This window comes from Micromys minutus (genome assembly GCF_963924665.1).
Source record: "Micromys minutus genome assembly, chromosome: 12".
Lineage (NCBI taxonomy): Eukaryota > Metazoa > Chordata > Mammalia > Rodentia > Muridae > Micromys > Micromys minutus.
The window spans coordinates 59,237,571-59,295,507 of NC_137981.1; the positions used below are offsets into that span (position 1 = coordinate 59,237,571).

At 44.6% G+C, this 57,937-nt stretch overlaps 1 protein-coding gene across 2 annotated transcripts; it reads right to left on the reverse strand.

Annotated features, from left to right (window-relative positions):
- Positions 1-20,271: 20,271 nt before the first annotated feature.
- On the reverse strand, positions 20,272-54,182 carry MTMR6 (myotubularin related protein 6). Of its 2 annotated transcripts, XM_080926023.1 has the most exons (15): positions 54,052-54,182; positions 43,824-43,940; positions 40,699-40,861; positions 38,834-38,991; positions 35,640-35,768; positions 31,821-31,955; positions 30,784-30,888; positions 29,311-29,443; positions 28,411-28,520; positions 27,955-28,080; positions 25,883-25,932; positions 25,319-25,519; positions 23,871-24,002; positions 23,054-23,180; positions 20,272-22,349 (listed from the first exon to the last, which is right to left on the reverse strand). In XM_080926023.1, exons 1-15 carry the CDS (start codon positions 54,073-54,075, stop codon positions 22,101-22,103), a joined length of 1,959 nt encoding a protein of 652 aa, XP_080782149.1. In that variant the 5' UTR covers positions 54,076-54,182; the 3' UTR covers positions 20,272-22,100. The 2 variants fall into 2 exon arrangements, with proteins under 2 accessions (XP_080782149.1, XP_080782150.1); XM_080926024.1 differs by lacking the exon at positions 30,784-30,888.
- Positions 54,183-57,937: the final 3,755 nt, after the last annotated feature.

Consider the following 57,937-nt stretch of genomic DNA (forward strand, 5'->3'; position numbering starts at 1 on the left):
CAGGTGAGAGCAAATCTATGACATTTGTCTTTCTGGTTTTGGATGACCTCACTCAATATAATCTTTCCCAGGCCCATCCATTTACCTGCACAGTTCAGGATTTCATTTCCCTTTACAGCTGGACCCCATATCTATTGTACCACATTTTCATTATCCACTAATCTACTGAAGGGCATTTAGGTAGTTTTCATTTTCGGGCTGTAAGCAAGGGCACAGTGAAGCCATTGAATTAGACCACTCCACAGGAGAAATATTTATTTGGGATCAAACTGCCAAGAGCATGGGAGGATGTTGGGGGTAAAAAGAAGCAAAATGACAGAAAATCAAGTGGATTTTATTTGACAGTCATCCGTGTGTGTGTGTGTGTGTGTGTGTGTGTGTGTGTGTGTGTGTTGGGTCTTAAAGCTGAATAGATATTCTTCCTTGGGATAATTGAACTTTAGGGGTGTCTTGAGGGTGGTCCCTGGTGAACAGAAAGAACTTATAAGATCTGCCTTTCTGGTAAAGATAGAAAACCACCTTTAAGCTTCTGTTTACCCAGTCATGAGCCTTTGGTTTAGGACACTGCCAGCGGTGTTGCCATTTTGGGGGGCCTCTTTGGACCTAACACTGGCTATCGAACAAATAAATATTCTTGGGAGTTTTTGTTGTTGTTTGTTTGAGACAGCATCTCAACTACAGAGCCTTGGCTGTCATGGAACTCACTCTGTAGCCCAGGCTGGCCTTAAACTCACAGAGATTTGCCTGCCTCTGTCTCCTGAGCACCACTGAACTCAACAAATACTTCGATATTTGCTCCCCCCAAATTCATTCTCTTTGGAGACTGTCGTGTGTTTTTTATTTATGTTAACAATGATGGTTTTTACTTACTCACTACTGTAAAACAGCAGCAGTATGTAGCAGTGAGCTTGTGTTACTTAATAACAAAGAACCCCAAATCAGGGAACCACCACCAGAAGCCATTTGTCTCTCACAGCCACATCTCTTTTTGAAAATGTATCTCTTCACCCATGAGTCCTTTGAAGGACTTGTAGACTCCCCCAGTTACAGGCAGAAATTTGGCTTCTGCTTCATGGGATGAAGCAAGCAAAGCCACAACCTCTAGTGGAGGCCAGACACGTGGTACTTCCTCCTTTTCCTTCCCCACTCAGTGTAATGACATGCCCATAATTCTAGAAGGTTGTCTGTCAGTCCGAGCATCCTCAGGAAAGCAGTGTCTCCTGGCTGGGTTCATGTGTGACCACCATCAGCAGCAGCCCACACATCAAAATGACTGATGGCTTGTCTCACTGGTGCCATCTGTCCTACAGGATGGAGGCACCATTGCAGACATGGTTTGTCCACAGAAGTGTGTGCCCTCCTATCAGCATGTGCTTCCACTGGTGTTGGTCATCTGCAGAATTTGGGGGTCCACACTCAGCTGTTCTTTTTTTTTTTTTTTTAACCAATTGTCCTTGGATAGTTTATTGTACTCCATAGTCACATGGTGTCCTATAGCTAGGTGTTGCCTGTCTGGGCTTCACAGGCAACACCTAGCTCTTCAACCCCACTGTGTATTAGCACGATATTTTAATATGTGAGCTCTCTTATTTCCTTTCCATCAACAGCCCATCCAGGCACACACTGCTTTTCTCATTACAAACAAAAATCCTCAGGCTACACATTTAGAGCTAGAAGTGAATTAGGGAAGATCCCTTGGCTCTCGTCTGCTAGGAGTCCTTCCTCCAGTGTCTTGTCTCTGTAATTAAACTTATCCACTTCCATGTCAGTCCGAAGCTCCAAATTCATTGATAGGGAACTGTTTCTTCATGTAGAGTTGGACTTTAAATATAATTTCCCACTAGGAAGAATCGAGGCTCCTGGGAGAAAGAGCTCACGAAAGATTTGGGGAAGGAGATCTGCAGGGAGAACCCGACATCCTGAGCATGCCAGCAAGAAAATCATAGACAAGAGTTTTTAAACTCCACGGGGCCCAATCGGAGGCTCACTGGCACACCACACATGGGACCATTTAAACATCTTTAAACGACAACTACAAACTGGATGGTCATTGGCCAGACTGTTATTTTCTTAGGAAGGATGTTCTTGCAGTTGGAGGGGATGCAGCTCATCGCCTTGGGAAAGGACTGTAGTGCTGGGGGCAAGCAAGAGAAACAGATTCTAGGTTTCCATTTAGACTCCATTTAATCATAGGGAGAACTAAATTCAAAGTCCCAGGCTCTGGGGAGCTGGAGACTTACCTGTAGCTAAAGAGCTTCTGTTGTGACATCTCAGGGACAACATCTCCATCTTGCTGGCAGAGTCAAAAAAGTTCATGTTCCCAGACCTGGGAATGAACACCTACCCCACTTCTCCAAATGTCTTGTCTTCTAGCCAGTAAAAGATATAGAAATTTCTATTATCTAAACCAAAGTGTTTAAGTTGCAATATATATACATATGCATACATATATACATACACATACATATATATAATCAGTTACCTGTTAAAAGATGCCCTAATTAATTATAAGCAGCTGACCCGCTCCTTTGTCCCTATATCACTCTGAGCTCTGAACCTAATGTCCAGAAGAGTGGATTGAGGACCTTGAAGCCAGGTGCCCTGGATACAGCCCAGTCTCCCACAGACACTCCCTTGCTTAACCCACAATGTCAAAATGCAGCTGGAGAACACTGCAGCTCCCCCAGCTCCGCTGACTTTGTGTTTCCATCCTTTTAAAAACATTGTCTAATCTCCCTTCGGGGATGTGGTTCAGATCCAGAACTGGCCACCTCCCTGAGCACCCAGAAAATAAAGCTTCCCCTTTAAACTTCCAGATCTGAAGTGAGTTTTCTCAGCTTCGACTCAGAACCCAACAGTAGCAAGAATGAGAAGTGGCCAGTGGCTTCCAGTCTGCAGTCTGAAAACAAACAGCGGACAGGAAGAGGGGCTGAGTGATCGAACCTCAAGACCAATCTCCAGTGAACCCTTCCTCCAACAAGGATCCAGATCCGAAAGGTTCTACAATCTTCCAAAACCGTGCTGCTAGCTGGGGCCAAGTAAACACGGGAGTCTGAGAACCACGTGAAGGCAAAAGCTGGGACAGCAGCGCTTAGGATAAAAGGTGCCCATGCTACAGGAAAAGCACCATCTTGCCTGGAGACCAGTACCCTAGTCCCTCCATTGGGCAATGTTTGGCTCCACTTATGCCTGGACCTCCACAGCTGGAAACGTGGGTCAGGTGAATGAATAGAGAAACTAGGCCAGCTGTGGTATAATCATGGATATAAAGGATGTTGAGGGGCTGTGACCAAGAGAAGAGGCGAGATGGGAGGTGATGATGTAATGCAAGCTGCACTTGGGTACCACTTGAGAACACAAGGTTGATGTAGCTGCTACCCAGGCCAGGTGAGGTCAGCCTCAACAAGACTTTCTTGAGAGAAGTGAAGAAGTGGGGGTGAGGAGCAGGAATGCAGGAGGCTGGAAGAGTGGGGGTGGGGTGAGAAAAGAATGGACAGAAACAAAGAGTAGAAACCAGGAGGCTGGGAAGCCGGGAGGTGGGCTGCTGGCCCTGGCTTTGTACTTTGTACACCTGCTAGTGTCTGCTGTATAGCTAGCACGTGAGTTGCAGCAGTTGCCAGTTTAAATTTGTTTTGATGGCTAGGAACAAGGCTTGGGGGTTAGCTTCATTTCACCCTGCGTACCAGACAAAGTGGATTCTTCTCTTGGGAAGTTTGAAGGCAAATACAGGGTTGGAAAACAATGGGGGACAAACTGCAAGAAAAGGAGGCCCCAGGGACATGAGACCATAGAGACAGAGCAGGGGAGCAGATGCATAGAGGAAACCTTGCAACAGTCCTCATCCCAGGGCCCTGCCTAGTGCTTAGGCATGCATAGGAACACCAAGGTGCTGCTGCACAGTGAAGCATGGCCCACATCTGCTGCAGTGAAACACAGGCTGCAGTCCAATTCTGCTGAGACAACCGCTGTCCCCAAACACACACACACACACACACACACACCCAAACACACCAGCAGCAGCCTGCCTTGGCCACAGCCATTCCTGAATGGACTATTGCTAGTGTGGGGTCAATAAGTTGCAAGCTACAGCCCTCTTCTGCTGCTACTCACTCATTCTGGCTGACTCATGCTGACTCATGCTGAAGGGCCAAACATGCTTCTCTGGGAGCTGCTAGGCATTCAGCAGGAGAACCAGCCTTTGGTTTTACTCTCTTAGGGTCCCTGACAGTCAAATGCATTCTTCACTAAGAGCCTCAGTTTGCCAAGGCTCCATTTTGAGCCTGGATCAGTAATAATGTGTTTCAAATAATGATATATCTTCAAGTTCTGAACTCCAGAATGCTGTGACTCCTGCGGTTAAGGATTTGTAGACAGGATGTGTGTGTGTGTGTGTGTGTGTGTGTGTGTGTGTGTGTGTGTGTGTGTGAAGACAAAAATAAACTCATTCATGGGCTCACTGGGATGGTTCCAATTATGGATAGACACCCCAGCCTTTCAGGTCTCCTCAGGAAAGAGTTGGGGAGCACAAGAACAAGTGAGCAGAGACAAAGACTTGAAGAAGAGAAGAATAGGGGAGCTCAGTCGTGGAATTTGAATAAGAATGGGCCCCATGGACTCACATATTTGAAAGCTTGGTCTCAGGGAGTGGCACTACTGAGAGAGCTTAGAGGTATGGCCTTGTGGGAGTAGATGTATCTTTGTTGAAAGATGTCGCTTGTTAAAGAGTGGGCGTGGGGGTTTCAAATGGTCAAGCCAGGCCTAGTGGCTCCTCTTCATGCTGCCTAAGGGATCCAGATGTAAAAACTCTCAACTGCTTCTCCAGCACTGGTGTGCCTGCCTACCACCATTCCCCCAACCCAATGATGCTAAACCTCTGATACTGTAAGCCAGCCCAGGTAAGTGCTTTCCTTTGTAAGAGTTGCTGTGGTCATGGTGTCTCCTCACAGCAATAGAGTGCTGACTAAGATGCCAGTCTGTCTCCCACTGGAGACAGAAGGGAAGTGAAGGAACAGCACAGTGTAGGTGACAATGACACCTCTCGACACTGTCCTATTCTCTCCAGAACAGGAGCTTGTCCTCAGGAGCGTGGTGACTCTCCCCTGCCAGGAACCATGGAGTACAGTCCTGCTGGGCCCTGAGTGTTTTTGTCACGTGGAGGCCAAGCAAGGCTGCGAAAGCAGGCCAGCACCCATTCTTCAGACAGCGGCTACAGTGGACTCACTGTAATAAAAAATAAGAAAGGTCAGATATAACAACATCTTTCCAGTTTCCCAGATAGAATGAGGGACTTGGAGAGCCAGGATTTCAGCTTCTTCCAGAGAGGGGAAAACAGACTTCCATGTCAGCTTTCCTTGTGAGACCTTGAGCTGACATAATGGGAAAAGAAGGGTCAGCCATAACTCATCTCCTGGCTGATCTGGGCCCCAGATCATAAACTACCTGGCAAGTTTGTCACCACTTACTCTTAGAAACAATGAAATACCTGGTTCCCATGTGTTGGCCAGAGGACCTTGGGCCAAATCTTCATCATTTCCCAAACTCTCCTTTTGGACTGAGGTACAGGCTAGCCCATCTCTGGGCTGTGGGGAGGGACAAAAGGGAAGGACTTCAGGAGCACGCAACACACCAGAAAGCTCTGTCCAGGTGTATAACGTAACCCTTCCCACCTTCCCTCTTTGGGAGAAGGTTTTCTGATTTTCTCACATAGTTGGCACTGTGTTGGCACTGAGTCACTGTGTGGCCCAGAGTGGTCAGAAGAATTGCACACACATAAAGGTCTCACATGTGCTCCAGTTCTCCCTCAGACTCATCTCGTAGTGTGTGAGGCCGTGGAAGCAGAGCGGGGGTGGGGGGCAGACTGTACTTGCAGCATATCTCGGTGGAAAATCCCGGCCTCCCAAACGCATGTGCGGGGTGCTCACACACAGTTCTGGCCTTCTGAGAACAGTGTGACAGATGGACTATTTCCTGGACAGCATTTCTTCATGTCACCATATAAAATAATATTTATGGAGTATTTTAAGCTTCTGGTTGGAAGTGAAACATGAGGGTCATAAATATACCATAGAGCTCATTATGCAAGTCCCAGGCTGCACGAAATGGGTCTGTAGCTCTCGGCCCTTCATCTCTCAGCCCGGTGGCTGCTCCGAAACCATAGAGTCCCCTGCACAGAGTGATGGTAGCAGAAAGACCACACTTCCCTTGGAAGCACAGAAGCCCCGGCTCTGCTGGTTGACGTGTGAACACGTGCTGGGTGCATGAGCACCTGCAGGGTGCTTTGGGGTGTTACCCTGAATACAAATACATTTGGAGATGTACCACACTGAAGCAGACCCCTTACACGTACACAAACACACACACACACACACACACACACACAGAGGGGGGGTCTCTGCTTTCTCTTCAGCTAAGCTGCCTGTGCTCAGGACCACCCATCGCTGATGGGAGGCTGGGTGAAGAGCAAAATGAACCAGGATTCAGCAAATCCAGCCTGATGCAGCCACCTCAGCCTCACCTCAGTCCGTGCTCAGTGTCTTCAGGTGAAATGCCTGAGGCCTCTCTGAGGTGTCCCTGCTGCCCGCTCTTCTACAGTACTGTGTCTTTGAGGGGAAAGATGTGCACCAGCCAACTTCCCATCCATTACTATGACGAACGCCCGAAACAACCGATGCAGCAGGAGGGAAGCTTCCTTCACACACACACACACACACACACACTCTCACACTCACACACACTCACACTCACACACACTCACACACACTCACACACACACACACACACACACACACACACACACACGAGAAAGCTGCTCACCTTATTGTAACAGGAAGTAAAAGAGGAAGAGTGGAGTCTCTCTTCTCCCTTCAAGGGCACACAGTAATGATCCAACTTCCTCCCGCTTAGTTCACTTCCTGAAGCTTCTAGTGTGTCCCAGTAGTGCCATAGCCTAGAGCCTATGCCTTCAATACAGGGACCTTTGGGGGACATTCCAGACCCAACTGTGACAGGGTAGCTCATGAAAGCACATGGCGGGGAAACTACTGTTGTTTTCCAGAGAACCCTGCTGGTGACTGTAGAATAGCAACCGGGGCCACCCCCTGATTGTATGGACTAGAAAGGGAGCAGTGTGGTCCCCACCTCCCCCGTCTCTCACCCCCAACACACAGGACTCCTCATCACTGCCGTCCCACATGGCTTATGTGAGCAGACATTCCTCAGGTACAGGGCACTTCTGAGTCCCTCAAGGACACACTGCCACCAAGGAACTCGCACCCTCGAAGAGATGCACGCCATCATGTCACTGGTGTGTCAGAAGGACCACTTTTGGCACCAGTGACGGTTACAAACACGGTCTCAAAGAAGATCCTGTACGGCAGCAAAACCTGCTGGATTAGTTTTCATTAATATAAATAGATGGGCAAACTGAGATCCGCGTGCCTTCCCGAAGGATCCCAGACTGTCCACGTGCCGTCCCGAAAGGTTCCAGGCTGTCCACGTGCCCACTCTCTCCACAAAGGAATGTATCATTGGAGACACCCAGTGACTTGCTTCCAAAACCCAGAATGTGAGAAGGAGGGGGGACGTCATCCACCCCTGCCTGACAGCGAGTCCTTCCCAGAGCACAGCCCCTGACATGGAGCAATGAGAGGTGAGCTCCGCCTTCTCTGTTGTCCTCCCAAGAACACGTAATCCCAGTCTCCTTGTGAGTACACTATCAGGAAAGCTTAAAAGAAGGAGTTCCCAGCAAACAGCTCGCTGCCCCTCAGAGCTCTGAAGGCCGTGAAAAACAAGGAGAGATAGAGGTTGTCTCAGAGGATGAAGACATGGGGCTTGGACTGAAGTGTGCACACCAACTAAGCACAGTGACATCGGAATAAAGTCCACGTTTAGTCAGTAGTGACCTGCGTTAGGCTATGGCTGTGACATAAATACCGTAAGATGTAAGGCAGCAGTGTATGATTGTTATTGCAGGACTTCGAAGGTAAAGACAGAATCAGGAGTTCAAGACCAGCCGGGGCTGCATATGACTTTATCTCCTCTCCTCCCCAAAGCCACAAAATGCTGATAGTGAGGGAGATGAGGGACGTGGATCCTCTAGGGCACCAGGTTTACCTTAGGTCTGCAGATAGAGTACCTGCCTGGCCCTCCTCAGCACTGGACGTCATGTGGGGGCTGGGGGTATAGTTCCAGGGTAAAATACTAGCTGTACAGGTTGGGGACTGGAATTTGGATCCTCAGAGCCCCCCTATAATCCTTGCCTGAGGGGCCACAGAAGTAGCAGGAAGACCACAAGCTCTGGCTTCAATGAGAGACCCCCCTCCATACGTAAGGTGAGGAACAGAAGGGTTGAAGACACTGCCATCAGCCTATTCTCCACGTGCATGAGCGCACACATGTACCCGCACTTGAACACGCATACTCAGATGCATGCACATGACATAATGATAAAGATAAAATGATAGCGTGATTTCTAGGAGGCTAAGAAATAGAAAACGGTCTATGTGTGACCCTAATGCCACCTGGCTCTCAAGATGGCACACGTGGAGTCAAATACACCTAATGACTTTAGTGACCTTACCCCTGACTTGGGATTCAGGGATCTGAAATGACCAAGTACTGTATGTGGAGTTAGAAAAGATTACCTGGACAGTAACCCGATTTAAATCTGCAGTTTCACTGTGCACCCCCTTTTCTCCTGGGAAATCCTAAGTTGCCTCAGCTAGGACTGCAAGGGAACTAGAGTTACCACGTCCTCCCTGCAGGAGGATAACCATGTTCATGAGTGAGATAATACGGGGTCCTCTCTGCAGAGCACCTGCAGGATTCGCCTCTCCAGAGTTTTGGCTCTGGACGTGCTGGAGCAGACCCCGCAGAAGGTGCCGGGGGAGCTCCGTGCAGATGACCCGCACAGCTTCTAGCCCCATTACCACTTACCTGGCAGTTCACGGGGGTCCAGGATGAGCACAAAGCAGGCCCTGCTCTCCCAAGCTGACCCAACAGCCTCGGAGCTCCTTTCCCAGGCTGAGGGTGCTGTGTGAAGGCCCTTATTTCTTGCTCCCCTTTGTTGAATTTCCCATCGTTGCTCTTTCAGTAGCCCGGCATTCACACGTGCAGAGTGCTGATAGCTCAGCCTTGCTCCTGTACTTGGCCATGTCTTCCAAAGAAGATGGAGGTCCCATTCATCGCAGCACGGCACACAAGAGAGGTTGTAGAGAAGGGTCCATATACTGTGAGGGGTTCAAATTTATTTTCATGGAACTCTTGGAAAAGTGCAGACGTGTAAGGACTTAGCATTGGGGAACTTCAGGGACCTGCCCGAAACTGGGACGACGGTCATGTTACCGCCCTTACACGTTTTAATTACATGGAATGGGGATCTAAGGGGGAAATCCCATAATCTTTGTGTCCTGAGAGGGTTTAAAGTAACTTATATGGGATCCTGCCATACACAGGATCTAGGTTTAAGGGATGAAAGCGTGGACCGCTGGGGCACTAGGAAGCGTCTTCCCACTTAACCCAACAGGGCGTGTATTTAGAGCTCCCAATGCTCTGCACAGGCACTGCTCAGAGCCGCAAACCCTAATGAGCTGTAAGCCTGCAGACACAGCTCGGCCCTGCAAGGAGGCGGGAAGCGCCCGGCGGGCTGGAAAGCTCCCACACATTCGTTACATTTAACTTGCCCCATGACTAGACATCATCTTTGACATAATTCAAGAACAAATTTTCAAGGGCTAGATGTAAGACTCCGTGTTAAGAGTGCTTCTGGTTCCTCCGGGGGACCAGAGCTCAATTCCTAGCATCGGACAGCTTGCAAACATCTGTAACCCCAGTTCCAGGGCCTCGAATGCCCTCTTGTGGCCTCTGCAGGCATGTACATGTGAGTCACATACCCTCCCTCACCCCCGTACCCCCTCTTTTCTGATCGGCAGCAACGGGGCTGTAGAGACAGGTTCATGAAACTCATCATTTCCTAGGTCCCTTTGTCCAGAAAACAGTGTCACCTCCTGGCACTTTTTATCCAACGCCACAGCTTCATGTGATGCGTTTCCTGCCAGTGCTCAATGGACCCTTGCTTTCTTTTTCCAGACAGAAATACTTAAAGGTTTTGAAGTATTCAACTTGTGGCAATTGCTGTCGACTTCCAAGGTAAATTCTCTTCCCAGCCCCCTCTTTCTATAGCACAAAGATGCTGTGTGTGTTTCTCCCCCTAACACCTGTCTTACTTAGCTGGCTCTTGCCTTTAATTTTAATCAGAGCTTCCCCAACTACCCTCCAAACACCTCTGTGGGTTGGCATCACGTGACAAGCTACCCAGAGAAGGAAAGATACAGAGCCCGGTCCTTGAATGATAATATTGTCTTGATAAAGTGGCTTCAGTTCTACTTCTGAGTCATGACAAACAGTTTTTGCCTAAGTAAAGAAGGGAGCAGTTGGCACACAACTGCTCAAACCATTTTCAGATCTGTGTTGTATGTATATCCAGGATCTTTGCTAGTTCTTGTCCAGAAGAAATGTTTTTTAAATTCATTCTTTCAAAGTTATTGACTCATGACCATACTTTATGATAGTTATTTCTTTATTCCTGTGCTAAGTCCTACATAATCATAATCAATTGCTTATTACTACTAAGCATTAATCATCTGGATTTTTACCTGGTTCAGTATTCTTTAAGAAATGGGTCTCGGGGCTTTTGATTTCATTACCACAGATCCATATGACCCCCCCATTTCTAGACTGGTTACAGCCAGTGCCTGCTAGAGCAGCAGAAAGTTGACTAGAACGCTCGTGTTCTTTACTGAAGGTGGGCGGGGAGAACAGCTACTGCTCTGTCCTGTTCATGTCCTGTACTTCCAAGCTGGGTTAGGGCTCTAAGAACCAGGGTGGAGACCATGAAGCCTGGGCCATGCTTTTGAATGAAGCCTCAGTGTGGGCGCGTCTGAGCTGCACAAGTGTCCAAGCTGCTGGAGAGATGAGAGGGCTGCTGGAAGGAAGACAGGACAGAAGGGACCAGCGGTGCTTGTCTAGTTCACATCTGTCTATCCAAGATGTCTTCCTAAAGTGTAAAGTGAAGCTCCTTATGTAACACCTGAGCACGCTATTTAACTCCGACAGCTCAGCACCCGCACCCTGCAGAAGACCACAGCACGTAGCCACCACCTTGGGCCTGATTTCATCACCTACCTCCCACCCCCCAATGTGCTGGACCCCAGCAGTCCAAGCACCTGAAGTACACTGGGAAAGCAGTGGTCTATCTCAACCCTTTGTGCTAGCCCACCCTCCCTCCTATGTTCTTCCTCTTCAGTGAATGAATTCTTACCTATCTAGTCCAAGTATAACTGTACCCTACAATCTCCCTGACTCCTATCATGTGTCCTCGTCTGGCTCATAGGGAGAGCTACCTCCTTGTAGGTCTGTGAAAGTCCCCACAGGTAAATGTGACACACAGATCCCATGTGGAGCCTACCCACTTCTTTGTATAATGTGCTATCTGAGGAGACTGTAGGACAGAGACTATTGCATCCTATTTATTTGGATATTCTTAGTGCCTTACACAGTATCTGGCCCATAGGTCATTCACTATATAGTCTCAAAGAATGACACGTAAGTTGGCCACTTGGTCAGGGGCTTCATCGCATGTTTAATGCATGTGCCACCTAACAGTGCAGAGGATACAGACGTGTGTTCAAATAACATGCAGCAGAAACCACTGCACAGTAAAGGCGTTAAAGGCACAAAGGTGGCTTTAAATAGTCAGGGCTTCAGTTCTTCTTCCTTTCCCCTGATCTGCCCGTGGGCAGCTCTCTCTTTTCCTTTAATACTTTACCCATTAAAATACCGTCCTGGAAGGGCAACTGCTATAAATTTCATTAGCTCACAAGCCCCAGGAACTCAACACTGAATGCTCAGTGGGAGGCTTTGATGGAAGAGGCCTGGGAAAGGGTAAGAGGAGAAAATAGCAGAGCGAGAACTGGGTCAAAACATTTCATGGGGAAAAAAAAACGAGGAAAACATCCAAACAGAAGCCCTTCGAAAAGAGGAAGCTCTTTACCAGCAGCTGCACAGGAAGGAGGGACATGAAACATTTATGAACGCTGCACATTTTCAGAATCATTTGGCAAAGCACCGCTTGGCCTGACTCCTTATACCTGAGGCCCTGCTGGCTACTTTGGAGCACACAGGCTTGCTAAGGGACAGCTCCTATGTCAGAAAGTACAGGGGCCAGAGGCCCTGGTAGGACGTCTCCATTATGTAATTTCCTTCATGTCTATGGTCAGCATTCATGTTTTAAAGTTCCAATTTGCTTCCAGCTACAGGAGGCACTAAGATATACAGACCAAGTCCTTGCCTGCAATTCTGAGGGAGGGAAGAGGGTATTAAAGGGTCAGTTCTAGTGAACCGAGAAGTTCCAGGCTTCTTAAGAATGAAAAGAATGGTGTTTGGCATGCACGCATATTTTAACATGGTTCCCCTTTTAACTTCATTTTAAATTAGGAATAAATGACCCTGAGATGTGTGGGGCTATTTGCATTTATCTTCTCATATATTCATCATCCATTCTATTGACCCATCATCTGTCCATTCATCCACTCGCTTACCTGCCCACTTCATCCATCCACCCGTCAGCCTGTCCATTCATAAACCTGACCATTTATCCATCTATATCCCATTCATTCATTCATTCATTCATTCATTCATTCATTCATTCATCCATCCATCCATTCATTCATCCCAACTAGCCATCCACCCACCCACCCATCTACCTGTCAGCCTATCCATCCATCTGTAACCCATTCATTCATTCATTCATTCATTCATTCATTCATTCATTCATCCCAACTAGCCATCCACCAACCCACCCATCTACCTGTCAGCCTATCCACTCATACACATGACCATCCATCCATCTGTAACCCATTCATTCATTCATTCATTCATTCATTCATCCACTCACCCAACCCATCCATCCATCCCTGAGATCCGCTGAGTATGGACCTACTGCTAAGTAACAGGCATTGTATTTATGTCTGACATCTGGGAGAAGAAGGCTTTTAAAAAAGGCTCAGGAAAAAACAAGATTCCCCATATCTTTCGTTTTCCCTATCCAGTCCATGGGACACACTCATACAAAATTCCTATTTTGATGATCTTTAATGTATCCAATTATTTTGGTGACAAGGTTACACAGCAAGTTGAGGCATGTTTTTTTCTTCCCGTGTGTGCCGTCTTCATAACCATCCTCTCTACTTGTCTTCACGGCTCAAAGCCATGGAGTCTTTTTTTCTGTGTCTGCTACTTACTTACTGAACAAGGACGACATGGACGGTTCCTGCTTGTGACGGTCACCTAGCAGCTACGCCCACTAAGGAGTCAAGCCTCTGGGAGTGTCTATAAGGTAGTCTCTCTCCTCCTCCTCTTCTTTGTCCTCTTTAGTGGGGGAGACAGGTCAGGGCAACTGAGGTGGGATGACGTACCCCACATGCCCTGAATGTGACCTGCCAGTTCCTGCTCTTGCCATAGTCACTTCTCTGCCATTGTGGACTGTGTGTGTGTCCCCTGGGACTGCGATCCAAGCCTATCTGCTTTCCCTAAGTTGCTTTTATCCGGTATTTCCTCAATGAGACAAGTGACTACTGTACTCCTCTTAGGAGGAAATGATTGTTATCACTTTCCCAAACTTCCTCCCTTTCTCAATTTCTCTCTCTTGTTTTCCAGTGTTCTCCCAACCACGGGCCCCGGGCTGCCTAGAGTTCAGGGCTGCACACCCAGGTACTCAGACCACCCATCTTACTCTATAAGATGTCCTGGGGAATTGTACACATGTCTATAGCTTAATTCCCTATTGTAAACTAGTAGATTCCAGATCCCCCCACTAACTAACGTCTCTTCCCCTAATCAATAGTTCCATGTCCCAAGTGTTATAAAATAGCACCTCCTCGGTGCCTCATGGGCATTGCCAGCACAGCACCCCTGAAAGGAAAATCATCTCCCCAGCCTGTACTGATTTACTTCATCAGACCCAGTGATGTCACTGATCTTCCCTTGATCCTCTCTTCACGGAAACCAGTCTCCAAACCGCCCAATCACCCTCTTCCTCACAGAAACCAGTCTCCAAACCGCCCAATCACCTTCTTCCTCACGGAAACCAGTCAGTCTCCAAACCGCCTTATTGAAACCGAGGGCAAGTCCTAGCTCCAATAGCTTCAGTCCCCGATCTCACCCCCAGTTTTAGAGGTCACATAGCTAGCGGTGCTCTCACATGCTATGCAGTAGATGACATCAAAACATGTAGATCTCATGATTAGCTGTACCAAAGGCTACCTTTGTCTTGTGTTAAATCACACGAAACTTTCAGCCTTTCACATAGTTCCATGCAGGAATCTGAGGGATGGGTTTTAGACCTCAGAGTGCTGAAAACTACACCCCTTGAGCATGCCAACACGGCCTTTCTCTTTTTTCTTTTTCTAAAGTATGATCCTACGAAGAACGGGCAACTTTGCACGTGTTCCCAGCACTGCACTGCTGACTTCTCTTGTCCCAGGGCTCAGACAGGACAGCCCATTCATTCATCCTGGAAACAGGATGTGTGTGTGAGTGTATGTGTGTGAGAGTGTGTTTGAGTTTGTGTGATTATGTGTATGTGTGTATGTTTGTGAGTGTGTGTATGTGTATGTGTGAATGTGTGTTGAGTGTGTGTGTGTGTGTGTGTGTGTGTACAGTATGCACCTGCGTGTGAAGGTGTACAAGTGGAGGCCAAAAGTTGACATCAAATGTCCTTCTCAAATGTTCTTCTTGTTCACAGACCCTTCACTGAGCCTGAGCCTGCACTCTTGTCTTGCCTGGTTGCCAATGAGCCCCAGGATCAGTTCACATCCACCCCTAGTGCTGAGGTTGCAGGTGCAAGCCACCACAGCAGCCCCTTATGTAGGAGCTGGGGTGTGAACCAGGTCCTCGTGCTTGTACATTAAGCACCTTGCTCCCCATCTCCCCTGCCTTGGGTTAGGCCGTCTTTATGCCAGAATAGTAAAAGCTACAGGCCTTGCATAGATAGGGATGAGGGAGGGAAGACAAGGGAGCAATGAATTTGTATTCAGGGCCAATTAGTCACCATGGGGCTCATAACAAAAGACACATAAGTCACCTGTGAACGAATCTCTTAAAATGCTGATCTGAGGACCCAGGCCAGCATTCATAGCCAGTGATCTGGGTGTGCGCAAGACTTCAGATTTTAACAGCACATCTAAGTGATTTTAATACAGTTGATCAGTTTTAGAGAACACTGAAATTACTAGCTCCCCACCCAGGCACCCAATAAACGTAGTTTTAGTACAGTGGTTTTACAATTTTACAATATCAAATATGATTATGTGAATCAAATATACAGACAACTGACTTCAACCCGTTGAAGTTGCTATGGAAACCAAAGGTGATGTAGGGTAACTCTACATTCCTAACGACAGGACTTTGTTCTTGTTCCAGGATGTCAGACTGCATCGTTTTCTGCTGTAAAGGAACCACAGGCAAACTTTTCACTAGTCTTGTCAACTGACTCAAATCCTTGGCCTGGGTGGGCTGGCTCTGTCTCTCCCCCTACTCCATTCCTAACACAGTCCATGTGAACCTGACGCACTGCGCCTCAGTGTTCCCTCTCCTGCATTCTTCCCTTTCACGCTTTCTCCTCTAACTGTTCCTGTCTCACAAAATAAGGTGGAGAAACTATAAAGGGGGAAAAATACTGATACTGACCTCTGACCTCTACATGCACTTGTAGTATGCACACATACACACACACATATACACAAACACACACTCACACATACACATACTCACATACACACACAAACACACACACTCACACACAAAAAACACACAATACATTCACACACATACTCACACTCACAAACACACACACATAATCACACACACACATCACATATTCACACACATTCAAACACTCTCACACACACTCACATACACATTTACACACACTCACACATTCACACACACACACACATACACACACACTCTCACACATACAAACACAACACACTCATACACAGACATACACTCACATTCACATATGAACTCATATATATCCACAGACACACACATATGAACTCATATACATACACACTCACATGTGAACTCAGATATACATACACAGACACTCATACACACATATGAACTCAAATACACATATACATACACTCACATATGAACTCATATATACATACACAGACACACACATACATACACACAGAGGGGGCTATTTTTTTTTTATTAAAAAAGGAAACAACAGTTTGCTCCTAACAAGTTTCACGGAGGGAAGGGACTGAAAGTTTTGGCTGGATTGGTGTAACACCTGTGAAATCAGCCAACATTAGCATCTATGTGGACATAAATCCCTTAAAAGAACCACGTCTTAAGTAATTCTTCAGAGGCAGCCTCCAGACCTATCCAAGGACAGTTTGGAATCAGGAGAACATGACAGCTAACTGGCCCCCCTCAAGCCCAGGGCCTGGTCTCTATTAGTCACTTTTCTCACGGCTTTGACCAAACACCTGGCAGGAAGCAACTTAGAGAAGACAGTTTGTTTGGCTTACAGTCCGAGAGGAGACAGTTCGCCATAATGGGAAAGGCACGGGGCAGCAGGCTCTGGGACTTCAGGATTTGTGGTGGCTGCTCTCGCATCTCAGTGGAACAGAAGATGGAAGGGCAGAACACTAGCCAGCAGTTAGGTTTTTTCTTTCCCCCTTCTCACTTAGGCTGATACTACTGTGACAGAGCCACCCATATTCAGGAGTGTGGATAGCCTTCAGTTAACACAAGAGAAATCAACAGAGACCAGAAATATGTGTCTCACCAAACAACATAGATGCTGCTAATCTAGTCGGCATGACAAACATATCATCATCACTGCATCGAACCATCCCGCATCCCTGCTGCCCCTTCAAAGATGGCTTCCCACGAGCAAGGGCTTTTCCTCGTTTGTGCCCATCTCTGTGATGTCTTACGCATGGTCTTCATGCCAGATATTTGTGAATTGATTTAATTAAAAAAAAAAAAAATTCAAGTCTCCACCATAATGGGCTTTCCACTGTGGCACCGGTGCACCCAGCATGCCTGGCTAACCAGCACAGCGAACACAGGGTACACAGGGGGTTAGCCAGCAGAAAAGAAGCTTCCAGCTCAGGTCCAGCTTCGTTTTTCTATGTCCTTCAACTGTTTTTACAACTCTGCTCCATGGTTGAGATTTCTTCAGTGAAACACACAACAAACAAAGCATGGCAAAGAATGCCCCAAGATGTGGAGACAGGCAAAATAGGACCGTACCGTCCTGATAATTACAACTGTGTCACCATGGGGCCATTATTGGTTTTGTCATTATTTGTTTGCTTGTTTGTTTGCTGAATGTTTCATTTTTTGAAACAGATTTCCCAGCTGGCCTTGAATTCACCTGTCTGCTCCTCAGGAGTGCTGAGTATAGGTTTCCGCCATAATGCCTGGCTGTACAGGACTTTGATACATGAACAGAAACAAGAATTCCATAGGAGTAACATTATTATGAGCGAGAAGATACAAGCTATTTTTAAAAACCAGCCATTTTGGAGTAAATCTGGATCCAATCATCTTTCTGTCTACAAACACAAATTCTATGTAGGTAAAATCAAATTCTTAAAAAAACGAAAACTAATGACAGAATGACACTCCTATAGCAGAGCAAACACTAGAACGTAGTTTGGTTTCTACGTGTTATTTCCTGCTTTAACAGGCTGAAACCTTGTTGAAGAAATGGCTGATTGCCACTTCTCTCAATAGCCAGCCACAGCTGAGATGTGAATGGTCCCCAGCTGGTGGCATTTTTTGGGAGGTTGTAGATCATTCTGGATACAGGGTATAGTTGGCACTCTGGACAATACAAACAGGCCTAGAGGACTGCAGTGTGCCCAGGTCCTGCCAGCTGGAGTTGACTGCTTCTGGACTGCCTCGCTCAGGACTTGGCTACTTCACATTTCCACCATAGCCACAAGCGATTAGGAATTCTTCCCATCTTCCCTACAACTTTCTGCCCTCTCTCAAGCCACAGAACTAAAGAAATCCTTCCTCTCTGTTATTTTATCAAACTGTCAAGAAAGGTGATTATTAATTTTAGTAGCAATATTTAAACTTTGCCCTTTTGTAAGACTTTTAATTATAAGTGTGTCTGTGATGGTTTGTATATATGTTCGGCCCAGGGACTGGCACTATTAGAGGGTATGGCCCTGTTGGAGTAGGTGTGTTACTGTGGCTTTAAGGTCCCCATCTTAGCTGCTTGGAAGCCAGTATTCTAGAAGCCTTCAGATGAAGATGTAGAATCTCAGCTCCTGTACCATGTCTGCCTGGATGCCGCCATGTTCCTGCCTTGATGATAATGGACTGAACCTCTGAACCTGTAAGCCAGCCCCAATTCAATGTTGTCCTTATAAGACTTGCCTCGGTCATGGTATCTGTTCACAGCAGTGAAACCCTAAGACTGTCTATGTGTGTAGTCCATGTATTTGTGGGTACCTGAAAGAGCCAGAACCCCTGGAGCTGTTGTGAGCTGTCCAACATGGGTTGCTGGAAACTGGACATGTGTCTCTAGTCCCAACATTGCTAAATTCTAAATATGCATTCTTAGTCAATGCTTGCAGCATCAGAGTCCCAACATGAACCTATGAATCAGAAATGGAGACGGGGCTTCAGGGTCCACTTAGCTTCTGAAAGCTGTTTCAAGCATGTGTCCCACTGTTGCCTTACCCAGGGACATTTTGCTCTCCTAGAAAGACTGACACTGCTCACTACAGCACCAGGTCTCCTGTTTCCTCTTAACATATCAAGTACACGACCTTCTGTCTTTCAGTTAGCTACTCTTTCTTGCTAGACAAGAGTTCCTGAAGGTTAAGGGTTGTATATTCACCCAAGTCATGCGAACTCCTCGGATTTGTATGTAAAAAAAGTAAAGACAACAATTAAGACCTAGCTGATAAAAAATGGGAAGTGATGCCCTGAAAATTTCAGGGCTAATCTATTATTACAACATGATTCTCTTGTCCACAAAATGTGGAGAGCTATGGTCATAACCTACCCTGGGGACATGAAATCCATAGGCTGCGGGGTGGACATACCCAAATGGTTATGTAGTCAACTCAGAATGGCCAGTTGGAATATTTTTCTAATTCTCAAGTTGACCTGCAAAAACCTTCCTAATAGGAGAGGCTCACCCCATACCTCTGCTATCAGGTGAACAGTGACGGAGGGAGGGAGAGAACATGGCATCTGTTTTTCTCAGTTTCCCACACTGCCTCTCACCCGGAAGGCAGGTCTAAACACTTCTGACAAAGTTGCCCACTTCTTGTCCTGTAATTTCCTCTTTTCACTGGCATTGGGTGAGTTCACCTTGAATGCATCTACTTGGTGGACCCAGCCTTCAACCTGTAAGCTGGTAGTAGCAAAGGTCACACACCACTGACCAAGGGACTTCACAACTGTCATCACTCTCTACTGAACCTGTCCACCAGCCTGGAGTAATTATTCAGAAAGCATATTTATAGATAAAAGGAATTTGTCAATAACCTTTGGAAAATGAAATGCTAAAACTTTACTATTATGCTAAGGTAATATATAAGACCCTTTGCCTAAGAGAGGGGGGAAAAAAGCAAAACTTGATGCCATTTGACTTGTCTTTTGTTTTCCCCATTTAGACTTGCCTCTATGTACATGATTTCAGGGCTGACCACTAGCTATTGGAAAACCATTTTCTGGGCTCCTCCCTGGGGCAGATGGATTCTCCCTTTCAGCAATGATTAGTTTCCTGTGGGCCTATGTCTCTGGTGAGGTCTGGTGAGATTTTCCCCATCTGCGTTGCCATGTCAACCGGTGCTGTCATTGTTCAGGCCATGTTCAGGCAGTCACATCGTTGTGGTGGGATGGGTGTGTAGCTTTCCTGTCATTTTTAAGAAACACAAAATCAAAGCAGATTTCCTGGTTCTCTGGCTCTGACAGCTTGTCCAGTCTTTCTGTGCACTTCATTTTGCTGTGTCCCTAAGCCTCACGTGCACGGGCTGTGTCGTGGCTGTGACACCTGGCACCGGGCACTCCGTGGTCAGCTGCTCTCTGCACTGTGTAAGGATAAGGGCTCAGCGTGCGATAGGGGTCGGGCTGGCGCAGTAAAGTGACACAGTAGTAGGTTCTCCTCTAGGATTCTCATCTGTTTTTTCCCAAAAGAAAAACATTCAAGGTACAACATGAACATTTAATTTCCTTTAAATAATACATGAAATATTTTACATGCTATACATCCCACCACACAATGAACATAAATCTAATTTCATAAGACATTTACAGACTTTTATCAGCATATGCCCTGTGTGCCCCTTAGGATGTTATCTGTGTGTGAGCACGTAAACACATATGTACATGTGAAGTTGAAGATTAGCATAATGAACTGAAAAGATGACTAAGAAGTCTGCCACAGACGTCTAAATCCACAGCCTGAACTGGAACCAAGGCATGAAACTTCCTGTTGTGGCCACAGAGATTAAGTTCCTTTCCCAATGTCTAAACACTGTTAATTATACATTGTATTTTTTAGTATATTGCTGTTACTTTTTTAAATGCAGTGTTTTTATTACTTAAGGTCTTACAGAAGTGAATTGGAAAAATAAGGACTGGATAAAAATCACATACAATAAAGCTTTTTCAAAAACTAATATAAGAAATATTACAGACATAGGTGTAATCAGGGATATATAAAATAAAGTACACAGATTCTGTAGTCCCCTGAACTGTACCACACACCATCAACGGTATTAAACTTTATTTGAAGCCAGCTGGTAATACTGCCAATTGCAAATGATTTTTTAGAAAAGATATGTATGTCCCAGTGCACAGGATAAACCATGAGCCCAACAAAGCAAATAAAGCCTTGTCCAGCAACCAAGTTGCTTTTGTTGGGCATTAACAGGCTCCCTCAGTGCTCCCTCTCTGCCCCTCCTATAGGAATAGAACAGAAATATACTCCACATAAAAATGATCGCTTTAAAATTCATAACCAAGCAAAAGCTCCACTACTGGCGCTCTGCCCTGCTTTACCTGAATGTTTGTAGGCAGCTGCCCGCAAGTTAAAAATGTATTTAGTGCTCATACTCAAAACACTTTAGAGCTTTGCCACAGAGTAAGAACAGACTGCAGTAAGCTGTGTGTAAATGCCTAATGTGCTTACACTAGACTAAGAAATGTCCTCTAAGCTCTGAATAGTGAACCGTCAGCTGCAGCTCAAGACAAGTGACAACTAGAAGAAAGCCTTTAGTGGCACTAGTTTTAATGTGGGTGGAGCTGGTTAATTCTGAACTAGCAGAGCTCATCAACAACTTTCCATGTAGGAGCTCCCCACGTAATGACAGTGTAGTTCTTCACATGAAATAAGGCCAATTAAAGGACAGGTCAGACATCCTGTCCTTGGCTAAAAAGCCCACAGAACAGAGTCTACTTTAAGGCTGTCTCAGAATTACTTTACACGGCACTTCAATGACATAATGTCACTAAATGGCAAAATACACAGTCACCCAGCTCCAGAACCGAAAGCACATGCCATGTCAGTCACTGAGGGTTCAGGTTGTCAGGTCTGCTTTCTCAGAGTTACATTACACTCAAGGAAAGCTACTGAGCTTAGCTGTAATTAGCATCTGAATCAACAGCTCACTAGTACTGTGTAAATCATTTCTAGTAAGCACACACACTAGCACTCACTTCCTACAGAAATGAGTATCCTTCTTGCTACAAATGGCACTTAGCTGACTTATTCCTCTCAAGAGCTGCTATGATCCTTTTCTCAGCTACTCACCTGCTGCTAAGCCCCAAAGTCACTCAACAAACCCTCCTGCCCATGTGTACAGCCCATCCTCCCAGCTACACAGTTCTCACACTACAGTCAGCAAACCCTCCTGCCCATGTGTACAGCCCATCCTCCCAGCTACACAGTTCTCACACTACAGTCAGCAAACCCTCCTGCCCATGTGTACAGCCCACTCTCACAACTACACAGTTCTCACACTACAGTCAACAGGGAACACTGGAGGAGGCTAACAGGTCATTCTGGCCACACCGTACTCCAAGCTGACCACAGCAGGCTCTGACTTGGAGAACTCCTCGGCATAGTCACAGTATCGATTGTCTGCCGGGCTGCTGCCCTCTACAGGTCGGAGTGTGTCCTTCTCCGGTAGCCGACTCTGCTCCTTCAGACACAGTGAGGTTTTCAGGGGAGGTGATTCAGGGCGAACGTCATGCAGTATGTCCTTCTTTAGGATGCCGTTTCTGCATTGCTTAATTTTCTGAAACAAAACAAAACATTAAAAAAAATTAGTAACTACAGCTAACAGGTGACGGATCTACGTGGAGTGAAGAAAGCAGGCATTTGCAAATGTTCCCCTTTTGCGTGACACACAATTATAAACTCAGTAACTAAAAATCCCAAGAGCTTGAAATTTATCAAAGAAAATGCCTCATTAAGTGTTTGTGTTTGTCAATCAATTCAACCAGATCTGACTGGATATGAGACTAGGTCGTCACGGGTCAGAAACGTACATATTACTTAGGAAGTTTAAAACAAGTAATTATTTTATAAGAATAAGAGTGCAGAAGATTTGCTCAACCTGAACTTGCTATAACACAGCAATTGCACGTCCCTCGGCTGAAGGTCTCACCGACATGATGAGCTTCTCTCGGTGTCCCTCACTAAGGGTCACAAGTGAACACAGCCTTTGGAAAGTAAGACAACCTAAAAAAATGAGAGGGGCTGGAGAGATTGCTCAGTGGTTAGAGCACCACTGCTCCTCCAGAGGTCCTGAGTTCAATTCCCAGCAACCACATGCCCTCTTCTGGTGTGTCTGAAGACGGTGTACTCATACACAATAAATAAATAAATAAATAAATAAATAAATAAATAAATAAATAAATGATTTTTTTTTAAAACCTCAAATGGAAGACACTGTCACATAGTAAATTAAATGTTTATTAGACACCTCAGAAAACTTACAGCCTCTAGGTCTTTGATGTCTTCCTCCAGCTGCTTGTTTTGCTCATTCATATTCATAATCACGTTCAGTACAGACTGCCGAGGATGGAGCGTCCGATCGAATTGGTGGTACATGTTTCTCCAAAATCTTTATGACAAAGAAGGTCAGAAAGTTTTTCACCAAAACACCTTTAGATGAATAATGAACCCTAGAGCTCTCAGCACAACAGCGTGGGAACAGCTCACATAGCTGTTCTATAGCGAGTTCTATAAACAACCGGAAGAGAGGTGCTCACACAGCCACAGGGAGCAGACAGAAACATAACGGTCTATTCTGATTACCTGTGCACAGGTTCCAAAATACCTCACTGTTCATAAACATATACTGTATGTTCATTAAAATTAAGAAAACTTAAAAACATGGGAATATAATCTTGATTTGCTCATTACTGTATACACGTATATAATGATCATACTATACCCCATGAATATGTTTAATTAAAATAATATTTTTAGGGGCTAGAGAGACCCTCAGTGCTTAAGAACACTGGCTACTTTTCCAGAGCACCTGGGTTCAGTTCCCAGCAACCACACAGAGGCTCACAATCATGTGTAACTCCAGTTTCAAGGAATCTGATAGCCTCTTCTGGCCTCCACAAGCAACACACACACACACACACACACACACACACACACACACTGCACACAGGCAAAACTCTCATACAAATTATTATTTGTATGGTGATTGTTAACATTATTTTTAAAAGTTCCCATATATATATATAATTTTTTTTTTTTTTTGAGAAAATTGCTATACCTTCTTCAATGGCCAACTTACTTAAAATTGAATGAAGCTGTATTTGGCTCCAAGACTGTCAATCTCTGAGATTTGGAACTGTAGAGAGGATTTAAATACTTCTTTTTGTCATCCAGAAGAAAGGGCCACAGGGAGTAAGTCTTCTCCTTCAACCTTAGGAACAGAGCACAGAAGTCTTAGCCGGACACTCAGCGTCCTGGTAATGCTGAAGACCAGCTGGCTGCTCGCCTCTCCTGTCTGAGGCCTCCTCTCCCTGCACTTTCGTTCTCATTGGTGACCACGTAACAAATGGCTCTTGAGCACCACACAGGCCGCCACTGTCCTCACTCGTCCACTCAGGGGTTCTCCTCATACCCCAGGACTGCCAAGCCTTGCGACAGAACACTGAGTAGGCTGCTCCGCCTTATTCTCACAGCCCATGCTGGGCCATGAGGGCACTTCCCACAGCACAGAGACACATTTCAGTGGAGGAGCACACGTTTGGTGGACAGACGGCTACAGAGGAGGCATATCCACAGCAAATAGGCCTAACAGATGCTGTAGGCATGCGCAGGTATGTTCTCATAAAGACTACTACAAAATATCCAGTTTTTATTTTCCTCTTTTCATTTTTTTGAGTTTGGTACCAATTAAAAGTTTCTCCAAAAATAAATTTATACCCCAAGAAAAGTCACCTGATCCAAATTATAGGAAGTCATTGTCAGCCTTTCTACATGTCACTTGGAAGGTCTAGATTTACTGTTCCTGTAAGAAATTTAAACTCAGAATCCAAACCCAAAACTACAGGCTATATAAGGTATAAAGAAGAGGCCAGGGGTCACGTGCGGTACTTAGTGCCTACATGAGACCCCATCAGGGACCCCATGGAACAGCCAATGCCAGCAGCCCCACAGGGAGGAGAGCTACAACAGCCACCTTACCATAAGACAAACCCACTGATTTATACCTTCAAAACCAGTGACCAACACTTTCTGAAAAACAAATAATGTAAAGATTTCTCTCCTCTAAAATATACATTCAAACTGAAAAGGAACACCAAAACTTTTAGGGAACAGTATGGGGTTCTTGCTCTGGGTACTGACTATATACTTTGTGTGTGTGTATGTGTGTGTGTGTGTATATGTGTGTGTGTGTGTGTGTGTATGTGTGTGTGTGTGTGTATGTGTGTGTGTGTGTGTATGTGTGTGTGTGTGTGTATGTGTGTGTGTGGGGAGGAGGGGGGTTGTGCATGCTGACCACATAATACTACATGTACTTTGCTGGATACTATTATACTTCAAAATATATTTCAAAACAGAAAGGTAACAGATATTAGTAGGGTACTTTAGCCTCAAAAATACAGACAAGAAACTTTAAAGTAAAACTCATTCTGTCGGAAACTGTCAGGGCATTTCAGTTTGCAGCCATGATGTACAGTGGGATGGCTTGGGTGGTGCAGAAAGAAAAGGGTCATTTCATCAGCCACTTACCTGAGTTCCTCTCTTTCCTTCTGACAGTTGCCAAGGAAGTTCCCAAATTGGCACGAATGAATGTGCTCATGGATCTGAAGAAGAAATGCTTCGTTGAACTCAAAGTCTCGTGGGAACTGTTCAGTCAGATGCCACACACACTCCAAGAACTGAGTAAACACTGGAGACACTTCCTTTGGGTCACCATCCAAATGGCCACACCTAAACCCCCAGAAAGCACACGCACTGAAGAACACCTCTGAAAGTTCATTGCTTAGGCATTGTACACTTACACTTACAAAACTCTAAGTACATGTATCACATGTGTAATATGGACAATAAAAGTTCATTTGTAACCATCACTTTAGTGGACATCTGTAACCCTGGTGCTTAGGAAGAAAAAGCAGGAGGACCAGAAGCTCAAGGCCAGCCTTGCCTTAAGGCCACGAGACCAAACAGAGACACTAAGTCTAGCTTCACGTAATGCAGAGCTGCCGTTCCCATGCCACAGAGAATGTAAATTCCAACAAGGAGAAACGTGGTGGCACAAGTTTGCAAAGATTTAAATATATTATTGCCACTTACCTCTCTGAAAATTTATGCCCAAATGATATCCAATCTTTTTCTATTAAAACCTAGTGAGAAAAAGCAAAATCAACTATATAACTATTTTCAACTTCAAAAAATGCAGTGACAATTCGGATAAGAACAGAAATAAAAAAATAAAAAGACTACATTTAAAAAAAAGGCAGAACCTGGAGTGAGGGTTAGCAAAGGGTGAAAAGCTGTGGAAAGTGGTCTTGCAGCAAACGATTCCTGCTTCAATGTCACAAACACGCGTGGTAAGGCAGCATTACCTTTTTGTACATTCAAAACTAACATGGAAAAGCCAGCCGGACTGTAACACTCAGAGTCTCAGGCAAGAAAACAGAGAGTTAGAGAGCAGCTAGATTTCATGGGGAAGTCCTGTCCTCAGAGTGTGGGGTGCAGGAGGGGAACTAGAAACTGTAACTAAAATGCTAATAATGGCCAGTTCTGTAGTACAAGGGCAGGCGCTTAAACCACTGGCCTCCTTGTACATTATGTAGGCAAAGCATAAGAGACGGTAACTGAGAAAACCTCAGACCCAGCTCGGCATCCGTGCGTATGCAGGGCCATCTTCCAGACCACGGTTCCTCTATGACTGACTCTTTTCCTTAAATCCATTTAACAGGGCACACTGGTCACGGATGCACATTTACAGGCCCTGTCAGGGTGTCCACGTCACCTCTATGCTGTGACCATGGTGGAAATGCACATTTCATGTCGGGTCCTCTCATTCTGCTCTTCCTGACTTAGTACCTCTAACCTCCCCTGTTTAGCTCGGAGAAGAGCAGGAAGCTGACTCAGCAGCCTAGAAACCAGACGAGGGCTCCTATCCCCCACTCCCACTCAATCTATGGGCAGCTTACCCTAGTCCTTTGTCACTGTCCCCTGAGACCACCACCGCTGTGTACTTGTGTGCCCTGCTGCCTTACTTTCAGTCCTCCTCCCTCTTCAGATGAACTAAGAGTTGCTGTCCTGGACCCTCAGCCTCTGTCCCATCCCTTCTGCCTTTAAGAGACCAAGGTATCTTTCTACAGAGCATCTTTCATCAAGCTACTGAGCTCTTTTCTACTGGCTCTCACTGCCTAGAGGGAAGTACACATCCAGCATCCTCTTCCTTAACAGGCTTGCTCTCGTGTCCACGCAGTCTATCCCTCCTGCACCGGAAGGGGCTCTGCTGAAGAAAAACATTCCTCATATACACTTCCCATGTAAGCTTACTGTTATTTTATTTTATTAAGTGTTTTAGGTTTTTTGTTTGTCGTTTTGGTTTTTCAAGACAGGGTATCTCTGTGCAGCACTGGCTGTCCTGGAACTGGCTCTATAGACCATGTAGTTTTCTTATTTCCGTCTGGCTTGATCCTGACTCAGTGTGACACAGTCACCCTTGTCACGGGATTCTGATTATTCATCGGTGCTTAAGCCTCTCTGATACTTCACCTACTCACTATGTATTTCTGTGGAAAGTTTGTTTTGCTTAGACAGGGTCTCATGTAGCTCAGGCTGGCCTCAACTGATCACACAGTAAAGGGTAACCTTCAACTCTTGACCCATCCATCTAAACCTCCCAACCTGCTGTACAAGCAAATTTGAGAGCTCATCCAATCAAATACTAAACAGAAAATAAATAAAAAATAAATTCATGCCTAGAAGAAAATTGTTCAAGTATAAATTTGATTTCATAAACAGAAATGGGACAATATTAACTTAATCAGGATGCTGTAGATGAATACTCCACCCCCTCAACATGGTTCACAATTAAATACTGTAGTTTACATTACTTTTACTAGACAGAGGTGTGGGAGAAAATATCAACAATTTTCTAACACTTTAGGGTGGCGGTGGTGGTGATAGTGGGGTGTCAACCTCTAAATCTAAAGTATTTGGCCAAAAAAATGTTGCACAAATGGAGGTGAGTCTCCCTAAGAGCTGCAGAAGTCAGCACACTCATCGAGGGCCCGAGGAATCTTCAGCAGGAGCTGCTCTGTCAGGGTCAGCTGCCTAGCAGACTCTATCAGTAGAAAACTGTCTCAGTATCCCCAAGCATCCCCTGAGTAAAGACAAATCCTTACCATGAATCCTTTCATTGTCCGGTAGTAGGAATCCAACAAAAGCGAACCGAGGGAACACACTTGGGAGGTCCTATCCCACCCATCCGAACAATGAACCAGCACACTTGCATTTTCAACCACTATTGCCTGGGGGGGAAAGGGCACACTTTCAGATTCTTGCAAAATTCCTTTTACATAAACCCGTAAGGTTGTGCACTAAAACCCACACCAGAAGACACACATCATAAAGAAGAGCTGGTCCCGCAACAACACTGTTGCCACAGCATAACTAAAACAAACAACAAAAACAAAACAAGCAAACAAAAAATGTTGTTTGTAAGTAGTTGGGAATTGCAGTGAACCCCATTAAGGAGGCAAAGAGCGGTAAAAGTCGTTTGAGCAGAACCAAGACTCACTGAGGCTAAATCCATTTCTTCCCCAACCGTTACAAACCCTGAACCAATGAGAGATAGTTACTTTGGCTAAGAAGATTGCAGCATCCAAAACAGCCTTGATATGACGAAGCCATCCTGAACTCTCCAAACCAGAGTAGAAGTCATTGACAGAAAGCCCCTTGCTGCCGTTCACTACGAAACAGAAGGTTTTCAGTTAGAACAGGGCTGGTGTGGTCTTGGGAAGGGAACTGGGGAAGATGTATATATATTAAAGTGCTACTAGAAGACGAATAACACTCGGGGGGGACTTTTTTCTGTCCTTAGTTAGGTTTAAAAGAAATGTTCAATTGCCTTTTTAAAAGGTAGCACAGATGTTTAAATTTCATATATGTGTATACACAAACACACAGGCAGACAAATCACATCATAAAGAGTGTACTGACTACTCAGTGATCTCTAACAACAGTGATCGGAGAACCATTAGAACTGCAGACAGGTGGCACCACCCACAACAGGCCTCTGCAGAGTCGAGATGCCAGAACAGAGAATGATCGCCCGCTCAGGCTGGACGGCAGAAGATCTTGTGGCTATGCTGTGCACACCTGTAATCCCAGCACCCGAGCAGCTGAAGCAAGAGGATCATCAGTACTTCAAGGCAAGCCCTGGCTGCAGAGGTAGTCTGAGCATACCTTAGATGCAATGAGACTGTCTCAAAAAGATATGAGCAAGCAGCTGAGTAATGGGTGGGGAGATAGAGATGGAGAGAGGGAAGGAGGAAGGTGGAGAGGTGGAGGGACTAGTCTGCTGGTTTTAGCAGCTATTTATTTATCAAGCTAAAACTAATTCTTTTAGTATATTACACCATGAACGTCAGTCCCACGCTCTCTTTACTCTGTGAGCGTGAGTGACAGAGAAGGCCCCATGTGACTGTCACTGTCACCTCCATTGCACAAAGCTCTCTAAAAGGCAACAATAAGCATACCTTCCAGCAACTTCTGAAGGCTGGATCTCATGACATGGATATTTTCTATCCCAACAAACTGAAATCTGATGTTAGAATAGTTGTCTTCGTTTTCATAGCCTTTGCCAGCCGCTCTGTTAGCCATTGCATTGAGCTAAAAGTCAAAATTTTAGAAATTTATAGTCAAATTATTTTTATCTTTAATTTGTCAAAATGTCATAAAAACACTAAGTCACACATTCTAGGCAGGACAACATTAAAAGAAAATCATCAAAATTGAATAAGCTACTATGTTTTAATAAGCAAACCTGCCATATCACCAGCAGTGAGGAAGGGCATGGGAAATGTGGTAGTTACACAAAGGAAACCTAATCAAGAAAACTCAGACTTCAGCCTGGAGAGATGGCTCAGTGGTTAGAGCACTGGCTGCTCTTCCAGAGGTCCTGAGTTCAAATCCCAGCAACCACATGGTGGCTCACAACCATCTGTAATGGGATCTGATGCCCTCTTCTGGTGTGTCTGAAGACAGCAACAGTGTACTTATATATAATAAATAAATCTTAAAAAAAAAAAAACCTCAAACTTCAAAAAGATAACTACTTTCTCATTAGCATTCCACATTTCTGTGACATCTCAAACTTAAAAAGGAGTATTTCCTGTCTAAGTCTGAATTTGGAGATGGGCAGAACCGGAAAGCTCAGTTTACACAATCAGTGTGTGAGATCATCTCAGGGAGCCTGAGAGCCAGATGTGAGCTATGGCTCTGTGCCACCAAGCCCACACATGGTGACCCACCAAGCCCACGCATGGTGACCCACCAAGCCCACGCATGGTGACCCACCAAGCCCACGCATGGTGACCCACCAAGCCCATGCATGGTGACCCGGCACAGTGCCACAGCTGTGCGGTCGCTGGCTTCTGCCCTACAGTATGTTACTGTAATTACTCTTCTCATATGAGTGTAGATAAAGAAAACGACCTAAGCTGTCTACTAAGTGTCTGGACCTCTGGTTGGGAGCAAGTACAGGTAAACCGTCCCTGCTGACTCAACAGTTTCCAGCCATCTGTAAAGACTGAAGTAAAACTAAAAATACGTCCACATTACCACTACTAAACTGTAAACTTAAAAAAAAAAATCTCTGTATCAATGACAATTATATAAATAAAATCTATTAAGTCTTGAGCTACAAATCACAGTCAGGCCTCAGCTTCAAAATGGACACATTATGATCACATTTTATGTATAATATTACCTAAAAATGAATCATTAACTTACAAGCCTCCAGTAACAGGGAACACAATTTTCTTATAAGACATTACCAACTCTTGAGTCTTAGATTATCAATCCCAATTCCTATTTGTGGTACTTTCTAATTTACTGGAATTCTTCATCGTCTGTGTTCTGCGTTGTCTTTGTGAGACCACAGTGATGGAGCCCCCTGCAGCAGCCCTGGTCCCTCTCAGTGCTGCCTACAACCGCTCTACAGTGCTCACTCGCTTGCTTTCTCTCATTTTCTCATCCTTCCAGACTTTTGAAGAAATCCTCACTATAATTCTGCCAATGTCCTTTTGTGTATCCCACCAGCTCTGCATGCGGTGCTATAATAAAAATCAAAACACAGTTAGCTCTCACCGTTGAAGATTGTGTTACTCTAATTTCAGGGTCTTATTGTGCACATAAAAAGAAGGACAGACTCAGGTTTGGTCTCAGTGATAAACCAGCCCAGTACCACAGAGAACAGTAATTTCCTGTTCATTCCGCTTCTCTCAATCTAAAAGTTTCCCCATTCAATAACTGTCTCCTCTTCTTTTAAATCTTTCACATTATGGCCAAATTACTTCAACACAAAGTGTTTGTTAGCTAACAGTTTTGCCTGCCTATGATCCCAGCACTTGGGGGGTGGAGGCAGGGGATCAGGACTAGCCACATGGTTCAAATGCTACATGAGATCCTGTCACAAAAAAACTAAGTATCAACAGCAAAAAGAAGAGTAGAGGAGGGGGAGGGATTGAGATTCTCTAATTTTTTACCTCATACACTATCTAGCATTTCTTTACAATAACATAAAACTTAATACATTCTCAAGAGTTCCATACTGCCAGGGTGTGGCTCACATCTTTAGTTCTAGCACTTGGGAGGCTGAGACAGGAGGACTCTGAGTTCCAGGCCAGCCTAGTCCACAGTGAGCTCCGGGACAGCCAGAGCTACACAGTGAAACATCCTGAAAAACCAAACCAAACAACAACAAAAAGAAAACAGTTCCATTCGTCTGTGTGTGTGAATACAGATGTTTTTATATATGCTTACACATATATACATATGTTATCTAGATATCAGGAGACAAAAAAAATCATGACTTAGAGCATTGAGTACTTCAGTATCCCTCAAAGAACAGATTTTCTTGGTAACATTAGCCTTGGTTACTTTAAAACCACAATTCAGGTCTCTTATATCTGAGCAAATTATTTATTCCCGTTAGTTAAAGACATGAGAGAACAAGGATGACAGACTGCACAGTACTGATACACACCTTGGGCCTGGTATCCACAACATACATGTAGCGGTTTCCTGGGTTGGCTTTACTAATGGCCTGAAGCAGGTGCTCGTCCTCCAGGCACCTGGCACTGAAGCCCGACAGTGGCTGACTACATCGACAAATGGCCGCCTAATGTCAAAAACACAAATCCAGATTATAAAGACTCTAAAGGCTTAGAAAAAAAGACTCAAAGGATTTCAATCAAACACAGTCTATTTAAAAGTCAGAAAGAACTTGAGACAGTATTAACTTTAAAAAATTATTTGATTTAAATACTTCTCAAAATCTAAATGCTGCCTACACTTCCTGAAGTGGTTGCATGAAAATGGCCCCATAGACTCGTAGGTCAGAGTGGCATTACTGAAGGTGTGGCCTTGTTGTAGGAATTGCATCGCATGAGGTATTTTAGAAGCTCAAGCCAGGCCTTCTCTTCTGCCTGCCAATCCAGATGGAGAACTCTCAGCTATTTCTCCAGCACCATGGCTGCCTGCACACGGTCATACTTCCTGCCAGATAATGAACACACCAGCCGGCCACAGTAAAACATTCTTCTGTGTCAGAGTTCCTGTAGTCACAATATCTACTCACAGCAACAACATTGTAAGACACTTCCCAATATTTTATCCTAAGAAAATTGAATGTTTCCATACCTAGGTTGTACACACACACACACACACACACACACACACACACACACACAGACAGAAACAAAATCAATCGATTGAAATTAGATTAAGAACACTGTGGGCCTGAGGAGCAGCATTTGGTGAACTGTCTATCAAGGAACCAACTCTAAGAAAACATCTGCATTTCATGCTTTTGATAAGTTACAAGGTACTTTCAGCTTAAATTCAAGTAAAAAAGATGGGCTAACAGTACATATAGAATGAGAAATTTTTAGATTTTTATTTATGAGTGTGTACTTATGCAGGTGCATGCCACTTGTATGTGGGTCCCTCAGAGGTCAGAGGGGGTACTCAATGCCCTGGAGCTGGCATCCAGGCCTCTGAAGAGCAGGAAGTACTTTTAACCACTGCACCGTCTCTCCTGCCCTTCCCAGGAGCGATGCTTTGGCAGGTAAGAGCACTCACTGCTCTTCTAGAGGGAAGCACCTACACGGAAGCTCACAACCTTTTGCAGCTCCAGTTCCAGGGGATCCTCTAAGCACCAGGCACATGCATGGTGCACAGACAAACATTTAAGCAAAACACCTATGTGTGGTGGTTTAAATACGCTTGGCCCATAGGGAGTGGTACTGTTAGGAGGTGTGGCCGTGTTGGAGGAAGTGTGTCACTGTGGGGTGGGCTTTAAATCTCCTCTCTGTGGAAGAGTCAGCTTCCTCCTGGCTGCAGTCAGATCAAGGTGTAGAACTCGAAGCTCCTCCCATGCTGTCCCTGCCTGGATGCTCTGAACCTATAAGCCAGCCCCAATTAAATATTGTCCTTTCTAGAGTTGCCTTGGTCATGGTGTCTCTTCATCAAAATACCACAAAAACTGTTTAGAGAAACTTCTTAGGTCAGGCCTGTACAGTCACACTAAGACAAAGTATAAAATAAAAATTAAAAAATAAATTTACAGCTAAAATTCTATTTTCCTACTAAAAATCACAAAGCTTTTAATAAAGTAAGACAAAAAGATTTGAAAAGATAATCTAAAGAAAGGCATATCTGTAAAGAATGGATTAGTGAATATTTTAATTTCTTAAAACATTAAAAGACTGCCAAATGTGGTGGTGCAAGTCCTTAATCCCAGCTCTCGGGAGGCAGAGGCAGGAGGATTTATGTGAGTTTGAGGCCATCTTGGTCTACAGAGTGAGTTCCAGGACAGCCAGGGCTACAAAGAGAAACCCTGTCTTGGAATCCTTCCCCTCCCTGCCCTGCCCTGACAAAAGAATTAAAAAATAAATAAATAAAAGCTTTAGAAGCATATATCTGTGGAATCTCACCCATGTCTCCTCCAGCTTAACTCTACAGAAACATTCCAAAGTGTGGTCTCACCAGGACAGAGTGCCACAAGGTCAAAGGTTTGTATGCTCTACACACACAGAACACAACCTCAAAATTACAATGGCAGAAGAAAATGAGGGCTATCATGTTTTTAGTGTTCAAAAGTTCTTTCCTGTTTCTGTAAATGTTTTTAGTCAGTTTTCTATTTTTGGACATGGCTGGCATCTTACTTCTTTGAGCATAGCAGGGTTGGTTGTTGCTTTAAAGGAAGCCTGTACTTCACACTCCTTTAACCTACTTTTTGTTTACTAAGTCAACTACAAGTATTTTCCAGCCTACCTTTCCAACAAACAGTGCAATCTAGCAGGGTGTGTGAAAGATGACGAGGTAACACCCTAGGACTTAAGGTACTAGAATTAAACTTCTGTTTGAAACTTACCGGAACCAACTTCTAACAAATATAAGACCCACAAGACACCAGGACAAGCATGAACAAAGAAACTCCAACAACTGCTGGGACTTTGGAGGGCAACAGCAGCCTGAGAACTGGTTTGGCAGAGGAAGTGCCTGCTACAGGAAGGAGCTGGAATGATCCAGCTGCTCGGTGAGAGCACAGGCACTGACTGGCACCTGCAGGGACAGGGTGTGGCTGAGCACATAAAGTGGAGCTGTGGCCTCCAGAGCAATGGTTCGGATGAAGTTGTCAACTTTCCTAAGCAAGAGGAGGCTGTCTACCTAGCAGAGTGTGAGCTCGGACCACCCCTCTTGACTACGGCAACACTTCTCTGCCCACACACCAGCAACAGCACAGCACAGCCTCTGTGAGGAAGCCAGATGCACAGCAGAAAAAAAAATGTGAAGGCATACAATTTCAAAACAGCCAAATATACAGAGACAGCCACACAGAATTAAAAAAAAAAAAAAAGTCCACTTGAGAGTTGGTGACACCAAATCAAAGGGGAAATTGACTAAAACTTCAGTAGAGAAAGCCCCTTAAATTCCACACAGTCTCAGAAATAAAGAATCTGAGAGTTGACTGAGAAGCAGAATTAAGGACTCTTCCAGACAACAGAAAGACATGGAAAGCAAGAAAACAAGCCTGTTGAAATGGAGGCTACACAGGAGGCCTATCAACTTATAAAAATACAAAGAAAATCAACAGAGAAAAGAAACAGGAAGTGCCTTCTCCAAGCTGAGCTCTGAGTCTGGGTGGTCTGCAAATGACAGACCAAGGCACAGCACCATGACACTCCAGAACCCAAGGGAAAAGAAAAGTCTGGGTGAGGAGTCGAGAATGTGTTAAAACTCAGTTTACCAAGTTGACACACCTCCTCTATGTCCTCCTGGAAAAGTCCTTTCCATGTTAGACGCCCTGGGCTCCCTTCCTGCTTTCAATGCTTGCCTCGGCACAAGCAAGCTATCCAATGTCTCTAAGTACATGCTGAACTAAAGGAAACCTGAAGAAAAGAAACAACCTATCTAGTCACTGGTCTCCTTATTAAGGAATGTCTGGAAAAGAAAGGCAGAAAAGGAGTACTTCAGGGTAGTTTTGTTTTAACAAACTTCAGAAACAGTTGTAGAAAGCCAGCATGTCTTTGTTACCAACATTACAACAGCAAACCTGCCAAGTAAAGTCCGTATTTACCGCCAGGTGTGGCGGCGTGTGCCTGTAATCCCAGGGTTCAGGAGGCAGAGGCAGGCAGATCCCATACATTCAAGGCCAGCCTGGTCTACCATAGTACATTCTAGGACATCTGGAGTTACACAGTGAGACCCTATCTCAGACAAAAGAAAACGTTAGTGTTCATCTAGAAGCTTAGAGCAGAACTTCAGTTCACTACACTTAGAATGTAGACAAGGTTCCTACCTCAGTGCCCTGCTGGCAGTAGGATAGGACCGGAAGTCTGCCCTTGCTCCGGAAGTTGGAACTGCCAACGATCACCGGCCGGCTAGCTGTCCGAGGAACGTACAGCTCTCTGGGATAAGTCTCACAGACCTGGGAATATCAAATGAAAGTACTTAACTCCAGTCAGAAACCATGAGGCAAGTGGAAGCAGGTGGATTAACTGTAGATCGTCACCACTCCCTCTCTTCCTCCAAATCCAATCCCCTGTCTCATCCCCAGCTCTGTAGCAGACCTGCTGTGATCTTTCCTGTATACCCCAACTCCCAGGAGCCTAAGCAGATCCTGGTGGAACATACTGCTTCCCTCCCTCCTACAGACCCGAATGCTCCCTCCGAGTCCATCCTCACTCCACAGTGTCTGCTCCCAATACCTGGAAACACATTTTTACCTGTAAGCCCAGTAACCACACCAATCAGAACCATAATACTTCCTATCAAGCAACACACAAACACCACACTCTCTCAGGAGCCATAGAAACAAAAACCAAGGAACAAACACCCACAAAGACAAGTCCAGATGTCCACAGCTAGAATTACAACCTTCCCAAAGCCAGATCCCCAGACACTAGCATGAAAACACAGTAACAGCCAAGACAACGTGTCTCCATTGGAGCCAGCAGCCTCACTGCAGGCAATGAGGATCCCAGCACATCTGGAGCACAAGAAAAACCTTAAAACAGCCGTCAATGAATATAACGGAGGTCCTTTAAAAGGAGATAAATACATCCCTTAAAGAAATCTATGAAAACACAGACAAGCAGTGAAAGACCTGAAAGTGGAAAAGAACTAATTAGGAAACCCCAAACTCAGAGAACTGTGGAAATGACAAACTTAGAAACTTGAACAGGAACCATAGGGGCAAGTTCACCAACCAAAGACAAGAGATGGAGAGAGAACCTCCAACACTGGAGAGACAAGAGAAAAACATCTAAGGAAACTTCTGGCATAAGATATTCAGGAAACCTGAAGAAAAATAAGATTAGAAGAAGAAACCCAGATAAAGGGCACAAAAAATATTTTCAACTAAATCATAGAAGAAAATTTCCCTAACTCAATGATAGTGCCTATCAAAGTACAGAACACCAAACAAACAACTAGAAAGGAAGGTTCCTCAGCACAAAATAATCAAAACACTAAATGTACAGAGCAAAGAAAAAAAATTAAAAGCCGCAAGAGAAAATGAACAAGTAACATATAAAGGCAGAAGTAGTAAAATGACACCTGACTTCTCAACGGAGACTCTGAAAGCCACCTGGACAGATGCGCTGCAGACACTAGGAGACCACAGATGCCAGCCCAGACTAGTATTTCCAGAAGAATTTTCAATTACCACAGATGGAAAAATTAAGATATTTCATCATAAAAGCAAATATAAGCAATATTTATCTACAAATCCAGTCCTACAGAGGTATTAGGAAAAAAACTCCAACCTAAAGAGGTTAATCACACCCCAAAAACACAGGGAATAAATAATCCCAGACCAACAAAATCAAGAGGGGAAGTACACACACACACACACACACACACACACACACACACACACACACTACCGCCACCACCAAAATAAAAGAAAACCACAGTCATTAGTGAAAACCACAGTCATTAGTCATTGATCTCTCAACATCAATGGTCTCAATCCTCCATAAAAGCACACAGATGAACAATATAGATTCGAAACCAGGATCCATCTTTCTGCTGTATCCAAAAAAGACACCTTAATATCAAGGATCTATCACCTCAGGATAAAAAAAAAATGGAAAAAGAGGGAAGGGAATAACATTTGAAATGTAAATACAGAGAATAAAAAAAAAGATTTGAAGCCTAAGCAAATATAGGTAGAGTGAGGGACATTTTGGTGGAAAAAACAGTATTAAAATTATAGATATATAAAATAATATGCCAACATTTTTATCACTGATGTAAGTTCACAAAGCACCGGGGTGAATGAAAGGCTCCCGGAAGCTGAGAATCACTGAAGGTGAGACAGAAAGACCCAGGCTTGTGGAAGGTGACACAGTCTTAGAGATTCTGTGTGAGAGGCTCATGAGGAGCTGACGCTGAGGGACAAAGGGAACTAGAAAGTCATAATTAGAGCTGCCGTCGACAGCTATGAGACCTTAAGAGAGATGGAAATATCTTGGTGTGTAAATTCAAACTGATGAAATTTGATTAAGAGCAATGAAATGACAGTTCCAGAGAAATGAATTTAAATAAAAGTATTTTGTAAAAAAATAAATAAATAAAAATGGAAAAAGGTATTTCAAGCAAATGGATGACCTAAGAAGCAAGTGTGTGTAGCCATTTTAATAACTGACAAAACAGACTTCAGACAAAAACTAATCACAACAACAGGGACGGACACTACAGATTCCTCAAAGGAAAAATCCAGCAAGTGGACTTGAAATTCAGAACATCTAGGCACCAAACACAAGGGCACCCTCATTCATAAAAGAAACACTACCACATCTTAAATAACATATTGACCCTCACACACTGACAGAGGGAAATTTCAATGTTCCATTCTCACCAATGGACAGGTTATCCAGATAAAAACTGAACAGAAAAACACTGGAACTAATGGACATATAAGTAAATGAGCCAAAGAGATATTTACAAAACACTGCATACAAACACAAAAGAACACACCTTCTTCTCAATACCTCACAGAACTTTCTCCAAAACTGACCATATACTCAGATATAAAGTAAGTCTCAACAATATAGAAACATTGAAATAATGCCCTGCATTCTATCAGACCACCATGGATTAAAGCTGGACATCAACAACAGAAAGCCTACACACTCATGGAAACTGAACGACTCTCTGCTGAGTGTAAAATGGGTCAAGAAAAAAAAAATAAAGACTTTCTAGAATTGAATAAAATGAAAATACAACACATCTAAACTTACGGGACACAATGAAGGCAGGTCTAGGAGGCAAGTCCACAGCACTAAATGCCTACATAAAAAGAGGCAACAAACTGGACAGAAACTGTGAGGCAAAAAAACCAACCGACCAACCAACCAGACAGACAGACAGACAGACACCTCTAAAACAACAACAGCAGGGAGCAGCACGCTGCCCTATGGATGCTGGCCCCTGCCCCACACTGCCCTTAGCACTGTCCTCTGACCTGCTCCAAGGCTGCTTGCTCACCTTGTAGTCGCGGTTGGCATCGGACAGTTGCCAGTTTGCGTTGGGCACTCCCATCCTCTCGTATTCTGCAGCGAGGTCGATGAGCTGCCAGCCATTCAGCCGCTCGGTGTCGTTTTGCTTGGGATTGTATGAGAATGCATAGAGATCTTCATATTTTGCTGCAAAATAGTAAAAGTCAGTACAATAAAACTTATAAGGCCGTGCACTACAGATAGAAATAATTTTCGGTCCCGCCCCCCTTCTTTAAAGTCTTCAAAGAAGTGGCTAAGACATGAACGTACCTGAACCTAAAACTTAAATGACTATAGTTAAAGGCACACGTATGGATGGATGTAAGATTTATATTATAGCAAAAGGAACCTTAATAGTTAGGTTTTTCTATTGCATGCTTTTCCTTTTTCTTCAATATTACATTTTAAAAACACAGTCACTTCATATTCATTCTTTTCTACAAACACATCACGAATCACAATACCATGACTAAAAACTGGAAACGGCCAGGTGTAGTCCATGCCTAATGCCCCAGCATTCACAAGTCCAAGGCAGAAGGACTAGATCTGAGAGCAGCCTAGGATACATAGTGGGAGCACATCAAAAAAGGGGGGGTCTAACAATAACAAACAGACCGAGAGCATGGAACTGCATTACACATTCTCTTCATGCTAATTTAATGTGTGGGTGTTCTGTCTGCATTTATCTCTGTGTAACACGTTTGGTCCTGGTGCCTGTGCAGGCCAGAAGAGGGCATCAGATCCTCTGGAACTGGAATTACAGATGGTTGTGAACTACTTTGGGGATGCTGGGAATCAAACCCTGGTCCTCTGGAAGAACAGACAACACTCTTAATTATAGAACCATCTTCTCCAGCCCCAGAATTACCCATTCTTAAAGGTCAGTATGGACCCAAGCCAACAAGGACATTGGTACATAACCATCTTTGCTATATACCTTGGTTCAATCTAGAACAATGGAATGTACGAGACTATGTGCTCAGAGAGAATATGGACCTACTCCTAGATCATTCATGTGGGCCTTTATCTGAACTGCTCAACTGAAATCCAGGCCAACAAGTAATCCAAGCTATATTTGGGATAGAAATCTTCAGATGCCCAAGCCTGCGTAATGGAAGATTCACTTTTAGAGCTTCTATCTCTCCCAACCCTCCATGTACTAAAACAGGATTCTCTTGTTTCCTGGTGCATCTACTACCCTAGCCACTGCTGCTAGAGGACCATGACCTTCTGTGGCTTCTCACTTAGTAATACCTCTTCCATTAGTACAGAAAACCCAAGTTAGAACAAAACCAGTAAGGAGCTAAGGAGATTGGCTGGTCAGTAAAGTGCTTCCTATGAAAACACAAGGACTGAGTTCAGTCCCCACATCCTAGTAAAGCCATCTGTGATAGCATACGGCAGTAATCCCAGGGCTGGGGAAATGGAAACAGGTCGCTCCCTGGGGCTCGAAGCCAGCCTCACCTAAACTGACAAGTTCTGCCTCAAACAATGAAGTAGACAGTTTACAAGTAAAGACACTGAATCCCGATCTCTGAATACATATGCACACATGTGCTTCCACATCTGCACAAACATGGACATACACAAAATGTGCTACTTGCTTATCAACTTAAGGCTGTATTATAAATACCTTTCCTTATATTATTTCTTCATTGAACATTAATCTTACAGTTCAAAGCATTAGAGTCTATTATTTCTAAACCACTGTGGAGGATTTCTATGCCACTGAGGGGTTGACAGTGCGTATGAACCTAAGTATAACTTGAGGGCAAAATAATGACACCTTAAAGTATCCTGGAAAACCCATCTTGACTGAGTATGAGAGCCGTGCTCCCTAAGAATAATAAATACCTTGTTTTGATAGTTGCAGCAGCGAGTTATAGATATCATGGCAATCTCTTTCCCTAGGAACAATGAAATGCACAATCCTGAAGTTCTTGCACTGAATCACGAGTGGGCATCCAGAAGTGGTCAGAGGAAGCTTCTCCACAGAGGCAATGTGGTGGTGTAGTATCTACAGCATAAGCAGACACCCCAGTCAGCAACACACAAAGCACTGGTATTTTCTTCTCTGGAGTGCATGCGTGCTAATGCTCCAATAGAGCCTTAGATGTTAGGCGCCATCACATTTAACACATTGCACTGACTGATGCCAAGTCAAGAATACACTGTCACTTCTTTTCCTCCATGTCAATAAACGCTGTCTGGGTGAGGCGGCAGACCGCAGCAGCAGAAGCACGTGGTAAGAAATATGGCCATCCAACTTCCTAGTGTTTCCACCTAGGGTGCGATTTGCATTCTACTTACTTGTCATTCGTTTCTCTCATCTAGAATGCCGTCTCTACAAGAACAGAAATTTTATGCTAAGATTGGCTATTGTTTCCAAAACACCTAGAATGGAGGCATGAAAACGTAGCGGGTTCTCAGCCTGGATCTGCTAAGGGGGTGAGGTTGAGGGAAGAAGACAAGACAGCAGGTAGCCATGACAACCCTGAAGAAAAGGTTGAGAGGACGGCCGTCCTGTGTGTCAACACATATAAGATGCTACTGTTGACAAAGATGTGAGGCAGGTAAAGTGTGGTCCATACGCCAAAAAAGCAGGACAGACAGAGCTACAGCAGTCCCCACAGACACCAAAGCTTTGTCAGGGAAGAGCAGAGTCTAGCAACAAAGAGAACAAAGCAGCCAAAACACAGCAACTAATCCCATGTCACGCCATACACGGAGGTCTCTCAGGTGGCTTAAGAACTGCCCGTGGGTGGCAATAAAACCTAGAGCTTCTGAGGAGAAAAACAGAGGGACTCCCTTGCACTGACTCATGGGCAGATTTCTCAACTGACTACACATGAACAAAAACAAAACCAAAAACATAAAAGAAAAAGCTGAAAGCCAGAAGACAGGGCTGGGGATGTTGCTCAGTCAAACCTGTCCCTAGCACAAAAACTTAAAATAAAATTTACAAGTCAATAAATGAAATAAAAACCCACAAGGTAAAACATGTGCAGGGATGACTTCCCTGTACTTAACAACGGCACAGTCAGTGGCTCGTTTGAGTTAGATAGGCAGGTATGGTACGGTGGTCATGCCAGTGTTGCTGAGGAAATGGCACTCTACTAAGAGGAACAATCTGAAACAACCATTTGAAGAACAATATAAAAGTTTGAATGTGTTTTCATAAGACCTAGCCATGTCTTCTTACTCCCAGGAAATGTCCAAGAGAAACACTAGAACATACATAGAGAGAAATGCCCCGCAAGATGTTTGTAATTTTCTTATTACACTATGCAGTTTCCTGGAGGAACAATCAGGGTCTGCTCATGATTTGATGATGGGCAGCCCAGAGCATTTTAAGCAGATTCTCGCAGCAGGTGATCTTGCTGCAGAAGTACTAGAAGTGGCTACAAATTTATTTCTGTAGTATAGTATGTAGTATGTTAGCTCCCAATGGTACATTGATGCCTTGTGTCTATATATATATGTGTGTGTGTGTGTGTGTGTTTGTGTGTGTGTGTGTGTGTGTGTATGTATGTATATATATATAAATTTTGATACATTTGTGTAATAATTTGATTTTATAATATTAATGCCAAAATGACCATATATTTAATGTATCTATGACATATTTCACTTTTTAATTTATGCACTACTCCTATGCTACATGATTTATTTTTCAAATTGTAATCTAAAAAATAGAACAAAAAGAGGAGTGCTGGAGATACAGCTCAGCAGGTAAAAGCATGTACTGATCCTGCAGAGGACCTGAGTTCAAGTTCTACACCTACATCAAGTGGCTCACACCACCTGTAACTCTAGTGTCAGAGATCTGATGTTCTCTTCTGTACTTCAAGGGATCCAGAATTTATATATGCACATACTCCTACACAGAAATACAACCATATACATGAAAACAATATCTTAAAAACAGAAAAGGAACAGCTCAGCATGAGTGGACCTATATGTAGACTGCTGTCTGTAAGCAGGTGAGGGCGGGTAAAGCGAAGGCTAGAGCCTGCGACGGCGCAGCAGAAAAGAAGGCGGGCACACAGCTTTTGAGAGGTGGGAGAGACAGGAGAGGAGAACAGAAGACGTGAGTATCTCATAAGGGCTGGATAATCACAGGACCATGTGTCTTATCAAGATGGGCAGTTCATATCAATATAGTTCATATCAGTATCTATTGGGTCTGAGTTTATTGTGTGGACATTTTGTGGGGTGAGAACTTACTGATATAAACCTATGGGTAAATTAAAAGCCTCTAGAGTTCTGATTTTGCCAGGTTACAGGGATTTGTGACAGCTAACCATGGGATGGGTGGTCGCTGCTGGGGCCAGAGAGTAGCTGGGCTAGTGTGGCTTGGTGCCTGATTACATGCTTTAATATTTACTGCTATACCTTTATATAGTTCAAACCTAACATGTTACTGAAGCGCCCACTGCGTGCTCTCTGCATGTGTACACATACAAACGCACTTAGAAACATGCCTGCGATGCAGTGTTTATACATATACACAAAATATCTGCGTAAGTACAGTCAAATGTTTAAAGTTACAAAAAAAAAATCCCCTACCTGTAATTTAGCATTAAAATGCTACGGAATATACTATATAATCCATATGATTGCTAATATGCATAATCATTACCTTGACTTTTAAAAAAATAAAAGAACAAAGAGGCATTTTCTAAGTTTTTACAGAGGTTAAAAGAGGTTGGTATTGTTCATAATTCCATATTACAAATGGTATAAATTATTCACAGAAGGAAGGAGTCACTTGAAAACAGAAAAGAATTAATTGATCTCTGAGTAGTTACAGCTGCCTGTAATCCCAACTCTCCTGAAGACGTAGGAAGTTCAAGGCCAGCCTGGGGTACACAGCAAGACACTGTCCAAAACAAAAACAACAAAGACAAAAACCTAACAAAAAACTGGTGACTAAGTAACCAGCCTACTGTTACTGAGACATAGACAGTCCACCTTACCCAGGTTTCCTTCTGCTGAGCATCAATAAATAATAGGTGTGTGGCCGTAAGATACAGTGTTCCTGTCAGTGACTTGTTGTTGGTACTAAACCGGTCAAGTAACTTTACTTGTTCAACCTAAGAAAGAAACAAAAATGTTATTTTTCATATCGGAAGTAGGGTATTTTTATTTCTGTTGCTGTGATAAAACACTCTGACCAAAGGCATCTCAGGAGGAACAGGTTTGTGTGGCTGATCCTTCCAGGTCAGGACAGGAACCTGAAGCAGAACGGAAACTGTGGAGGGACAGAGCTTGCCGGCCCACCGTGGAGATTCCTCCCTTCATCACAGGCTCACGCTTAGGGCTTTGCTTACACAGCCCTGAACCATCTGCCCAAGGAATGGTGCTGCCGGTGCACAGGACATCAATTGTCTCCACGACAACCCCTCCCCAGACATACCCACAGATAGTCTAGTCTAGACAGTTCCTCAGATGAGGTTCCTCCTTTCAGACAACCTAAATCAAGTCAAGCGGACTAACCAGGACAGTAGTATAAATACTCTTCTTCCAATCCTAGGAACTATATGCATCATTATCATATTTCCCCTCCTTTTTTGTCCCAAGACACAAAAAGTTACTTAATATTCAGGGTAAAATGTCTTCTGTCTCTTGAAGGAACACATGCAAAATGGATATTTAGATGCTAACGCAACCTGGGGAAGATTTTAAGAAACACCAACACAAATGAACAGGAGCAAGAAGTGCGGTGTGACTGAGCCAAGTCCTTCACACCTGAGGGCCCGGTTTATGAGGAGAGCACAGCACCTACTGAGCTGGGCAGCAGCGCCCCTCTAAGGAAAGCTCCTCATCAGGAAGGTAAACGAGCGCTGAGCCAGGTGTTAGTTCTGCACTTGAACATCCTAAGACTTAGACTTGCTTATTTCCCCTCACTTTGCATTTCACACGTGACTTATGTGACACCATTCACACCAAGTCGCCAGCACTGGCTATCATCCTACTGACTTCTTGACTCACCCACTCAGCTACTTCAAGCTCTGCCCCTTCCACCCACATCAGACTACGCAGTATGCTAAAACGAAAGAAAGCCTGTTCAAGTGTCTGCTCCTCCCGCTAAAAACCAGTACATATCTCAGGACAAGCACTGCTATTTTTTTCCTTTCTGAGTCCCTCCAGGTGGCTCGAAGAGTGTTTGATATAATGGATGTTTATCCACTTCAGACGAACCGCCACGGAGAAACAGACGGAAGTTACCCACAGTGTACCAATGGTCCCTTGCAAAATCAGTAAAAGCATTTATAAAATGGAATTCTTCTCTATCTTATTATTCCATTATTTTCCCATGCTGCCTTTACCTTCTACCATGGCTGACCAGGTAATATTCATTCAGGAATCCATGTATGAGCCACAAATGAAAAATAAGTAGAAAAACTACTAGGGAACAGATTGTTGAACTTGCTCTACTGTTTGTCTGTCCATTCATCTATCCACCTGTTTACTTTGGTAATACAGTTCTTACTGGGAAGTCTAATTCCTTGTCCCCACACCCAGAAAACAAGTGCTTGCTCCTAGCACTATGGAGAACTATAGGACCCTTATGGATCTACAAGGTGGAAAATTCCAGTTGAAAATGATGTAATAATCTATATGTGTATTTCCTGCCCTCAACGTTAGATCTTTAAATTTAGTTGTCTCTGTTCAAGATCAAAGGTCCAGCTGTTCATTGGAATAATCTCCCAAAGTGCAAAGGTGCCAGTCCCCAGCCTCACCTCAACTCTACCATGCAATGGACAAAAGGAGACCAAGACCGTATTTAAGATGTTCTGCTCATTGTTACCCAACTTCCCTTCTGCGTCTCAGTCTCAATTCTCACCCTGCTATTCCTTCTCAATGCACACAGCTAGCTTCCCTGTCTACCTTTAGACTAAATACCTAAGGCTAGGCAGCTCTAATTCTCCAACTTTTTAAAATGATTTTATTATAATGTTGGCCCTTTAAAAAGCACACACAGACATGCGCACTCACTCCAAGTTCTTGAACATTCACATAAATACACAGTATTAAGAAAAGGGCATTTCCTAGTTCTCTCAGTAACATCTGTTGACTGTTAACTCAAGGTTAACCTATTTGGTCCCATTCCCTTGTCTGTAAAGTAAGAGCAACTATTCCTAAGGGAGGAACGGATTGGATAATGAATGCCAAGTGTTGCACCCTTTGTGCCGTAGAAATAGAAGCAGTGAGATGCTAAAATAATCTAAATGTTTGCAAAAATTACTGCAGGTATCTGGTAAGGCAGCTTGAGGCTGCTAGTTTTCATTTTAAGTAAGTTCAAAATGAGAAAGGAGAGAAAGGAAAAGTGTACGTGGTACTTAAAAACCAATTTCAAGCGCCAGCAACACAGCTCAGCAAGTTAAGATCTATCCGAGCCTGACCACCTGAGGGTGGAAGGAGCGAACAGACAGACACAAGCTGTCCTTTGACCTTCTCACACACACCACAGAGCATGTGCACCACAGCACACAGCCCATCCCACCCTGTCCCATCGCCACACAAAAGGATTTGCTTAAAAAAAGAAAATTCACTACTTAATGTACTATAAAGCTGTAAAATAAATTTCTTTAACACTTAGTGTTGAGAGCAAGAATTAAAGCACTGTCTTCACTGAGAGAAATACAGAGAAAGCAGAAGTCTGGGGAGGAGACGCAGCGGCGTTTTATCTGATGAAGGAACGCAAGCAGGCCTTTAAGTGCAGTAGTCCACACGGTACTGACATCAGCACCACAGCGTCGACACACAGACAAAGCAGGCGAGGTGACCATCACAGAGGAATGAAACAGTGTAGGTGTAGCTGGGAGAGATAATGCGGCACAGAGGAAGCAGGGCAGAGGGGAGTCCATTTTGTCGAATAACAAAGCTGGTGTGAGGAAAGAATCAGACATGGAGGGATACTGTTACTCATTATTGTTGGCTTATCAGACTGGGACAGAAAAAAGCGTCTGGAGTAGTTGGCGGAGAGCTAATCACTACTTTAGTTAAGAGCCTGCAACAGTGAAACTACAGCTAACCAGCAGCTTCTACAGTGTTTTAGCACATGGACTGAGCAAATGCGGACACTAACTTTCTGCCTAACGTTCTGGAGTCAGTGGCTGTGGGGACCACACTCATCATTCTGCCCTTTACTGCAAAGCCTCCTCCAAAGACTTTTCTTCGCTACAACCATCAGAATACAAATTAAAAGCCAGACAAGAACCCAGTGGCCCATTCCCATTTCCCCTTCCACCTGTCAGGGGTTCCCAGGCTTTTGTTGGGGGTATTTTAAGTTACCTGTTTTGGAAGCAACTACAACTATTTTAGGTCACTATTTGAGGCACCATAAAAACAGCCTGAGGATCGTCAGAAAGCAAAGGGTAAACGGGGAAAAGACAAATGGAAAAGAATGAGAACCACTGGGGCAAAGAGAAAGCACCCTGGCGGAGCAGACACTCTGTGATGGAAGTGATGCTAGCCCACGTTACTTAGTCAACTGTTGGCAACTACGGGCACCTTAAGGCTTACTGGAGAAATTCAAACTGATTAAGACACTGGATATGAAAAGCACAGGACATCATACTCAGAAAATTAGAGTTTAGACGCCTGTTTTTCCTTCTCTTTGACCAAACTTCTGTGACCAAGAACAGCACTTACTCCATCGCTAGTTGTGCTGTGGGCTGTGGCTCCTGCGCAGAAAGCACACAGTCAGCTGTTGGGAATGCTGTGCTCCCTGTCCCTAGCCATGTACCGCCTGAGACTTCCAGATCCTTCAACAGACAGCTGAGGGAAAGGAAGAGGACTGTACACTGGCAATATGGACTTCTTAAGAGGGAAAACGAGTAATGTCGAATTATAGCTCCAGTGGGAACTTTTCAGTTTTAGTTCACGCCGTTCTTCCGCAATGTTGAACACACAGCCGCCTATCTCAGGGTGAAAGCGAAGATTTGTGAAGGCAGCTAACCACTCCATGGGTAAAGACACTTGCTGCCAAGCCCTATGTCCTCTGTCCAACCCAGGACCCATGTGGTAGAAAAGCCCCTCCTGTAAGTTGTCCTCTGACATCTACATATACATTTTAGTGTCACCAACCTTTCCCATGCACGCACACATATACACACACATTTTAAGAAGATTTTACAGGGCCTTCAAAAGTCTGCAATAAGTTACCTGTCTTCTGATTTCAATATTCTGGGGGCACCGCCCTTACCCATCCTGCTCCAGCTTTCTTGTGAGTTTTTAGCTGCCAGGCCTGAACAGGCAATGTTCCCTTTGCTGGGCACTTCCTTCCCCTCAACAGTTCCACATTTAACCACAGCTTTCTGTTGTGTTCCCCGTTCCCCGCCCCCAGTGGCACCCAGGCAGTCTCCAGGGTCCCTGCTCTCTCTGCATGTACTCCATCTGACACAGAGCAGACCCAATCCATCAACTACTGTTTCTCGTGACCGAAAACACATTTTCTCAGAGCACTTCCTGTGTGACCCCAGCAGAGGGGCACAGTGGGCAGAGAGAGGAAATCAGGCTGGAAGAACGTTCTCTGCCCTGACTCTTAGCCTCCATTCTACTCACCCTTCCCACCTCAACGCCATGACTTTTGCATGCGCCTTTCTGCAGAGTCTCGAAGTGTTCTCTCACCCCAACAGAGCCTTTCAGTGATTACCTAGACATCCATACGTGCTTCTCTTCCTCAGACTTTCCCCCCAGTTCAACATCCTCATGGTTAGCTGGTTACTACACAAAACCTTACCACCTAGTTTCTCTCGCCCATTTCTTTGTCCCCATGCCTGCTCACACCCCTACCTTCACATTCCAATCTCTTCCCTAGACAACTATTCTGATAGGAGAGGAGTGTGGTGGTTAAGACAGAGACTTTATATCTGAGACCTGGCGCTCAGAATTCAGCTCTGTCAGCAACCAGTAAGCCAATAGTTAATTCCTAGTCAGTTAACAGAAACAGGACAAGTTATTTAATCTTGACAAATCACTTTTTGTAACCTGGGGCAAGTGTTCAAGTATGCCTCAGAATCTAAGATCTCGGGGCTAGAGAACTGGCTTGGTGGCTAAGAGTACTTGTTGCCCTTCAGAGGACCCAGGTTTTGTTCCTAGCATCTCCGTGGTGGTCAACATTCATCCATAACTCTAGTTCCAAGGGACAGAACGCCTTCTTCTAACCTCTGCGGGCAACAGGCATGCAAAACTCATACATATGAGTGTCTTTTAAGCCAAAACTTGGGGTACATAGGTCACTAGCTAAAAGGATTGGTTGCTTTTATAGAGGACCCAGGATCAGTGCTCAGCACCCACACAGCATCTCACAACCATCAGTGACTGCAGCTCCAAGGAGTCCTACCCTCGTCTGGCCTCCTTGGGCACTAAGCACAAACATATAATGCAGGCACTCATAAAAATGAATGAATCCAATAAAAATGGAATAATAATTCAAAAAACCTAAAGGTCTGGAGGCTGGAGAGACAGTTCAGAGGGAAAGAGCACTTGTTCTGTAAACACAAGGACCTTAGTCTGAATCCCTAGCACCCATGTAGAAGCCCAGCCACAGGCATATGTGCCTGTGGCTCCAACACTGGGAAAGCAAAGACACGCCAGCCTGTCTGAAAGGTTGAGCATCTGGTTCAGTAAAAGAGCCTGTCTCGGGGCAAATGTGATATAAAATTGGATGAGATAGCTAACAACTGAATTTTGGGGTTAGAAAGTTATTTAATCTTGAACAGCAGAAGACAAAGCAAATGGTAACTCTAAACAACACAAAAACAAGAATATCAAACTATTACCTATAATAAATCTAGGGAAGGAAAGCCCTTTTAGTTATTGTTTTCTAAATTAATACCAATTTAATAATCCATTACAACTGTTCATTATAGGAAGAGCATACCTAGCCTTTGGAGTTAGACATTAGTTTAAATTCCAACTGTCACACATGGCAAACCTGACTAGTCAGTCAATCTTACTAATGTCTTCCTGGTCTATAAATGGAGATCCTAAAACCACTGGCAGGGTCCATTTTTAAATCAACGATGGTCCTCGTCCCACTCCTGCTGCTGTGATAACACTCTGACCAACGATGGTCCTCGTCCCACTCCTGCTGCTGTGATAACACACTGACCAACGATGGTCCTCGTCCCACTCCTGCTGCTGTGATAACACTCTGACCAACGATGGTCCTCGTCCCACTCCTGCTGCTGTGATAACACTCTGACCAACGATGGTCCTCGTCCCACTCCTGCTGCTGTGATAACACTCTGACCAACGATGGTCCTCGTCCCACTCCTGCTGCTGTGATAACACACTGACCAACGATGGTCCTCGTCCCACTCCTGCTGCTGTGATAACACTCTGACCAACGATGGTCCTCGTCCCACTCCTGCTGCTGTGATAACACTCTGACCAACGATGGTCCTCGTCCCACTCCTGCTGCTGTGATAACACTCTGACCAACGATGGTCCTCGTCCCACTCCTGCTGCTGTGATAACACTCTGACCAACGATGGTCCTCGTCCCACTCCTGCTGCTGTGATAACACTCTGACCAACGATGGTCCTCGTCCCACTCCTGCTGCTGTGATAACACTCTGACCAACGATGGTCCTCGTCCCACTCCTGCTGCTGTGATAACACTCTGACCAACGATGGTCCTCGTCCCACTCCTGCTGCTGTGATAACACTCTGACCAACGATGGTCCTCGTCCCACTCCTGCTGCTGTGATAACACTCTGACCAACGATGGTCCTCGTCCCACTCCTGCTGCTGTGATAACACTCTGACCAACGATGGTCCTCGTCCCACTCCTGCTGCTGTGATAACACTCTGACCAACGATGGTCCTCGTCCCACTCCTGCTGCTGTGATAACACTCTGACCAACGATGGTCCTCGTCCCACTCCTGCTGCTGTGATAACACACTCTGACCAACGATGGTCCTCGTCCCACTCCTGCTGCTGTGATAACACTCTGACCAACGATGGTCCTCGTCCCACTCCTGCTGCTGTGATAACACTCTGACCAACGATGGTCCTCGTCCCACTCCTGCTGCTGTGATAACACACTGACCAACGATGGTCCTCGTCCCACTCCTGCTGCTGTGATAACACACTCTGACCAACGATGGTCCTCGTCCCACTCCTGCTGCTGTGATAACACTCTGACCAACGATGGTCCTCGTCCCACTCCTGCTGCTGTGATAACACTCTGACCAACGATGGTCCTCGTCCCACTCCTGCTGCTGTGATAACACTCTGACCAACGATGGTCCTCGTCCCACTCCTGCTGCTGTGATAACACTCTGACCAACGATGGTCCTCGTCCCACTCCTGCTGCTGTGATAACACACTCTGACCAACGATGGTCCTCGTCCCACTCCTGCTGCTGTGATAACACTCTGACCAACGATGGTCCTCGTCCCACTCCTGCTGCTGTGATAACACTCTGACCAACGATGGTCCTCGTCCCACTCCTGCTGCTGTGATAACACACTGACCAACGATGGTCCTCGTCCCACTCCTGCTGCTGTGATAACACACTCTGACCAACGATGGTCCTCGTCCCACTCCTGCTGCTGTGATAACACACTCTGACATAAAGCAAGGGCTTATTTGGCTTAACATCACAACCACTATTGTGGCGAAGTCACAGCAGGAGCTTCAGAAAGCTGGTCACATCTAGAGTCAAGAGCAGAGACAGAATACCTGCACAAATGCTGTCCCTTTGCTTTCTCTTCTTTTGTACATTCAGGGTTCAGACCACAGAATACTGCTGTCCACATTAGGATGGACCTTCCTACCCCATGCCAATTAAGACACAAAGAAAAAATCCCTCTTGGGCCAGTATGATCTGGGCAGTCTCTTCTGGGACTCCCTTCCCAAATGATTCTACCTTGTGGCAAGTTGATAATTAAAAGCATCACAGTGATGAGAGCTAATGAACTAACAAATGTGTGCAATGTGAACATTGTGAAATTATGGCAATGTTACATACGTGTGTCACTGACATAGTTGCCCAACAGAAGGTAAGCATTACTTTTCAAAAAATAGCTGTTAAACAACATTAAAAAAATCACTGAACAGTCATACATTATCATAGTCAATTAAAAATGTTCATACTTTTAATTGAGGGGTGGGGTGGGCATGCACAGGCCAAGGAACCTGTGTGCAGGTGAGAAAGACTCTCTGAGAGGTGGATTCTTGGGAACCAGTCAGGTTGTCAGGCTTGGCATCAGCCCCTCTACCCACACTGAACCATCCTGACAGCCCTACAAACAATCTTGATCATACTAACTAAACTACACAGAGTTTAAAACAATTTTTTGCAGCAATTTAAATATGTCTAGGGAAGACTATGCATAAGAAAAACAAAAACTTGGCTACATTCAAAGCAATTTTGTAAAACTACGCTCTTTTTCCAAGCCACAATTTAAGAAAATGGTACAGTCTATATAACAATTACCAGAATACACTGTGAGGTTCATGTTGCCCTGCTGTGGGATGTCCAGTGTCAGTCAAGTGTGTACATGCCCAGCAAGCCTCTGTCCCACTGTAGTCTACACGCACCCACTTAAGGCTGTCCCAGAGAAATGACCCCAGGCTACAACAGTGGTAAGGGTAACAAAAGAGTTCCCTTAAGAAGCAACTTCAGCAGAAAATCAACTGGAAATCTCTTAATCTTTTTTAGAAAGACATAAAGACATCTGATCTAAACAACAAGCAAAAAGCAGCCTTACCAAACATGGACCCACTAGGAAAAGCAAGGGTTAATCAAGAACAGATTTCATAAAAATGACAGCTACAGACCCCACAAGGCCAGATCACTTCCTCATAAACTGAAGGAGGTAATTTTTAACTCATGAAGGGAATCACCAAGATTTTCCCACCAGTGCTCTCTCTCACCCTTCACTAGGGAATAGATTCACTAAGGAATAGGTGTGTTTAGTTCACTGAATTCCATTTGCTTTCAATGGTGTGTGTGCGCGTGCACGCGCAAAGCAGCCAGCAAGCAGTGAGGTTCAGAGTGGAAGGAAGGCAGTTCCTGAGCTGACAGCTGTTGGGCCTGTGACAGGACAGGAGGAACTCCCTGGCCCACCCTCACTCTCTTCCCCCTTAGCACCTTCTGCTGGATATCAAATCACCCTCCCATTTCCAGATTTTAAATGTCAGTGACTTCAACTCCCCAATTATTATATTTTCCTTCTCTTTAAAGAAAAAAAAAAAACCCTGCCAGGTAGCGGTGGTGCACATCTTTCATCCCAGCACTTTTAGTCATACGCAGATGGATCTCTGTAAATCCAAGGCCAGCCTGGTCTACAGAGCAAGTCCCAGCATAGCCAGGGCTACACAGAGAAACTCTATCTCGAAAACACCAAAATTTTGGAAAAGGAGCACATTTACTGCAAACTCCAAAATAAATCCTAACAAAAGCTCATGCTTTGCTATGCATAACATCAAGAGTTGTGAAGTGTTTTAAAGAACAATGAAGAAAAAAATTCAGTTTGTTCCCAGATGACCTGTAACTTTAAGACCTTTAGAACAGGCAGTAAGTGACAGTTAAGGCCTGGCAAAGCCCAGAGAGTTGTTTTCCCCATCTTACAAGGTTAGTCAAGCCTTTTGATCTCCATTTCTGTTTTGGTCCTGTCTGAGGCTGAAGTTTGGCTATTCTCTGAATTCTTTTCACACAGAAAAATTAAGCATGGACTTGACAAGCAAGCTCAGGTATGGGAAAGTTCCACGGACCTTTTACAATATGACACAGCCTTTCCCCTCCGCATAACCGCTGTCTAATTGGCTCCCTATACTTAGGACAATGCCTAAAGTTGGAAGCACAAAAGTATCAGCTCTACGCGGCTGGAGAACTAGAAAAGTGAATGGCACCACGGGCGGGACACTTAAACCAGAGCAAGACTAGTTCGCACAACACAGTGTTGATGGATACTGGACCCACCCGGCCGGAGGCGAGCCAGGCGGCGATCGGCCGAAAGCCCCCAACGTAAAAAGCAGCCTCAGTCTTGTCAAAAAGCGCAAAGCTCGCTGGGCGGCCACCGTTTGCTGACTCCCCAAGCACCTCCTGCCAAGGCGCCTGCGCCGTCCACTCGGCCTCCGCACCCCCAAACTGCCGGCCCGCAACGGAGGCCCCGCACCCCAAATGCCTGTCTGCCTCTGCGGGATGGACCCGGGCAGCTGCGAGGATCTCCCGCCGACTACCTTGGTTGTCCGGATGTGCTCCATCCCGGGGCGACGCCCGCAGGCAGCTGGCCTCAGGAGAGCACCATCGGGAGAGAAACGGGGCGGTGACAGCCACCCGCAGGAACTCCCTCAACCCGGCAGCGTCAGCCACTCCGCCGCCGGCGGCCACTGCGCACGCGTTGTCGGAGAACACTGTCGCCTAGAAACACTTCCGCAAATCCCAGCCACAGAGGGGATCCTGACGGCGGCCGAGCAGAGCGTCGCCCACCGAGAGGCGGCGCTAGCTCTAACATCGCCTGTTGTACAGCGCCCTCTCTGAGGGAGGACTGGCATTGCCATGGCTGACCAAACTGACCCACGTGTTCAGTTAGACAAGGACCAGCCCAAGAGGGACTAGAAGACATTTCTAGGTTTAAAGATATATCCGGACCAACAGGAATTTTCTAGTGAGTGCGAGACTGGATGTCTCTGAATCCCATTACCAAGACAGTTTAAATTACATTTAGAAACCCGCGAGGCACTGGGCTCGTGTAAAGAACTATTAGAATCTATTATGATTATCAGTATTAAGTCTGAGTACATTTTATATGGTCTTCGTGGCCAAATGACAGGATATAACTCTTACGGGTTTGTAGATAAGGCTGCACTTTAATTTAAGATGGTACTTGAATGTCCTTTTATTTGAAAGATATTGCTCTGGGTTGGAAAGATGGCTTATCTGTTAAATTCTTTTTTTTTTTTTTTTTAATTAGATGCTCTGTATTTACATTTGAAATGTTATCCCCTTCCCCCATCCCCACCCCTCCTCCTCCACTTGTCTTCACAGAGGTGCACTTGCTCCTAATCACCCTCTCTCCACCCCATTGCCTTGGCATTCCCCTACATTGGAAAAACGTGCCCTCCCTGGACCAAAGGCCTCTTCTCAAATTGATACCAGACACTGCCATCTTCAGCTACATATGCAACTGGAGCCATAGGTCCCTCAATGTATGCTCAATGGTTGGTGTTTTAGTCCATGGGAGTTGTGGAGGGTTTGGTTGGTTGATAATGTTGTTCTTCCCATGAGGTTGTGACCCCCTTCAGTCCTTTCTTTACCACCTTCATTGGGGTCATCTGTTAAATTCTTATTGGAAACTTTTCTGACCTCTGTTTTCCATAAATAAACAAGGACTGGGGATGGGCAGTTTGTCCTCCTAACTGATAGCTGGTGTGCTTTTCCCTTGCTTCTCTGGCTGCCTCCTGCAAAAGGCTTTTCAACTGAAACATCACTTTTAAAACTGTGCATGGCAACCCTGGAGCATTCTTATTAACCATTCTCTATTGACTTGCTTTTCAAAATCCATATTAAAGTTCCATTTATGGTAATATGAGAAGCTCAAAAATCACTCTGCTTAAAACAAAACCTCAAGTAATGGAAAATCTAAGATCAAATCCTATGAAGAATTAAATAACTGGCAAGACAGTGAGATCTAATACATAGCAATATGGAGGAACGTATGCGTCCACAGAGGTGAGCAGGACACCGATGTCGGCTCTGTAGGAAGATTATGCCAGCCAGGTGACTTACTGTTTGTTTTTAGCTTTATAGGGAAAGTTTATTTTTATTAATTTATTTCATAAAATATCATTATAGCTCACAAAATTTGTTACATAATATATGATGAATACACAGTTTTTCTTTTTCTTTTTTCTAAGAAGAACTGAGGCTTCCACATTTTGGCCTTCCTTCTTTTTGAGCTTCATAAGGTCTGTGGGTTGTTTCTTGGGTATTTCAAGCCTTCTGGAGCTAGTGTCCAGTTATCAGTGACTGCAGACCATGTGTGTTCTTTTGTGACTCTGTTTTAATACCCTCTTAGATGCCCAACTAAAAGCCCAAGTGCAGTGTTGACTTTAGGTGGGAATCCAAAAGAAGACCCACTTACAGAAAGAAACTCATGGAATCCAGTGCCCCACAGAAGGAAATCCACCTTGATAATGAGAGCAGAAGGAGGGACAGGATGTGCTTGTGTTGGAAACATTACAGCTATGAAAACGCCATTAGGCAGATTTATATTCTGGATTCATTTCAGTTATTTAGTCCAAGAACATTCACGAGGTCAATGGTGTTTGAATGGGCCGGGGCTAATGGTGCCTCAAGACTTTATAGTAGCAAGCACCAAATCCTTGCTGGTGCAGTATGCTTCTGTAATGAACCAAAAATAATTCTGATAATTAACCCTCCAAGGTAAATTAAATTAAAATCACAGTAAAGGAGCACATATGGAACTGTTTCTGAGTGGTAGGAGCAGTAAGATATTATATAATCATCAGGCTTAGCTTACTAAAAAATGATGCAGCTTCCGTGTAAGAAAACAGAAGACAATTAAAATGTTTGCAATGTTGTGACAAAGAGCACTTAGCATGCAGTATATGTAATACTATTGATCAAAAATTCCAGATTTAGGGTGTTGGAGAGATGGCTCAGTGGCTAAGAGCACTGACTGCTCTTCCAGAGATCCTGTGTTCAAATCTCAGCAGCCACAGGGTGGCTCACAACCATCTGTAATAAGATATGATGACCTCTTCTAGTGTGTCTGAAGACAGGAATAGTGTACTTATATATAATAAATAAACAAATTTTTAAAAAAATATTCCAGATTTTTTTGTCCCTGTGGGATATTGATGGGTCAGTTATTACTGTTGTATAGCTGAACTTTGCCAATTTATCAAACGCGACTATATGAAAATTTGATTAAGATGAAATTTCTTGTTAATTTGAATGGCTCCTCTGAAGCTTATTTTTTCCCACAAGCTCTTATTAGAGTCAGGTTGAAATTTTTCAGTAAACTTTCAATTTTAAAGTCACAGATTTACAGAATTACTGAAAGTGTTCCATATGTCCAGTTTTTCTGATCAAAGACACATTAGTTTCTACTATAGTTTAACATAATCATCCCTTCCCACTGACCTTATGAGTCTTAAGAGCCAGACATGTAGCTTTTGCTAATTTTATGTTAGTGTTGTCAAGCTTTGGAATCTTTCTATAAAAATTTGGATTCGGTCTTAATTTTTTTCAGTCAATTGGAAAGTTTACTGGGACATTCATGCCACTGCTGCACCAACAGAGATATCTTGGCAGGTTAGACCTTACTGTAGTTAGCATGGTTCATGGCTGATATTAGATCATGTGCCAAACACACCTTCCGACGGCATTTAAATTTCAAGACCTCTGAAAGGTAAATGGTGAAAAACAGGGTTCATCATTATAAGTATTTGGGGAGGTCAGTGCTATACAATGAATTTGGAGGGTGCTCTGATTCAGCCAACTGCAGGTAGCAATGCCTAAGGTCAATACAAGTTGTTTTAGGGGAGCTGTGAGAAAAGGAGTTCCAAGGATTTGTCTTATAAAGGGCTGTGAGTGCCAGTCTCAGGTGCCACTGGGCCTTTGTTTGAATCACTGTGCTTTAGGATAAATCTGAGGGATTTGATGATGGGATCAACGTCATCGGACAGGACTTGGCAGCTAGGCATCGCACTTGCAGGAATAGTATGCCAATTACTGCCAGAGAATTAAAGGGCCCTGTCATTCATGATGGCAGCGCCCGCAGACCACCGCGAAGATGCATTTCTTGGTGCCCATGCTGCTCCGGGTGAGCGTACGTTCTAATCTAGATCACTCGTTTCTGTCCTTATACTCTCCACTTAGCAGTTCCTCTGGTAAATAGCCCAAGTTGTGGGAAAGCCACATGGCCAGGAAGCAATCATCAGGGAAGGTCCCCAAGAATGGCACACATCCCATTCTCTGCCCACTAGGACTTGGGAAACAGTGTTCTGACCTCAGACTAGGAGGCAGAGCAGACTGGTGGAGCGTCACACGTCGTGCCACCCCGCAGAGCCCCTCAGGGCTGGAAGTTCAAGCCCGCAG

Coding starts and splice junctions, on each gene's coding strand:
- MTMR6 (XM_080926023.1), bottom strand. CDS start 54,075: ATGGAGCACATCCGGACAACCAAG. Junction 29,444..30,783: donor AAATGAGAGAAAGCAAGCGA/GTGAGCACTGTA, acceptor TTTGACTTTTAG/CTCAATGCAATGGCTAACAG. Junction 24,003..25,318: donor AAGGAAAGAGAGGAACTCAG/GTAAGTGGCTGA, acceptor TCTGTTCCTAAG/GTTGAAGGAGAAGACTTACT.